This window comes from Ostrea edulis, chromosome 4 (assembly GCF_947568905.1).
Source record: "Ostrea edulis chromosome 4, xbOstEdul1.1, whole genome shotgun sequence".
Classification (NCBI taxonomy): Eukaryota; Metazoa; Mollusca; class Bivalvia; order Ostreida; family Ostreidae; genus Ostrea; species Ostrea edulis.
In genome coordinates this window covers 94191233-94263321 of record NC_079167.1, presented here as the reverse complement: position 1 = coordinate 94263321, position 72089 = coordinate 94191233, and the positions used below count along the sequence as shown (strand labels likewise).

Below are 72089 nucleotides of genomic sequence, written 5' to 3'. Positions count from 1 at the left end.
CGGCCTACGTCACAATCAAATGTAAATGCGGAACCACGCTTCCGTTTTCCGAAATGTGGTTTTTTAACGACATCGTTTTGGTTTCTACATAGCGATATGAATATCCGATATCGTTTCCTTCCTCGGCGTTCTTGTCAGTTACGCATTCTCTCACCAGAGGACGCGTTATGCAAGCGTCACATACACCTCTGTCAACGCTTGGAATCACGTGGCAATATAATCATTCTCGGTTTCCTTTCCCTTTAAAAGTGATACTTCAGGCTCTTTTCATAATCCATTGACACTTTAATAAGTACATACATGTAATTACCATTTAGCTGTTTTCCTCTTATTTTTACAGTCTCTCTTACTTTTGATTCCATGTTTACATTTAAATCTCCACCACGTGAATGCCCTATATTCATACGCATATTACGAAGTAGTTCCAAAATTTAGGATCAGAAAACGGCGATTTTAAACAATTTACAGTAAGCATCAATTTAATTGCACCAAAAACATTTCATAATATGACTAAATATTTAGTCCAAAACGTAAATATTGGATATTAGAAACCTTTACAAGATTTCTGTAAAAAGCCGTTGACAAAAGTTTTGTATTAAAAAAAAGGGGGGGGGGCTAAAGATGATTCAAGCTTAGAAAATAATCGGTTGGAGAACAAACGACATTTTGGCGGATGAGGGTGTGTCAATTACATTGTACATGTCCGTGAGGCATTCATATACATTGATTGACTATTCATGCATGTTAAAGTTTTACAATGATCCATGATAAATATACTACTCAAAATTTGATAAAGATTACTAGGTTATATGTGTGTAATTTACCACTAACATAACAAAAGACATAAATTTGACTCAGAAACGTGTTTACTCAGGTTATGAATGAAAATGCATGAACGGCATGAACTTTTATCAATACGGAATGCTTGAAATCTTATAACAACACCAAAAGGCATTTCATTACAAAAAGTTAACAGCAAACCAGAGAAAGAATTACACAGTTTTTTGGGGATAGTCCATCATTATACTTAGTCGATGAAGTGTCAATACCGGGTATGGCCTCCCTTTGCATCAATGACGGCTTGACAACGTCGAGCCATGCTGTCAATAAGCACCCGGATGTTTCCAATGGGAAGGTTGTTCCACTCTTCCACGAGGGCGTTTCCGAGCTCTGCCAAAGTCGTGGGTTGTGCTCTACGGCGTGAAAGGGCAACCTGCAGCATGTTCCATACATGCTCAATCGGGTTCAAGTCCGGCGAGCGCGCTGGCCAGTCCATACGAACAATTGTCTCCTGCTGAAGGTACTGCTCCACCACCCTGGCGCGATGAGGACGGGCGTTATCATCCATCAGGATGAACTCAGGGCCAACAGCACCAGCGTAGGATCTGACGTAAACATCGAGGATCTCATCCCGGTAACGCATCCCTCCATTGTTCCTCTCTCCAGGACATGAAGATCTGTTCTTCCATCTCTGCTGATTCCGCCCCAGACCATGATGGAACCACCACCATAACGGTCATGTTCACTGATGTTGGCATCATGGAAACGTTCACGTTGTCGTCGCCACACTCGGTGCCTCCTGTCTGTAAAGTCCAAACAATACCTGGACTCATCGGTGAACAGAACTTGAACCCAATCGTTCTGTGTCCAAGTGACATGATCTTCAGCCCAGTCCAATCGCTCCCGCCGGTGTCGAACAGTCAGAGGGACTCGAACACATGCCCTTCTCGAGTTGAGACCTGCATTGTGAAGCCGATTCCGTATCATCTGAGTGGACACATTCACCCCCGCGGCGTTCAGGAGGTCGTTACGTAGGCTGGTTGCTGTCCAGGAGGGATGGCGTTGTGCCTGAAGAGCCACAAAATGGTCTTGGCGTTGGGTTGTCGACCTCTGACGACCACCCCCATGTCGGTGTGCTGCTGTACCAAAAGTTTGCTGTCGGTTCCAGGCCCTGTTTACAACGCTCTGGCTGACGTTTAGTGCATTTGCAACGTCACGTTGTGAATAGCCAGCGTCAAGCATTGCAATACATCTGCCCATTTGTTCTGTCGTCAGGCGACGCCTTAATTGTTGAGGGGGCATTGTGTTGATAAACGTAGTGTAAACACTCAAGTGAGTTTGAAATTTTAGAAAGAATCAGACACCGATGCCTGAGTGAAAATCGTGCAATGGTAGGAAAAGCATAAAATGTGTTGAAAAACGCATTTCCCATGGCATGAAATGCACGTGCAAGTTTGTTGAAGACGTTTTTGATTTCACTTGGACACAATATTGCCAGTTATGCAGTTATTAATATTTTAAACAGAAAAATATCTATGATCCTTATCAAATTTTGAGTAGTATATATGGAATTACGGGGGAATCAGAAAGTTTGGGAGACGGATGTGAAGGGGGGGGGGGAGGGGTGTCAGACCAATTAAGATTTCCACCAGCATTATCTCTCTTGTGAAGATTCGGGTAAGAATAGGTCATCAGTACACATCCTTCGGATGAGACTGTATAAATCGAGATCCGTGTGGCACAATAAAGATCCCTCCTGCTCAAAGGCCGTAAGCGCCGAGCATAGGCCTAAATTTTGCAGCCCTTCACCGGCAATGGTGACTTTTCAATATGAGTGAAATCTCTTGAAAGGGAAATTAAACAATATACAATCAATCAATAATTTTGTCATGATGACACAGTATGAAATAAAACTACGCAGTTGTTGATTCCAAATTAACATCAACAAATACATGGTATTTTAAACAGCTGTAAAGGAATTACTGTGTGACTACATATATCAGAAGTGGTGTTAATCAAATATGGATTCTAAAAAGGTTTTAAAGAACTTTTAGTAAACTTGAAATCGCAAAACTTCACAAATCAATAACATCATAAACTATGACTTTTCAACACTATACACGACCATTCCTCACGATAAATTAAAGACTAGACTTTTTGACATCAGGGACAGTTGCTTCTTCAACAAAAATGGAAAACGGAAATATTCATATCTAGTGATCAGTCATCCAAAAAACTTGCTTTGTTAAACACCACTCCGATTCCATGCACAAGTACTCTGAGGTTAATATAAAAAATATGCTAGAGTTCCTCATTGACAATATATCCGTGGTCTTTGGTGATCAGGTCTTCCAACAGTCTGTTGGAATTCCCATGGGCACAAATTGTGCCCCTTTGTTAGCTGACCTGTTTCTATAATCATATGAAGCAGAATTTATTCAAACCCTTATACGCTAGAAGAAGACATATCTTGTTGTGGCCTTCAATTCAACATTTAGATATATCGACGACGATTTGTCTATCAACAATAACTTTCATTCATATGTCAATTCGACGGCGGGTGTGACCGGTTGACAGGGGATGCTTACTCCCCCTAGGCACCTGATCCCACCTGTGGTGGGTCGAGGGGTCAGTGTTTGCCCAACTATCTACTTTGTATTGCTTATAGGAGTTATGAGATTGATCACTGTTCGTTATCTTCACCTTTCATAGTAAGCTAGTGTAAAAATAAAAGTTTACACTTCGCTGCTCCAGTGACCACAGATATCGTAGTCGCGTTCGCTTCTTCAATGTTACAGATATTGACGCAAGCTTTAAAGATCGGCTGCAAATAATTTGTTTTATTTCACCGACCGTTATGATTTTGTAATTTTTTCCTCATCCCCTCTCCTTTTTTCAAAATTATTGGGGCGGCATCTGTATAATACGATTAGCTCCTTATTGAGATTGCATCTACTTAGATCGGCGTAAGTGATGTACATGCATCCAATTTATGTACATGTAAATGATTTTATGACCAGTAGATATTCATATTAAACTTTGTCTCAGGATATGAGATATTACAGACATTCATTAATCATATAAGCAAAACCATCAAAATTCAGTTTGAATAGAATATTTCTTTTAGACAAAATGTAAAATTTAATAGTAAACCACATGTATCTTATAATAGGTTTAGTTTAGCATAGTTCAAATTATTATCCAAGGCTGTAAATACATTTTGTAGATAGTTGGTAAAATGGGTAGTAAAAACCGGGCCGGGCCGGGTCAGATCACCTTCGTAATCCGATTTTTTTAGTTTTCTTCGTTATTTTATTTTCGCTTGGTGTGAAACTTCTTAATCATAATCTGGATGATACATTGGATCTTCGCTACAAAACTTACGGCATAATTTTGCTTCACTGTGAAACTATCAACGTTTGTTTATTTCAGGTTGGTAAAATGGGTAGCGAGGAAAAATACACATTTTTCTGCGATTACGATTGAACTATGTGACACAACAATGAAACTACACATGATTTAGATAAATATTATGATAATTTATCACCAAAATGCTGTGGCACTTGTTATGCAAGTCTTATATATTTAATATTTACGATTTATTAAAACCCGGGCCAAAAGGAAACCGGAACGGTGCTATCTAGTGGTGCCTGTTCCCATTCCATCAACCTTTTGATAACTGCATTCATACTTTCCGACATGTTGTTGGTAATACCTGAGTAGGGGTCATATACATTCTTATCCTCCAATACCCAACGTGCAGAATGGGTAAGAATGTCTTGGTGTAGCTTACTATTGTAGTAATCTAAGAATGCTCCACTCCATAATTCCGAAATGCATTCCAACCGTTCTTTGTAGTCATCTTCCGTAGGTGCCTGTAGTAACTCTCTCAGATGTTGAACATAGACCACTTGATCATCGCTCTTTCCACCGTGTTGTCGTATCCAATGTTTGGCATCGCTAAGGATGTGGTTCCAACAATGGACCAGAGTAATTTGTGGAGCTTCCTTTTTAATTGCATTAACAACTGCCTTCTCTCTATCTGTAACCAAAACTGACGATGCTTTGTTCATGTTTGGCACTAACTGAAGAATTTTTCTCCAGAAGTCTTGGTGCAGTTGCTCTGATTTCCTGTCGTGGATATCAAAGGCAACTGGTATAGATGGACTAGTTTGAAATATAACGTGTTTAAACACCAAAACCGACACATAAAAGTCTCCTATTAGAAATGTTGTGTCGTATGACATAAGTGGAACTTCGTCAGATTTGACCTGGAGGATTCTGTTAAGTTCTGTAAGCAATTCCTTATTGGCAACAAAGCATTGAAGATCTGGAAAAATTAAAAGTTGTTGTACATAATTGTCTAAGTGGAATGCGAGTTGCAGTGTGTTGTAAATTTCGTCCTGCGAGATCCTTTTTGTTTTGACCAATCTTCTTTTAACGTTCCTCGCCTGTTCTGCATTCCTTGGATTTAATCTACCTTGGTATTCTCCTTTTCCGGCATTGCTCCCTAGAACCATGCTGCGGTATACTTCTTGTGGCTTTTGGTTTGCCGACTTCTCCTTCATCTTTGATATGACTGAAGGCAAAGTTGATGTAAAGTCAGAAGCCGTGTCTGATTTCTGATTGCCATGAGGTCTTGGAATATAAGACTCCTCATTACCCGTGTAATGCACAAGAACTAATGTTGGATTAGAATGAAGTTTGAATGATGTTTTTTGAAAGTCTGAAGAACCTGTCTTGTCTGCTACCTTTAGGCTGATGTTGTAATATTTTTTCCACATTATAGGCTCTTTTCTGGGATATGCATCTCCTCCCTTATTTACCCACTGGTAACCATCATGTGACCAATCATTGACCCTTTTCTCATCGCCCTCACTGGAAATCATATAGATCTCATTAGCATTTGGTCTATAAGGCGGAACTGATGATATCAAATCCCTCTGTGGATTTCGAAGCAATGTCAGTGCCTCCTTACTAGTGAGCTTTGTTGACTGTATTCTGTAAACAATCACCTTTTGCGTATTTTCTTCCATCCTGAAATTCAAAAATAGATTCTCGATTATTAAAAATGATACTCAGTTTATTTGTCGTACAACCAAAATTTAAATGATAAAATAGCATATATATTCAATAAAAAAAAAATAGCTATAAATCAAAATCAAAATACATAAATAAAAATAAAATGACAAAAACGAAAGATAAATTTAAATTGATTTATATACTGAAAACTCCATTTTTATTTCATTTCATATCCGGAACATTTTCTTTATTCTTATTATCACAGCATATTATTTCAATATATCCTGACCGATGAGTTGAAACAAAGAAAGGAATATATATTTATTTTTATTCAACACCTTTATAAATACGAATGATACGCACCTGTGTAAAATAAAGTAACGCAAGGTACTAGTTACTAGCACTACTTCTATGGACAGACTGCATGAAATCAGTTAACACTGACATTTTATAGGAACACCCGGACTTATAATTATATTTAAAAAATTACAATTGTTATGGGTAATCACTTTCATCTTTGACGCATCCTGACCGCAATTCATACTAATTATGAGGGGGTATCACTTTGATCTCACAGTGATGCTAATTAAATAATCGTACCTTCTAATGATCTACCCGACTGTAAATTATTCCGCTTTCCATCAGACTCTACCTCAACCAAGCTTACACTTTTAATCAGGCAGGGTATACATAGTAATTAATTGCTCTCCATATAATCTTCTTTAAGCTCTATCTTCAGTTTAAATATTCATCAATTAAGCATAATTTATCAGTTGGTGATATTTTTTTAGGACCATTATTATTGGTTAATTAACCAAAGCATTAGCAATTAAATCGGAATAAATAACGCCGGCCCGGGTCGACCGCATCCGGTTTCCTTTTGGCCCGGGTTTGGAAAAATCGCCAATAATTAAGATAAAAGGCATTTAAATGGTCAAATAATGCATTAAGTATCAAATTCAACTCTATGTGAATTGAAAAAATGCTAGGTTTTCAGCAGCAGATGCATATTATACAGAAAATATGCAATAATGTGTTTTGGTCTCGCTACCCATTTTACCAACCAGATTTCATACAATCATTGAATTCCTTACCTATAGGTAATATTATGTGCTAAAATTTGTGTCGAAGACTAAATGTAGCATCGAGAATATATTCCGTAAGTTTCAAAAGAAACAATAACATATCAACGACGAAAACTAAAAAATTCGGATTACGAAGGTGATCTGACCCGGCCCGGCCCGGTTTTTACTACCCATTTTACCAACTATCCATTTTGTATGCTCAAACTTCACATGTCTTATGAAAATATAATGTATAATTTTTCAAGATTTAAGGGGGGTGTACTTGTTGTAGAGCTTATAGCTTGTAAAATGATGCGTCAACATATAATTTTCTTACTCAAATCTTTCTTCTATGATAATAATCTGTAAATGAAAGACAATTTATTAAAAGTTTTAGTCCATAAAAATTGGGGGGAAAGACCAATATTGACATCAAATGGTACTTTCAACAGCATTTCTTTTGACATGTTTGGGCTCATAAAGTGTACATTATGAAAGTGTTTATTCCAATATATTATAATAAATGATTACATATCATTAAATAAAGGGTATATAGTCTATGTTGTTCATTACAGCTCATTTCATCGAAAAAATAATTACATGTATTATGAAGAAAAATAAAGAAGGGGGAGAACATTTTCATTAATGTTGATGGGGTGCTTACTTTTGAGAAGCAATAACAATGAAAATAGCATGTCAACATAAATATTTTTCAATGTCTATCTATTACTGGAATATATATTTATCCTATAAAGGCAATTTGTTCATGATTGAGTCCATTTAAGGCCGAGTATAGATCTACCTTAAAAGGCTAATGGGACGACAATTTTTCAAAAATTCTAGATTTACCTACTTTTGGTATACACGTAATAATTCTTTATCTATTTGCATCTGAAAATTGCATTGATTCACAAGCATTATTTGTTGCCCTTGTCACAAATGTACCAAAAAAAAAAAAAAAAAAAAAAACTCACACGTAAATCCATCTGGTCCCGGACTTTTATCATGTTTCATATTTTTCAAGACTTAAAATTTCTTCTTTACTAATTGGCCCCTCTAAACTAACTGATTCTCTCTCACTTAATCTGGGTATGTTGTAATCTCTTGGTCTATTGTAAATACTACAGTCTGTTTCTACATTTCCTCTCTTTTGATATAGTTTTTCATAAAATCTTTTTGATTCTTCTAAAAGGTCTTCTTGATTGCATATTATACACCCATATTCTGTGGTTATTTTTGGAATTTGTTTACTAACATAATTTCTAGACTAAGCTTGCAAAATATTTTGTTGGTTTTTCTCCTTCCTCAATCTACTTAACTTGATATCTCTACAGCCCAGTTGCTAAGTACTTCGTTACTTGCTTGAAAATACGGATGTATATTTAATTGCTGTTACAAAATTTAGAAATTACTTTCAAAATTAAGGATTATGTCCCTCGTGCATAGCTCTTATCCTGGACGAATTTGGCTCCACTTTTTTGTCACGCTGTTTTTGGCTATATTTAGCTCTAAAACTTCATAGTTATTTCGGATTTCAAACATTTCGGTTGAGCATCACTGAAGAGACATTATTTGTCGAAATGCGCATCTGGTGCATCAAAATTGGTACCGTATAAGTTTTACATCTAATGCAGTGACTTTTCATTTTATTTTTCTAATCTCTTCAATTTCTTTTTGTGTGTTCACTAAATCATTTGCAGTATTTTCTGTTACGTTATGTTCTAATCTTAATATATCTTTTTCCAACTGAGTTTCACACTCGTTTGTTTTCTTTTTCTTAAAGGAAGAGTATGAGCTAGTTTTTCCTCTAATTTCCATTAGCAGAGTATCCAGAAATTTATCATAAATTGTTAATTATAACTTTTCATCAACTGCACATAGATTTTCCATGTTATAAACAGGGCATGTATACTGGGTTTTGACATCGATTATCTTTTGCTTTATTAATTCCATATAAGCTTTATATCAACAAAGAATTGTTAAATTTCCAGAAACCTTTCCCTTTTCTAAATTCATTTATATTACAATACTGGAGAATGATCAGAGCGGTAACTGTTTTCATATTTTACATTTGGTAGCATGGGCAATAGAGTTTCAGACATCAACAACAAATTAAGTCTGGCTTTTTTGATTGGATTTTTTCTTCTCCGTATGAAACATTTTAGTTTTGGGTTGTTTTCGCGAAATACATCTACTAGATAAGGAAGTTAATTATGAATTTGACGAATGTAATTGTGCTCTGCCAACTAGGTGTTCATTTTATTTAATCACGAATCTCATCGGCGTTACAAGGCATTGTGCATTGGAATATAGTGAAGGGTAGTAACCGTTAATAGTAATGAATTTACTGTATATATAAAGCTGTTTCCGCCAATATTGATTAACTTTTAGTGTATAAAGCTCTTTTCTATCTTGTGTGATTTTACAAGTATCAACACTTGCGAGTCTCTTGTGGCAATACTGGAAACGTGGCATATAGATAATTTTTTAATCAAGAAAACGTATGTTTCTATAAAGTAAATATCAGGTGAAAAACTCGTGAATTGTGATACTTTTATTAATTAATTTTTCAGTTATCTGGTGGCGCCCAGTTTTTATTGGTGGAAGAGAGAACCCAGATAAAAATGTACCTGGGAAGAGACCACCGACCTTCCGAAAGTAAACTGGGAAACTTTCTCACTTACCGGAGCGAGCGGGATTCGAACCCGCACCGACAGAGGTGAGAAGCCGCCACGGAGGCCCTATGACACTAAAGAAGATGTTATTTAAGTGTTTTACACATAAACACTATATAATAAGTTTGACCCCCGCCCGGGGGTCTAAACGCCTACCCCAAGGAACATGCAATTTACAATTTTGATAGAGGCCTTCCTGCTCCACATCACTATGCATTTAGTTTTTCTTACACATGTACGGTTCTAGAGATGAAAATTTCTGAAAATTGGTCAATTTTGGACGGTTTATGCCCTAACCCTAAGGACCTAGGGGTGCAGGAATCCTGAAATTCATAATTTATGTCCCCCTTCTTCCAAAGATGCTTCATATTAAATTTGAAAAGAATTCCATTGTTAGTTATCAAGAAGTTAAAAATATGTATTCTTCATACATTTATTAATTGATTATTTTGGCTCCACCCTGATACCAAAACCCTTACCCCTGGAAGCATCAAATTTACAATTTTAGTAAAGGACTACCTGCTCTTTCTAAACATCTTTTAGTGTCAATTTAGTATCAATAGCATTAAAGAAGATCTAATGTTATTTAAGTGTTTTACACATAAACACTAAATACCAAGTTTAGCCCCGCGCTGGGGTCAGAAACCCTACCCCGGGGATCATGAAATTTACAATTTCGATAGAAGCCTAACTGCTTTACATCACTGTGCATTTAGTTTTTCTTACACATGTATGGTTCTAGAGAAGACGATTTTTGAAAATTGCTCAATTTGGGACAGTTTTTACTCTGCCCCTAAGACCCAGGGAGTTTTGAAATTTACAGTTTATGCCCCCTTGTTCCAAACATGTTTCATACCAAACTTGAAAAGAATTGAAATGATAGTTATCAAGAAGTTAAAAATGTCTATTCTTCATACATTTATTAATTGATTATTTTGGCCCCACCCTGATACCAAAACCCTTACCCCTGGGACCATCAAATTTACAATTTTAGTAAAAGACTACCTGCTCTTTCTAAATATCCATTTAGTGTCAATTTAGGGGGCCAAGTGGTTAGAGCATCGCTCTCAAAAATCACACTGCCTCTCACCTCTGTCGGCGCGGGTTCGAATCCCGCTCGCGCTGGTAAGTGAGAAAGTCAGACCTATACCCCGGGGATCGTGAAATTTACAATTTAGGTAGAGGCCTTCTTGCTCTACATCGCTATACATTTAGTTTTTCTTTCACGTGTGCGGTCCCTGAAAATTGGTCAATTGTGGGCAGTTTTTCTCCGCCCTAAGCGCCCAAGGGATGCAGGAGTCCTGAAATTTACAATTTATGCCCCCCCCCCCCCATCTTCTCCCAAAGATGCTTCATAACAATTAGAATAGTTGTTATCAAGAAGTTAAAAATGTTCAATTGTTAACGCACGACGACAACAAATTCTGGAGACAGACAGTCCAAAGGCTGTCATCCATATAGCAGATGAGGTGGCCAGTGTGAAGGCGATGATTCGGGGGGGGGGGGGGGGGGTCACTGTTTCCACATAAGTGGAACACGGCTGGTGTTTACGAACAATAAGTCGAATTTAAGACTTTTTTTCCAGTGAACTTTTTAGAAAATAATAATAACGGTTGTGGGGTTAAATTCTTACTTTGTAATTGTCTTAAATGTGCTACATTTTAACTTTATCTGTTTTAATATAAGGAGGGAAGAGGCGTGGTAAAATGTATTACTTTAATAAACGGGCTTGGGGTACATTTTACAAGCATAATCTCCTATAAGTCCTCTCCGGCTTATTGTTTGCTGTGTTTTTACTACTGTAGATTGGGACTGGATCGATTATCGATATAAATCGGTATTTTTGAGCGATACGATAACCGATGCAGCGAGTCCCGTATCGTTTGATATATTAACAGTGGTTATTAACGTATCTTACAGCGAGATTTCATGAACGAGTTAACAAATAAATTGAAAATATACGAACAAACTATCTAAATGTAATTTGCTCCGTGACTGCATACATTTGTATGTCGAAATGTGCACGTGGTGACAATACCGTGTTATCAGTTTTCAAAAATTAGCTTTAAAAAACCAAAAGTGTAGCGTTTGTGGGATAGAAGGCGCAAGGAAGTGGTACAACTAATTTAATGGCGACACATCTTTTGATGAATGGTATTTGTAGTTATTAAATTTTAACGTGATCTGCAGTCGCGATTTTTGTATGAAGAAATATATGAATAAATAAATGAATTTATAATTCACCTAATCCCATCTCTGGTATATATCCAGGGGTCGTGTTTGCCCAACTCTCTATTTTGTATTGCTTATAGGAGTTATGAGATTGATCACTGTTAGTTATCTTAACCTTTCAATTCTGAAAAACAATCCTCTGCTGCCTCAGGCTCGGAGCGGGTTTTCAGTACACCAGGAGATATTGTATCAGCACCTAGAGCTTGTTTACGGCCAGAACAAGTGGGTGCCCTTGTTCTCGTAAAGAAAAATTATGTTAACAATATTGATGAAAGTGAATATATAACAAACACATGTAGAATTGTCTTTTGTGATTAATTCCAACTAACACTAGAATATGATATATCAATTCAAACTAACACTATACTATGATATATTAATTCAAACTAACACTATAATGATATATTAATTCAAACTAACCTTATAATATAATATATTAATTCAAACTAACACTATAATATGATATATTAATTCAAACCAACACTCTAATATGATATATTAATTCCAACTAACACTATAATGATATATTAATTCAAACTAACACTATAATATGATATATCAATTCAAACCAACACTCTAATATGATATATTAATTCCAACTAACACTATAATGATATATTAATTCAAACTAACAGTATAATATGATATATTAATTCAAACCAACACTATAATATGATATATTAATTCAAACTAACACTATAATATGATATATTAATTCAAACCAACACTATAATATGATATATTAATTCAAATTAACACTATAATATGATATATTAATTCAAACCAACACTCTAATATGATATATTAATTCAACCAACACTATAGTAGGATATATTAATTCAAACTAACACTATAATATGATATATTAATTCAAACTAACACTATAATGATATATTAATTCAAACCAACACTCTAATATGATATATTAATTCAAACCAACACTCTAATATGATATATTAATTCAAACCAACACTCTAATATGATATATTAATTCAACCAACACTATAGTAGGATATATTAATTCAAACTAACACTATAATGATATATTAATTCAAACTAACACTATAATGATATATTAATTCAAACTAACACTATAATAGGATATATTAATTCAAACCAACACTCTAATATGATATATTAATTCAAATCAACACTATAATATGATATATTAATTCAAACCAACACTATAATATGATATATTAATTCAAATTAACACTATAATGATATATTAATTCAAACTAACACTATAATATGATATATTAATTCAAACCAACACTCTAATATGATATATTAATTCAAACCAACACTGTAATATGATATATTAATTCAAACTAACACTATACTATGATATATTAATTCAAACTAACACTATAATGATATATTAATTCAAACTAACCTTATAATATAATATATTAATTCAAACTAACACTCTAATATGATATATTAATTCAAACCAACACTATAATATGATATATTAATTCCAACTAACACTATAATGATATATTAATTCAAACTAACACTATAATATGATATATTAATTCAAACCAACACTCTAATATGATATATTAATTCCAACTAACACTATAATGATATATTAATTCAAACTAACACTATAATATGATATATTAATTCAAACCAACACTCTAATATGATATATTAATTCAAATCAACACTATAATATGATATATTAATTCAAACTAACATTATAATAGGATACATTAATTCCAACTAACACTATAATGATAAATTAATTCAAACCAACACTATAGTAGGATATATTAATTCAAACTAACACTATAATGATATATTAATTCAAACTAACACTATAATGATATATTAATTCAAACTAACACTATAATAGGATATATTAATTCAAACTAACACTATAATAGGATATATTAATTCAAATCAACACTATAATATGATATATTAATTCAAACTAACACTATAATATGATATATTAATTCAAATTAACACTATAATGATATATTAATTCAAACTAACACTATAATGATATATTAATTCAACCAGCACTCTAATATGATATATTAATTCAAACCAACACTATAATATGATATATTAATTCAAACTAACACTATAATGATATATTAATTCAAACTAACACTATAATATGATATATTAATTCAAACCAACACTATAGTAGGATATATTAATTCAAACTAACACTATAATGATATATTAATTCAAACTAACACTATAATGATATATTAATTCAAACTAACACTATAATATGATATATTAATTCAAACTAACACTATAATGATATATTAATTCAAACTAACACTATAATATGATATATTAATTCAAAATAGCACTATAATATGATATATTAATTCAAACTAACACTATAATATGATATATTAATTCAAACTAACACTATAATGATATATTAATTCAAACTAACACTATAATATGATATATTAATTCAAACCAACACTATAGTAGGATATATTAATTCAAACTAACACTATAATGATATATTAATTCAAACTAACACTATAATGATATATTAATTCAAACTAACACTATAATAGGATATATTAATTCAAACCAACACTCTAATATGATATATTAATTCAAATCAACACTATAATATGATATATTAATTCAAACTAACACTATAATATGATATATTAATTCAAATTAACACTATAATGATATATTAATTCAAACTAACACTATAATGATATATTAATTCAACCAACACTCTAATATGATATATTAATTCAAATCAACACTATAATATGATATATTAATTCAAACTAACACTATAATATGATATATTAATTCAAATTAACACTATAATGATATATTAATTCAAACTAACACTATAATGATATATTAATTCAACCAACACTCTAATATGATATATTAATTCAAATCAACACTATAATATGATATATTAATTCAAACTAACACTATAATGATATATTAATTCAAACTAACACTATAATATGATATATTAATTCAAAATAGCACTATAATATGATATATTAATTCAAACTAACACTATAATATGATATATTAATTCAAACTAACACTCTAATATGATATATTAATTCAAACTAACACTATAATATGATATATTAATTCAAACCAACACTCTAATATGATATATTAATTCAAACCAACACTGTAATATGATATATTAATTCAAACTAACACTATAATATGATATATTAATTCAAACTAACACTATAATATGATATATTAATTCAAACCAACACTATAATATGATATATTAATTCAAACTAACACTATAATATGATATATTAATTCAAACCAACACTCTAATATGATATATTAATTCAAACCAACACTCTAATATGATATATTAATTCAAACCAACACTATAATATGAGATATTAATTCAAACCAACACTATAATATGATATATTAATTCAACCTAACACTATAATGATATATTAATTCAAACCAACACTATAATGATATATTAATTCAAACTAACCTTATAATATGATATATTAATTCAAACTAACCTTATAATATGATATATTAATTCAAACTAACGCTATAATGATATATTAATTCCAACTAACACTATAATATGATATAGTAATTCAAACTAACACTATAATATGATATAGTAATTCAAACTAACACTATAATATGATATAGTAATTCAAACTAACACTATAATATGATATAGTAATTCAAACTAACACTATAATATGATATATTAATTCAAACTAACACTATAATATGATATATTAATTCAAACCAACACTATAATGATATATTAATTCAAACTAACACTATAATATGATATATTAATTCAAAATAACACTATAATATGATATATTAATTCAAACTAACATTATAATGATATATTAATTCAAACTAACACTATAATGATATATTAATTCAAACTAACACTATAATATGATATATTAATTCAAACCAACACTATAATATGATATATTAATTCAAACTAACACTATAATATGATATATTAATTCAAACTAACACTATAATATGATAAATTAATTCAAACTAACACTATAATATGCAAACGAAACAAAAGGAAAAGTAGAAGCTTTATTTATGTCATTTTAATCCTCAAAATTACATGTAAATGCTCTTATATTGTATCGTCCAGGCGCATAGCTGCCTATGCGCAAGTACGCAACTGCGTACACACCATTTTCAGGAGAGAGATCTGCCGTTAAATATATGTGCCTAAAATAACTTTGCATTAAACAGTACCGATTTACAATTTAATCACCATCATCCAATCAAATCCAAAGTCCTTATGGAATTTCAAATCAACATTATGTTGAATATCACTTTAATGTACACCATGTACTTCTATGTGGTAGACGGATTTAGAATATTCTGTGATATCAGTAACATTTACCATATATACCAATCGAAAACAACTGATTGATTGATTGGTGTTTTCCGCCACACTCAACAATTTTTCAGTTATCTGGTGGCGCCCAGTTTTTATTGGTGGAAGAGAGAACCCAGATAAAAATATACCTGGGAAGAGACCACCGACCTTCCGAAAGTAAATTGGGAAACTTTCTCATTTACCAGCGCGAGCATGATTCGAACCCGCGCCGACAAAGGTAAGAGGCCGTGTGATTTTGAGAGCGATGCTCAAACCACTCGGCCACGGAGGTCCGGAAAACACCTGAAATAAGAGGACAAAACAATTCGTAAAATCAACTGTAAAGTCAGTCCAAATACACATGGTAAGTTGGCATTGTAAAACACATAAGAAAAGAATTTTGTGCATTCTTTTTGTTTTGGAAATTGACCAATAAACTGTTTCTATGCACAAAAAATAGGTTATTTCATTGGTGAAACACAGGAGCCCCACCCCTTGACCCCCAACTAGGCTTTGCCCTGGACCCACTGGGGGCCTCAAGGCGGCCTCCAGACCCCTTGCCGTACACTTCATTTTCATTCTGGCTACGTGCCTGACCCATATAGTTATTCAGTTTTGTTCCAGTGGTCTTGAATGTGCACATAAGGCCAAAAAAATTAATCAATAGTTTCTCAGGTCCCGCCTCATCAGTTGAAAGCGTACCACATGAAATTTAAAAAAAAAATTATATTTGTTTGTTGATGTAAACGAGGTAACTCTTATGTTATAGATATTTATGTACCTCTTGCCGTACACTTCATTTTCATTCTGGCTAAGCGCCTGTCGTCAATACGTATCGCATATATCTCTCTGTATTGCATTGCGTATTGTATCGAAATTTTCCAAACGATACCCAGCCTACTGTACATATTTGTAAATGTATTAAAGTACAATGTATTTTAATAATTTGCTTTTTACTCGTTTCACAACGCGAGGAAACCGTTGACCTTCATTACCCAGGCCATCAGCTGGACATCTATTGCTTGGAATAATAGTAAGAATAAGGTTTCTTGTACCCTATTTAGTGGTGGGTAAAGTAATTTGCTGGTCATTGGAAGCATTATCGACTCTCCAATATTGAAGCAATTCAATGGCTTATAACAACTGATTGATGTGGTGTGAGGATTGGACCCAAAGGCGACTAATTCCACAATAATGGAGATCTCATGATAACTTATGAACCTACATGCCTATCTTTTCATGGACACTTAGGCGTCATCAAGCTTTATGAGTTTTCTTTTTTCTTAGGCGAAATAAATCGCGATCAGGGCCCTCTCCGGCTCTATAATTGTAAAGGATTTTAATTGCATGGACATTTTTCCTGAAATAAGTAACAAATAATAATACAATCAAATGTTTATTTACTTGTTGGAAAACGAGTGATAGGAGAGGGGAAATTGTTACTTTAGATACAAGAAGAATTTTCCCTCTATTAATGTATGTCTCCGGTGAAGATAGGACAGTGTAAAATGTAGAACAAATGTGGAACATGTTGGCCAAAAAGCAAGTCCACAATGCTGTAAATGGAATGTCGCACACAAATTGAACATAAAGGTATATGAAAGTAGATTAGGCTCGACTAGATATTTGGGCTGGATCCCTCACCGGATCTCGGAGCAGTCCTTCATAATTCATGTCTGGAAATTTACATTCAGCTTTGGTCGATTCTAGCAATTATATAGATAATTTTGGTGAATGTTTTCTCACCCTAAATCACTTTATGCCTTTCTGATATTGTAAAAATATAAATGAATCATATGAATCTTATGTTTCTATATTCATATGAAGCATTAAAAACTTCTACGTGAGAAGAAAAAAATCTAGGGGCTCTTGTTATTGGTGGAAGAGAGAAACCAGATACGATGTACCTGGGAAGAGACAACCGACCTTCCGAAAGTAAACTAGGAAACTTTCTTACTTATCGGCGCGAGCGGGATTCCAACCTGCGCCGACAGAGGTGAGAGGTCGTGTGATTTTGAGCGAGCGCGATGCTCTAACCACTCGGACACGGAGGCCCCTGCGCCAGATTTAAAGTCATTCATTAAATAACCATGAAAACCGGCGTAAAATCGTAAATATGATGGTGATCTTTCAGTTTTCGGTAGGCTTTCAACAATGTAAACTACCAGGGGCCAGTTTTACAAAATTATTTAACGACTAAGATCTGTCATAAGATCCATCATAGCTGTTTCACAAAACTGTCATATCTTAAGATAATCTTAAGATTGTTAGAAATCTTAAGACATCCAGATACTTGTCTTTTAAAAGTCAATAGTGAACTATGTTGTGCTTAGAGATAGGTAGCTTATCAGGAGGGAACGTGGTTTCAGGGACAGAAACAATATATTAGACTATATGGAGAATGTGAACATCATTCATAAGCTTCGTATACCGCGACATATGATCTTTATGATGAACTTAATATCCTACAGCCCACCTTTTCCTACTTTCGCTGTTTAAGCATTAACACTTTTTCTTCACCCGACCCGACATATTCGGTTAAATTTACAGCATCTTAAAAAGAAAAATGTTTTTTTTCCCTCCACCTTGTCAAACAATACTGATATTTCAGCAACTGAAAAGTTTGGACATCGTTTCATAGACATCTGAAAACTTTTGACACCGATTTGTCCGAGTGCATGCATATTTTATTTTCGGAGGAGAGGAATAGGCGAGAAAATTTAAAAATATATATCACACTTTGATATAGTGTAACTGTGTTTCTATAAAAATATCATTTAATGTTTAAATTGTTGTATCACAATTTCTGAAATCAAATAGTACACAAATCGAATGTACCTTTTGAATTACGAAATCAAGTGTAAGTCACATGCTTTAAAAAAGAAGTACAATGTATCAAATTTTATAAATATATTAGATAATTACAAATGCTTTAAATCGCAATATTTCAACTTCCTATTTATATTTTCATATACATGTACTTTAATCTTTCATTTACATGTAACATTTAAATTCATCCATGCAGTTATAAGATTATGAAGGAAACACGGTTTTTTACAATGTAACAAGTATACACGTAACAACGTCCTAAGACCTATCGTAAGATTTCTTAAAGTTAAGATAGTTTTGTGAAACGGTTCTGCCGTATCTTATGATTGTCATAAGTCAAATCTTAAGACACTCCTACGATCTATCTTATGACAATCTTAGATAGTTTGGTGAAACCCGGCCCAGGATTGTCGCGTATACCGGAATTAGGTCTAAGTAAAATATCAAACAATCGGATTTTTCAATTTCTAGTTTATTGTTTATATTCAATTTGATTGTTTTCACGAATGAATGTCAAAAACCAAAAATAACGAAATGTGCAGAAACATGTATACCATTAAATCTCATCTATCTCCCACCACGCGTCAGACGGTGCAAGGCAGTTTCGCGCCAGTGTGTATGGATTTATAGTCAGAGATTATGCTGCCTGGATTGTGAGTTATGATAGTTTCCATATCAATATTAATTTGATCTAAATCTAACACACAGGATGAACAAACTAAATGATTGCATTTATTTACAATTGCATCCTCAAAATTGAATTAATACAGAAAATTATATGGAATATTTCATGACGGAAGGACTATTTTCTGACGGATATGTATTTTGAGTGATCACTACAGTGAATGAGTCCATACAGAACCCTTCCCAGACAAGGAAGAATTACCTCGCGGTGTTTCCGTGATGACCGAGGGAGATTAAACATTATTCCAACTCCCTAAAAAAAACTTGTCTGGTTCATATTTCAAACATAACGATTTTCATCAAATCCAGTGTTTCATTCTTGGGAAATATTCAATTGTTTTATTGTGTTTAGGAACACTTCCGGAAGGTGTAACATGTGACAACATACTTTATTAAGCTGAATGTTGATTTAATTTTGTATTGTTTATAGGAGATGTGAGATTGATCACTGTTCGTTTTCTTCACCTTTATAGGAGTTATGAGATTAATCACTGTTTGTTATTTTTACCCATATAAGAGTAATTAAATTGATCACTGTTCGTTATCTTCACCTTTCATCATGTTAAGATTATAGAAAATCGTTTTAATGTATCTTCACTTTAGCATGCACCCGTGGGTCTGATCCACGGACCATGAATTTTAAATTCAGGTTGGGCCTCTATGATCATATACTTACATTTTGAAGTCTAAAGATGATATTTAAGGACTGTTATATTCACCCCTAGATTAGTTTACCAATACAACCTACCATTGGGTTAAAAGCTGTTTGACGTGTTCCATGCCTATTGTTAGGCAGTACTCCGTTTACCTGATCTAGACATAGGGCGTCCCGTGGGAATCCGGGTTGGAGTAGGTCCACAGTACCCATGCTTGTCGTAAGAGGCGACTAAATGGGGCGGTCCTTCAGAAGAGATTGCAAAAACCGAGGTCCCGTGTCACAGCAGGTGTGCTATGATAGAGATTCCTCCCTACCGAGGATAGACCTAAATTTTACAGCCCTTCACCAGCAAGGGTGACGTCTCCATATAAGTGAAATATTCTCGAGCGGAGCATTAAACAATACAGATTAATCCAATCTAAAACCCTAGATGTGCTCAAGTATTTGACAATCATGCGATCGAGATTAAATGTTTTCTACTAACGTTAATATTGAAAAAAAAAATTAGTTTTCCTACACGTCATAGTTTAAAGTCTAATTTGAAATTTGAGTGAAAAATAGGAGCCACATGAGTGATTTGTCTCTTATCCCACCCTCCTCTTTCTTTAAAACAAAACGGCATGACATTATAGGCCCTACTCACAGAACTGCAGGTAATTGCGTGGACCCTGAGGTCCACGCAGAAAATATATAAGCGAGGTTAAACCGGATGCACTGGAGAAAACTGAGTGTGCGCATGCTCAATGGATATGCGGAGCGTAGCGGAGACAGTCGAGTATTGCCGATTGGGGAACTTATTGATCGGGATCGGGATTCAATACAAAACAATGAGCAGGTAACGGGTGGCTTCGCCCCCAATACATGTTCGCCCTCAGGGGTTTCGCCGCTTTGTCCCAAATATACCTATATTATTAATTAAAGGTGTCAAATTTTTGCGTGTATGGATTTTGGAAGTTATCTATGATAAATCGCTAATGTTTTTTGCTGTATCTGTGCGTGTGTGCCATGGGGGAGGGTTTTTAATGTATCCAAATCGATCTATTCAGTGATATCATGTACCTATTTCATTACGTTTAGTTTTTAATAAAGTATATCTTACAAATTATTTTTTTTTCAAAATATGAATACAAATGATTGTGTAGATTATTGCAAAGAAGCCTAACATTGCATGCATATTCAAAAAGAAAATTATGACATTAAGAAAATGAAAAAAAATATAGATGCAAAATGTTTGATATGTAATTATGATACAATATTGTGAAAATTGCAGATGCTGAAAATAAAGGATATTAAAGACAAAGATGTTAAAGATCTGCCACCATCCCCTTCAGTGAGAGGAGTTGTGCTAGATGTCAGTGACATAGAAAAATCACAAAATGCCCAATACAAAGATAAATTCTTTGCAATCATTGCTGATGAAACTGCTGCAGTATCTGTAACAGTGTATGATCCAAACAAAAGAAACAAATTTATTAAGGGAATGGCTGTAGTTCTAATGAATGTTCTTGTGAAGCAAAATTTTATAGCTGTTACAAGCAAAACAGATGTGGGAATTGCAAGACCATTCTCTATCCCTGATGATGTTAAGAGTGAAGTACCAACCCTTGCTGGACAAACAATGACCTTAAAAGCTGCACTAGCTTCACCTGTGAAAACACTACTTACAGTCAAGGGAAAAGTTGTTAAGGTACTATATATTTTAAAGATTGGAAATATATTATTTAGATTTTAAAGTAGTCTACTTTAATTGTGTCATTAAATGCATTAATATAATTTAGAAATATGAATCAATAAAGCATAAAAAACCTGTTTGGATTCTCCAATTTTTTAATTTTTATTTCAGTTGTCACCAGCAAGCAAGAAAAGAGTTGAGCAAAATGATGTAAAATTCCAAGAGGTAATTCTGAAAGATATTGATAGTCATGCAACAGTTGCAGTGTGGGACTCGATGGTAAATACTATTGAAAAGGGAGAATGTGTGCAGATTACAAAATGCAGGGTGCGTTTGTTCAACGAGCAGAAAAGGTTAACCACTACAAGATCATCCCAGTGCGAGGTTTGTTGTTATACATATATAATCAATGGGATAATTCTATGAAAAATGTTTATTCTATTTTTAGGTCACCTGAATCACTCAGGTGACCTATTGCTATCTGTTTTTGTCCGTTGTCGTTCGTCGTGCGGGTGTGCGTCGTGCGTTAACATTTGAACATTTTCAGCTTCTTCTCTGAAACCACTGAACCAATTTCAACCAATTTTGGCATAGAGCATCTAAGGGTGGAGGGGAACAAAAATTGTGAAATTCGTGGTCCCTGTCCCCCTGGGGCCTGAGGGGTGGGACAAAAACCATCAAAATGAGTGCAATTTTAAAAAATCTTCTTCTTTACTCCTGGACATCAATCAGCCAAATTGTGGGCATGATTATAATGAGCATTGAGTCCTCTTCCAAAATTGTGAAATTCATGGCCCCTGGATCAGGGGTTCTTGTGTTAGGGTGGGACTCTATTGATCATATAGTGAAAATGCAGAAATTCTTTAAAAATCTTCTTCTCTGCTCCTGGATATTAAGTAGACAAACTAATATTATGGTAATGATGAGCAAGGATGCCTCTTTCAAAATTGTGAAATCCATGGCCCCTGTGTCAGGGGTTCTGGTGCTAGGGCGGGGCTTTATTGATCCTTTAGTGAAAATGCATCATTTCTTTTAAAATCTTCTTCTCTGCTCCTGGATATTAAGTAGACAAACCAATAGCATGGTTCTGATGAGCAAGGATGCCTCTTTCAAAATCGTGAGATTCATGGCCCCTGTGTCACGGGTTCTGGTTCTAGGGCGGGACTCTATTGATCATATAGTGAAAATGCATTATTCCTTTGAAAATCTTTTTCTCTGCTCCTGGATATTAAGTAGACAAACCAATAGCATGGTTATGATGAGCAAGGATGCCTCTTTCAAAATTGAGAAATTCATGGCTCCTGGGTCAGGGATTCTGGTGCTAGGGCGGGACTCTATTGGTCATATAGTGAAAATGCATTATTTCTTTGAAAATCTTCTTCTCTGCTTCTGGATATTAAGTAGACAAATTAATAGCATGATTCTGATGAGCAAGGATGCCTCTTTCAAAATTTTGAAATTCATAGCCCCTGGGTCATGGGTTCTGGTGCTAGGGCGGGGCTCTATTGATCATTTAGCGAAAATGCATTATTTCTTTGAAAATCCTCTTCTCTGCTCCTGGATATTAAGTAGACAAGCCAATACTAGGGCTATGATGAGCAAGGATGCCTCTTTCAAAATTGTGAAATCCATGGCCCCTGGGTCGGGGGTTCTGGTGCTAGGGCGGGGCTCTATTGATCTTATAGTGAAAATGCATTATTTCTTTGAAAATCTTCTCGGCTCCTGGATATTTAGCAGATAGAGTAAGTACTTAGTTATGATGAGCAAGGATGCTTCTTCTAAAATTGTGATATTTATGGTCCTTGGGTCATGGGTGTAAGGGCAGGGCTCTATTGATTATATACTGAAAATGCATTATTTCTTTGAAAATCTTCTCTGTCCATGAGTTTTATTTGATACTTTTGTGGATCCTCTAAAATATTGTGCATTCTCAGGTGACCGTTAAGGCCCTTGGGCCTCTTGTTATAATCTGTAATCATTTGTAATCATTTGAGAGAGCATCAAAAGACAAGAAAAGGTAACACACACACACAAAAATCTGTAATCACTATGTAAATTTTTCTGATATTTCTCACTTTTGTTAAATTGTAGAAACTTGCTAATGATGAAAACTTGCTGCTGGTGTCTGATGATGAAGATGTGGACACTGATGAAAACTGGGGAGACACTCCAACTGTGGATTTTAATAGTAAAACAATCACAGCTGTGTTTGATGTTGATCCCTACCTTGCCTGTCCTACACCTTCATGTAACAACACCAAACTTACCCCAGTAGAATCCAATTCTGGTAGTCGTATCATGAACTGCAAAAACTGTGGAAGAAACTATGGTGAAAGTGCATGTAATAACTACTTGCGTGCTACAGTAATGATTGAAGTAGAGGAATCTAACAAACCCCCCCAGAAAGTGGCAATATTTAAGCCGCAGATTGAAAAGCTCTTCATTTCAAGAGGATTCGCACTTCCTTCCACCAATGACCAAACTGAGCTTCTCGTCAAATTCTTTGAAATTATTCCAGTTGACATCAAGTTTCACATGATAAATAACACTATTAAACAATTGACCTGCAAAAGAGTTGCATGAACATTCAACTCTATTGCAACCAATGTAACCAGTATCTTTTCCATCCAGTGTAGTACACAGTTTCTTGTTTGTATAAATGATTTTGTCCTAAACTGGTTTACTTGATTTGTGAACCATTACGAAGGGGATCTTTATTGGGTTTTTTTCATTGTTTTGTGTAGTTCACACAAGTTTTTGTTACTTGGAATCTTTTTTTTTCATTTATTGCTTGTATATGCAAGAGAGTTGCATAGACAAAAGTCCTAGTCATTTACCTTTCTAGTCAGATTTTGTCAAAAAATGGTTTAATGTTTAATTACCAAAGTGACAACTAGTTTTACCATGTTTTGTTTTTTTTTAAATATGCATGTTTAATCTTAACATATTAAGTTTTTTTAATTGTTATATATCTTCTTTTTTTTTGTATTCAAGAAAGCTGTTTGAACAAAAGCTCTCAGAATTCCTTTGTTTAAGAACAACTCAATAACTAGCCATTATTTAACCATAACACATTCAAATCTACTTGCATTTTATCACAGTAATCTATAAATGTTTACAAACCAATTAAATAGTAACTTTAAGATTTTGTGTAGATTACCCTTTTACTGTTGAAGCATATAAAATAACTTTGTCATCCTTTATTGCTTTAATGTACAAAGCTACTCTTACATGAAGGAGAGTCACACAAGCATAAGTTTTCACAGTATTTTTTTTTTTCAAAATCAACTCAAGGATACCAGCCGTTTCTCTTTTTATCAAACAAGTATAATTTCGTCAGATTTTTCCATGTACTGATTTAAGAACCCTTTATACATTGCACACTAAAGATTTTTAATTACATGGTATTTTTAATGCAGTTTAAGTAACCTGCCCTAACATCAAAAATGAAAATTGAAATCTACAATATATTACTCAATTTGTAATCAATTCAAGCATTTTTGGCATTACGCCTGGATGATTTAATCGAATCTTTATTTGCACGTTCTATCCCATTTAATTAAGAAACAGAGGTTTTTGTTTATCAATACTTCATTGCCTTATTTCGTAATCCCTTGGCGCAATTGGCAGCTACATGTACCTATGTTGAATATGAAATAGATCAACTTGATATTGACACTTTCATACCATATAATTTCATCAAAAGTTAAAAAAAAACTAATTAGTGAAAAGAGGGTTCTTCAGATTTATAAACCATCAGAAAAATTATCTTGATGATATTGTGTAGTTCACACAATCCTTTTGTGTAATATTTTTGTCATATTTTTCGTTTTTTAAAGGTGCTCTTATGTGCAAGAAAATTGCATGTGCAATAGTTTTGTAATGCTTAGAGCCATGACCTTTAATCAAAACAAATCACATAATGTTACAGTAGTTATATTTTGTTGATTACTGTATTTATGTTTCACAAAGCATTGTAAGGAAAACCTTCAAGGTCTTCCATAGTTCACACATTACACATTTTTGTCAAATATTTGTTGTATAAGGTGTTCTTAAAGAAAGAAACTAACTTTTTTATATTTTCTGTATGATTTCTGAAAAACAGTTTAGAAAAATAAATAGTTTTCTTAATAAAATAAAATTAATTTCATTTAGTCTTATTTATTAATTTATGTAGTGTACATACTTTCAGTTTGCATCAAATGTTCAACAGTAGAGGTAATATGTTGTTGTTCAGATTTTAAAATTGACATCATTGGAGAAATTGCACTGAGCGATTGAAATGAAAAGCAACAATAAGCTACTCTGTTCCTTAGTTTCTAAACATTAGCAGTTACGTAAATTGAAAATGCTCATAGAAATGTCGCTGAACTCACAAGGTTATGAGTATATACTAGAATCCTTGCCTATTTCTTTGAAGTTCATAGTTATAGTTAATGATACTATGTAGGGAAAATCATCTAATCTCCAGTATATTTTCAAGAAACATGAATAAAAGCACCAAGTCTGCATTTCCAAATTAAAACTTGATCAACAAGTATATTTTTCGATAAAAACTCTACTAGAGTCTCTAGGGGACACCTTGATTCATATTAAGTTCCTATTCCAAACACATGCCTATAGTCCACATATTGCAGTCCTTTTGTAAAGGACAGCAACTTGTTCAATTATCTAAATATGGCGGAATAGTAACGTCATGATCACCGACTATTTTCACATTGTTTCTTGAAAATCACAAAAAAAGGCTTTCATTATGACTTGTTTAATATATAGTACCTCCACATACACCCACTACCTCCATTACTTGTGAAATATTTATCTAATTATGATCAAATCACTTTTTGGTGGAGGCATGCGAAAACTAAATCTCGATTTTACGTCGCCCACCTTTTTCCTTTTCCCCCCAGATGAGCATCGGAAAAATAAATACATAATTCAGGCATTTTTTAACAAACTGCATGATCGCAATATGAACTTTCATACTTATAACCATTAAATTCATAAAACACGGACAAATACAGATCTAGTGTGCTATTTTCGCACTTCCTTTAACATTAAAGATCTATACCTGTATTTATATGTGGAAGACACTCACAAAGTGTTCTATCACGAATCATATGCCTGTGTCACATTACTAGCGGGTACCGGGCGAGGTATAGGTATCGGTGGGGGACCTGTCAAGATCTAACACCGTAGGGACACATTTCCAAGTCTGCCGGGTGATTAGCTCTCCTCATATACCGCCCGCACCTCGGGCGGGACAAGGAAGGCAGCCGTATGTTTACCGGGCGGGGAGCGTATGGAATGATGGTGTTGGTGGCCGCCCGATATCCGTAAGGTTATCGGTAGGTAACCAGGAGGGGTACGTCCGGTACCCATACGGACATCGTACGGACTAGGTACCCCCGTGCGGTCACCGCTCGGACACCTGAGGGGTATCGGATGAAGCCCGGACGATGTCCGTTCTGAGAACATCCGGGTATCGTTCGGTGACCTTTGCCTTTTCATGCGTGTTAAGTGCAATTAAGGCAATTGCAAACTGGTGTATAAATACCTATCGTCATCGTCATCATCTCCAACATCATCATCGACGCTGTTGCCATCAACATCGACATGGCCAATCCTCCGAGGCATCTGAGACTGCCGTTCCTACGTCTACAACTCGCTGAAGCACGTGAGCGTTATCTTACGATGGGGTTGACATCGCCAGGATTTAACTCCGCGCTAAAAGCTGCCGGTGGGGTATACGGGCCCTGAATGGCGTGTTCTCACCGCATGGTCCCCGGCCGGACACTTTTCAGATTTTGGCATTCTCAGGCCGCTCAGAACCCGCTACCTAGTCGGATACCTAATCGCAGTGTAATGTGACACAGGTATTAGGGTGGTGAGGGTGTTACTCTGCTTGAAAATAATTTGACAACGAGGATGAAAAAAAATCTGATGATTGTGTCAGGTATTTCTTATTTTTAGATGTTGGCATTTATCAAACGCACGGTACTGCGCTTAATTGTATTGGAATCTCAACAAAAGATAGTCTTCAATATGCGATTGAATTTCCTCATGGTATTCCGCATAGATCGTGCCCACAAGAGAGCTGTGTGATACAGGTTTGTCATACCATGCAAGTCCTGACCTCACGTAAAAGAATTAACACAGGCGGTCGTTGCGTTTTCAAGAGTTTTCTCTCTCAATACCAATAAACATTTAAAAAAAATTAAATAACACAATCTTTGATTCTAAAAAAAGTCTGATGTTATGGCGTTTGTTATTGTGGTTAGAGGATCGCTGTCGTGTAATACTTTTATATCTTGCTAGTCTAGGCAAGAAGAATTAAACAGCACTTTTGAGCTGTTCATGGTCAATATGAACGGAATTGGGGTTGAGGCAAATTCTGTGAATCGCGCTACACACATGTTGTACCCCCCCCCCCCCCCCAAATCATTACGCTCTCTCAGTCGCGTGCTTTAACTAGTTCATTATCAGTTCATAGTCAATATGAACAGATTGTGTCGTGTGCTGAAATTAGTTGGTTCATAGCGCAAAATGCGATTTGTAATATAAATACACATGTATATCAACAGATGTCCCTTGATTTCTGGTATGTCTCCAACCTAATTTTATTTTTTTTCTTTAGTTACACAATATATTCTTAAGATTTACATTTTGTCGTCATTTAAAAAAAATGACAAGTTTTTACACACAACCTGTTTTCTGTCACATTAAAATTACGTGAGCTGCAATGTTGCAGTGTATTGATAGTGAGGTTTTAACATAAATGATTATATGAATGGTAGACATACATAATTGACGAGACCACACGTCAAAGCGAATATTTTTATAGCAACTCTAATCAGCATATAAACAAAGATGGAAGCCTGGCTGCGATGCTAAAACATGTAACGACAAGTCTTAAGGACGACACGTCCCTTCCTCATGACAAATGATAGTTTTATCAATAAAATATAAATGAAGGGCGAGGTTAACACGGATTCCTGGACGCATCAGAGATGGAAACAGGTGCTTAGGCAATCTCAGCGAGATTCGTCGAGGCTGGATATATGGACTGACGCCTCTTCCGAATCTTAGACCAGTGTCACATAAAGTGATTCGGGAAATCTTGCCTGAACGTCGGCCGCTTGTTATGTTCCCCAAACAAAGTTTGGGAACATATTGTTTTTACTCTGTTTCTTATTATTATTATGTTCCCCAAACAAAGTTTGGGAACATATTGTTTTTACTCTGTTTCTTATTAAGGTCTTCCGTTTCCAACGGAAGCCCTTCTAGTGATTCTACTGTTTATTAAGGTCTTCCGTCTCCTGCGGAAGACCTTACTATTATTGTTCGCGTTCTTCTTCTTCATTATTAAGGTCTTCCGTCTCCTGCGGAAGACCTTACTATTATTGTTCGCGTTCTTCTTCTTCATTATTATTATTATTATTTTCCTTGGTAGTACACGCGTTTTCCTCAGCCATTTCTCGATCGATTTTCACCAAATTTTCAGGAAAGATGTCTTTTGGTGACGAGACGTTGCTTGCAAAATTTCGTGCTTGACGTCACTTCCGGTCAGGAGTTATCTCTCTTTTAGTGACTTTTTGAAGGGCCTTGTTGTCCACACATCTCCTCCGTTAGTTTTGAAGCTAGAGTCTTGAAATTTCTACACAAGATAGAGTAAACATTTTAGAAGATTTGTGGGGGATTCGATTTTACCGGAGGCGATTTGCCTAAAAGCTCGCCTGGACCTGAAAAAATGGATGCCAAAATTTTTCGCCCATTTCGGCGATTTTTGACCTTTGATCTCCAATATCTTTTTTCTTGCAAATATTTTGTTAAGACATGTAGAACAAAAGTTGTGCACATTTACGAGATCTTTTCGAACATATCAAGATTTAGGGGCTAGCCCCTCAAATTAGGGATCTAGAAGGGCTCAAAGTCTAGATCAAATATCTCAAAAATCGTTAATATTTTGGTATAAGTCAAAGAACAAAAAATGTTCATCTCAACAATCCAAATCTATTCATATAAAAATTTAGGTCATATGTTGCGTAATAAGGGATTTTAAGGGCCAAAACCATAAATTTTTTACCCCTTGTATCTCGAAAACGACAAATATTTTGAAAAGCAATAAAGAACAAAAGTTGTTGAGAATGATGATCTGAACAATATGCATATTTCGTTTTTACCCTATGTGGCCCCGTTAGGGAGCTACAGTTTCGCCCCTAAAAATTACTTCTAGAAATAACTCCAGAACGGTAAAGAATTTCTAAATACTTGTTGAACAAAAATGTTTGAAATGTCATGACCTTTCTTACGATATCAAGCAAAAGGGGCTGACCCTTTAAATTAGGGGCCCAGAAGGGTCCAAAGGTTTATGAGAATATCTCAGAAACTATTAATATTTTGTAATAAGTCATTGAAGCGGAAATGTTCATCTAAACGAGCTTGTTCTTATCGAATCAAAAAGTAAGTCATATGTTACGTAATAAGGGATTTTAAGGGCCAAAATCATAGATAATTGACACCTCATATCTTGAAAACGACAAATATTTTGAAAAGCATTATTGAACAAAAGTTGTTCAGAATGATAATCTAAACAATATGTACATTTCGTTTTTTCCCTATGTGGCCCCGTTAGGGAGCTACAGTTTGGCCCCTAAATATTTCTTGTAGAGATAACTCGAGAACGGTAAAGAATTTCTAAATACTTGTTGAGCAAAAAATGTTTCAAATGACAAGGCCTTTCTTACGATATCAAGCAAAACGGGCTGGCCCTTTAAATTAGGGGTTCAGAAGGGTCCAAATGTTTTTGAGAATATCTCAGAAACTATTAATATTTTATAATAAGTTGTAGAAGCGGAAATGTTCATCTCAACGAGCTTGATCTTATCAAATCAAAAAGTAGGTCATATGTTACGTACTTAGAGATTTTAAGGGCCAAAATCGTAAATATTTGACGCCTCATATCTTTAAAACGACATATTTTTTGAAAAGCATTATTGAACAAAAGTTGTTCAATGTGTCATAACCTATCGATCAATATCAAAAAATGGGTCTGTGGGCCTCATGGCTCGCCTGTAGAGTCGATTTTTGTCGATATCAGTCGATTTCAAAAACTTGTAACTGGTAAATATTTTGTAAGGACATATTGAACAAAAGTTGTTCAGTTTATCGAGATCTATCGATTGATATCAAGAAATAGGCCTATGGTCCTAATGGCTCGCCTGTAGAGTCGATTTTTTGTCGATATCGGTCGATCTCAATAACTTTTTACAGGTAAATATTTTGTAAAGACATATAGAACTAAAGTTGTTGAGTCTATAGAGGGCTAACAAATGACATCAAGAAATAGGCCCGCGGGCCTTATGGCTCGCCTGGAGAGTCGAATTTCAAACGAATTTCACCGCAACTTTGCTTCAGAAGCTTATGATATGAAAAATTGATTATATCTAAAGTGTCTTAAAGTCGGAAACTAAATTGGGACTCATTTGTCTCTTTTTTTTTTTTTTTTTAACTCCGAGTGCATCAACAAATCGGACGGAAGACCTACTCGTTGCTCGCAACGAGATCGTGTCTAGTTATTATTATGTTCCCCAAACAAAGTTTGGGAACATATTGTTTTTACTCTGTTTCTTATTATTATTATGTTCCCCAAACAAAGTTTGGGAACATATTGTTTTTACTCTGTTTCTTATTATTATTATTATTATTATTATTATTATTATTATTATTATTCTTTTTCTCCGGTACTTTTTTGTCCGGTAGTGTTCTCAGAAACTACAAAAGGGATCGATATGAAACTTTCCAGGATGATAGTATAGCGTTTGTAGATGTGCATAGTGATAGTCATTTTGTTTGCACGTGCATGCACACGCGCGCACGTGCATTCCAATTTTGGTATAAAAAATGGAAAATCAGAATATTGAAGGAAGCGATATAAATCCTAAATAGGATGATAGTATATGATTTGTACATATGAAAAATAATATTTATTTTGTCAGCACGTGCACGCATGCGCGTGCACGCGCATTACAAAATTTGTACACTAACTTTGGAATCAGTCTAACTTTTTTGTTGTTCATTGAAATGGCTTGAAATTCATATCAGAGGTAGATATTGAGACTCTTAACTGATTTGCATGGTCAAAATTACCAATTTGCACGTGCATGCACGTGTGCTTCATTTTGATTGGATAATACTAAAACGTTTGTAACTATCTTGTTTATGAAGTGAATGAGATGATATTCACAGCATATGTAGACAATATGTGTATCTATATATTGGTGTAACAAAAAAATGCCAACGCACACGCGCATGCGCGTGCAACGTTTTTAAATTTTCAATTTTTAAAGGACGATAACGTTTTTGTTTTTCATCAAATTCTATTGATATTAATGGTTTAGATGTGTCTTGTTACTCCTTACAAATTGTTGTGGTTAGAATTACTGCTCAGCACGTGCATGCACGTGTGCTGAATTCTGATTGGACGATTTTAAAATCGCTATAACTTCCTTGTATTTGGTGGAAACGTTATGAAATTCACACTGTGGGTATATGATACAAATGCCTGTTGAACGACATCAACAAAAATTCGGAATCATACACGCGTGCACGTGTATGCGCGTGCAACGCTTTCTTTCATTTTTTTTGGTACTGAAATGAGCATATTGAACGTACTACATGTAATTAAAGGCTAAAATAAAATGATTTTTTCCTATAGATTCACAAGGACATCACTTTTTAATTGGGGGAGGTTTGGGGAACATATGTAACGGTCCCCGTTACAATTAGAACTAGTTATTATTATTATTATTATTCTTTTTCTCCGGTACTTTTTTGTCCGGTAGTGTTCTCAGAAACTACAAAAGGGATCGATATGAAACTTTCCAGGATGATAGTATAGCGTTTGTAGATGTGCATAGTGATAGTCATTTTGTTTGCACGTGCATGCACGCGCGCGCACGTGCATTGCAATTTTGGTACAAAAAATGGAAAATCAGAATATTGAAGGAAGCGATATAAAACCTAAATAGGATGATAGTATATCATTTGTACATATGAAAAATAATAGTTATTTTGCCAGCACGCGCACGCATGCGCGTGCACGCGCATTACAAAATTTGTACGCTAACTTTGGAATCAGTCCAACTTTTTTGTTGTTCATTGAAATGGCTTGAAATTCATATCATAGGTAGATATTGAGACCCTTAACTGATTTACATGGTCAAAATTACCAATTTGCACGCGCATGCACGTGCGCTTCATTTTGATTGGATAATGCTAAAACGTTTGTAACTATCTTATTTATGAAGCGAATGAGATGATATTCACAGCATATGTAGACAATATGTGTATCTATATGTTGGTGTAACAAAAAATGCCAACGCACACGCGCATGCGCGTGCAACGTTTTTTAAATGTTCAATTTTTAAAGGACGATAACGTTTTTGTTTTTCATCAAATTCTATTCATATTAGGGGTTTAGATGTATCTTGGTACTCCTTACAAATTGCTGTGGTTAGAATTACTGCTCATCACGTGCATGCACGTGTGCTGATTTCTGATTGGACGATTTTAAAATCGCTATAACTTCCTTATATTTGGTGGAAACGTTATGAAATTCATACTGTGGGTATATGATACAAATGCCTGTTGAACGACATCAACAAAAATTCGGAATCATACACGCGTGCGCATGTATGCACGTGCAACGCTTTCTTTCATTTCTTGGTACTGAAATGACCATATTGAACGTACTACATGTAATTAAAGGCTAAAATAAAATGATTTTTTCCTATAGATTCACAAGGACATCACTTTTTAATTGGGGGAGGTTTGGGGAACATCTGTAACGGTCCCCGTTACAATTAGAACTAGTTATTATTATTCTTTCTTCTTGGGACTTTTTTGTCCACGAGTGTTCTCAGAAACTACTCAAGGGATCAATATGAAACCTTTTTAGGATGATAGTATAGCATATGTAGATGTGCGGAACGAATGTCATTTTGTCTGAAAATGCATGCATGTGCATGCACGTGCATTGGATTTTTTGTTTACAAACTTTAGAATTAGTCTAACTTTTTTATTTTTCAATGAAATCGTTTGCTATTTATATCGTAGGTATAACATGGGACCCTTAACTGTTTGGCATCGTCAAAATTTCAATTCTGCACGCGTATGCACGTGTGCTTCAATTTGATTGGATAATATAAAACCGTTTCTAACATTCATCCCAATGAAGGAAATTTAATAATATTTACAGGATAGGTAGACATGTCAAATATCTACAGATCGATGTAATAAAAATCGCAATCGCGCATGCGCACGCACGTGTATTGTCTTTTAAATGTTCAATTCTTTCAATGACCATAACTTTTTTGTTTTTTGTCAAAATCTTTTCAAACTTGCATTGTATATGTATCTTGATATTCTTAACAAAAGTGTATAGTCATAATTACCATCCGGCACGTGCATGCACGTGTGCTATATTCTGATTGGACGATTTTCAAATCGCCATAACTTTCTTATAAATGATGGAAACAATATGAAATTTATATTGTAGGTATATCTATCAGATGTCTATTGAATGACATCAACATTGATGCTGAGTCATACTCACGTGCCCGTGTATGCACGTGCATAGCTTTTCTTTCATTTTTCGGGTACTAAAATGGTCATAACTATTGAATTAAAAACTGAAATGAATTCAAATTTACCCTGAGGATCTCTGATATGAATGTCTATGAAATGGTGTCAACAAATTTTCCATTATCAAAATCGCGTGCGCGTGAATGCGCGTGCATTGTAATTTTTGACGTCTAAATTTGAGTATTGGTCTATAACATTTTGAGATTGCTATGAATAGGTTTGAAAATTAGGTTGCAGGTATGTTTTGGGCCTCTCAATTTATTAATAGTCTCAAAATCACTTCCCTGCACGCGCATGCACGTACGCTTATTTCTGATTGGACGATTTTGAAATCCCAATAACTTTCTTATGAGTGAAGCGATCGATACCAAATTCATATAGTAAGTATATTCTTCAAATGTCTATTGATTAGCATCAACAAAATTGTTGTGTGGTACTCACGCACACGTGTATGCACGTGTATTGATTTCGGTCTTTGTAGCTTTGAGTTGTCGTTAATTTCTCGTTTTTCATTGAACAGTTGTGAAACTTCTCTTGTACTCATATAGTCAGACTTCTAATGTATCGAGATGGTCGAATTATGTATATGCACGTGCATGTACGTACGTGCACAAAACTCTCAGATCTTTATAACTGATTTGTATTAGCATGAAATGGACTGAACGTTATAAGATAGTTAAATATTCACATGTTTCACAGTTTGCAAAGGTCAAAACAACTTGTACTGAAATAAGTGACACCACTTGCTAAATGGGGGAGTGTTTGGGGAACATGTGTAACGGTCCCCGTTACAATAAGTACTAGTTATTATTAAGGTCTTCCGTCTCCTGCGGAAGACCTTACTATTATTGTTCGCGTTCTTCTTCTTCATTATTATTATTATTATTTTCCTTGGTAGTACAAGCGTTTTTCTCAGCCATTTCTCGATGGATTTTCACGAAATTTTCAGGAAAGATGTCGTTTGGTGACGAGACTTTGCTTGCAAAATTTCGTGCTTGACGTCACTTCCAGTCAGGAGTTATCTCTCTTTTAGTGACGTTTTGAAGGGCCTTGTTGTCCACGCATCTCCTCCGTTAGTTTTGAAGCTAGAGTCTTGAAATTTCTACACAAGATAGAGTAAACATTTTAGAAGATTTGTGGGGGATTCGATTTTACCGGAGGCGATTTGCCTAAACGCTCGCCTGGACCTGAAAAAATGGATGCCAAACTTTTTCGCCCATTTCGGCGATTTTTGACCTTTGATCTCCAATATCTTTTTTCTTGCAAATATTTTGTTAAGACATGTAGAACAAAAGTTGTGCACATTTACGAGATCTTTCCGAAACTATCAAGATTTAGGGGCTAGCCCCTCAAATTAGGGATCTAGAAGGGCTCAAAGTCTAGATCAAATATCTCAAAAATCGTTAATATTTTGGTATAAGTCAAAGAACAAAAAATGTTCATCTCAACAATCCAAATCTATTCATATAAAAATTTAGGTCATATGTTACGTAATAAGGGATTTTAAGGGCCAAAACCATAAATTTTTTACCCCTTGTATCTCGAAAACGACAAATATTTTGAAAAGCAATAAAGAACAAAAGTTGTTCCGAATGATGATCTGAACAATATGCATATTTCGTTTTTACCTTATGTGGCCCCGTTAGGGAGCTACAGTTTGGCCCCTAAAAATTACTTCTAGAAATAACTCCAGAACGGTAAAGAATTTCTAAATACTTGTTGAACAAAAAATGTTTGAAATGTCATGACCTTTCTTACGATATCAAGCAAAAGGGGCTGACCCTTTAAATTAGGGGCCCAGAAGGGTCCAAAGGTTTATGAGAATATCTCAGAAACTATTAATATTTTGTAATAAGTCATTGAAGCGGAAATGTTCATCTAAACGAGCTTGTTCTTATCAAATCAAAAAGTAGGTCATATGTTACGTAATAAGGGATTTTAAGGGCCAAAATCATAAATAATTGACACCTCATATCTTGAAAACGACAAATATTTTGAAAAGCATTATTGAACAAAAGTTGTTCAGAATGATAATCTAAACAATATGTACATTTCGTTTTTTCCCTATGTGGCCCCGTTAGGGAGCTACAGTTTGGCCCCTAAATATTTCTTGTACAGATAACTCGAGAACGGTAAAGAATTTCTAAATACTTGTTGAGCAAAAAATGTTTAAAATGACAAGGCCTTTCTTACGATATCAAGCAAAACGGGCTGGCCCTTTAAATTAGGGGTTCAGAAGGGTCCAAATGTTTTTGAGAATATCTCAGAAACTATTAATATTTTATAATAAGTTGTAGAAGCGGAAATGTTCATCTCAACGAGCTTGATCTTATCCAATCAAAAAGTAGGTCATATGTTACGTCATTAGAGATTTTAAGGGCCAAAATCGGAAATATTTGACGCCTCATATCTTTAAAACGACATATTTTTTGAAATCATTATTGAACAAAAGTTGTTCAATGTGTCATAACCTATCGATCAATATCAAAAAATGGGTCTGTGGGCCTCATGGCTCGCCTGTAGAGTCGATTTTTGTCGATATCAGTTGATTTCAAAAACTTGTAACTGGTAAATATTTTGTAAGGACATATTGAACAAAAGTTGTTCAGTTTATCGAGATCTATCGATTGATATCAAGAAATAGGCCTATGGTCCCAATGGCTCGCCTGTAGAGTCGATTTTTTGTCGATATCGGTCGATCTCAATAACTTTTTACAGGTAAATATTTTGTAAAGACATATAGAACTAAAGTTGTTGAGTCTATAGAGGGCTAACAAATGACATCAAGAAATAGGCCCGCAGGCCTTATGGCTCGCCTGGAGAGTCGAATTTCAAACGAATTTCACCGCAACTTTGCTTCAGAAGCTTATGATATGAAAAATTGATTATATCTAAAGTGTCTTAAAGTCGGAAACTAAATTGGGACTCATTTGTCTTTTCTTTTTTTTTTTAACTCCGAGTGCATCAACAAATCGGACGGAAGACCTACTCATTGCTCGCAACGAGATCGTGTCTAGTTATTATTATTATTTTTTTTCCCTTTCGTCTCCGAGACCGTTGGATGGATTTTCCTGAAACTTTCACAGGTTATAGAGAACGATGGTACCTCGAGGCATCTTTTTTCATTTTTTCAAAATCCACTTCCGGTCGCAAGATATATCCAACTTTCGTCTTTATACAAGATATTTTGTCCAGCGTTTTTCTCAGAAACGGTAAAAGATAGAGTCACCAAATTTTCAGAGTTAATAGATCTCACTTTGTAGGCGTGCAGTAGGGGGTTAAGAATGTCGGCCGTCACTTCCGGTCGTCACCGGAAGTGATTTAAGGAAACATGAATTTCAAACTTTTTTCTTTCAAATTGAAACCTATTTTGGTTTAGTATATCTGGTTCTTATTCTCAAAAAATGTTGACCCCACCGGAAGTTGAATCTTCAACTTCCGGTTATCTCAAAGAAAGCCTATTCATTCTCTCATTTTTCAGTGCCAAAAATCTCGGTCATGAAACTAGTTAATGAGTTGAGTTTTACATATATTATAGTCACTATAAATGTCTAGAGTAACGTCAAGTATTTTTGTAAAATTTACTTCCGGTCGGCAAATACGGCTTATTAGCTGTTTTCGTTGTCCAGCGTTTTTCTCAGAAACGGTAAAAGATAGAGTCACCAAATTTTCAGAGTTAATAGATCTCACTTTGTAGGCGTGCAGTAGGGGGTTAAGAATGTCGGCCGTCACTTCCGGTCGTCACCGGAAGTGATTAAATGAATCATATATTTCAAACTTTTTTCTTTCAAACTGAAACCTCTATCGGTTTACTAGGTCTGGTTCTAATTCTCAAAAAAATGTTGACCCCACCGGAAGTTGAAACTCCAACTTCCGGTTATATCAAAGAAAGACTATTCATTCTCTCATTTTTCAGTGCCATAAATCTCGGTCATAAAACAAGTTAATGATTTGAATTTTACATATGTTATAGACACTATAAATGTCTAGTGTAAATTTAAATATTTTTGAAAAAATTCACTTCCGGTCGTGAGATATGGGGTGGACATATTCAAACCTTGTTTTTTCAGTTTCTCAATAATGAATATAGATAGACGCTTGAAACTTGTAGAGCTGATCAACTAACATTAGTCCATTGTACACATAGATTCAATTTTTTTGTCCGTCACTTCCGGTCTATACCGGAAGTATTTGAAAAAATGTCGATTTTCCGATTTCTTCAAGTGATTTCTTAGAGATGGCTGAAATTTTCAGGAATAATTTCTTATGAAATGACCTTGCTACAATTATTTTTGTTTTTTACAAAATTCACTTCCGGTCGGAAAATATGGCCGATTTTCTGTTTCTCAAAAGGAATTTTGTCCAGCATTTTTCTTGGAAAAGGTAAAATATAGGTTCATCAAATATTCAGGGATAATCAATCTCCGTTTGTAGGTGTGCAGTAGTGGGTTGAACATGTCGACCGTCACTTCCTGTCGTCACCGGAAGTGATGGAAAGAATCGCAAACTTCAAACTTTTTCCTTTAAATTGAAACCTATACTAGTTTATTAAGTCTCTTTCAAAGTGTCAAAAGAATATTGACTCTGTCGGTAGTCAAAACAACTACTTCCGGTTTCTTGATAAAATGCCTTTTTAATTTTCGTCTCTTTGTCCCCATATATCTCGCTTATATTTGAAGTCTTTCATATGATTTTCACATGTCTTAATAAAAGTATCAACTTCTAAAGTTTTGATAATTTTGTTTTTCAAAATTGACTTCCGGTCGGTAGTAACCTACTACTTTTTCTTTCTTAGGTTTACTTCTTTTTTTGAGAACTCTTTCAGATAGAGACGTGAAATTGTCAGGGAATATAGACAGTAAAGAGTGGCTGTCATTTATAGGAAAACGCATCTGAATAGTACTTCCGGTCGTCACCGGAAGTTACGAGAAATGAGTAAAAAATTCGATAATACATTTCTCATTTAATATTCAAGTACATTCTCTGATATATTTGAATGGTTTTCGTAGGATCAGAAAACTCTTTACCGGAAGTGAACAAACGGAAGACCTACTCATTACTAGTAATGAGTGTCTAGTCTTATTAAGGTCTTCCGTTTCCAACGGAAGACCTTCTAGTGATTCTACTGTTTATTATTATTAGGGTCTTCCGTCTTCAGCGGAAGACCCTTCTATTATTCTATTGTTGATTTTTCACTTTTCTTATTATTATTAGGGTCTTCCGTCTTCAGCGGAAGACCATTCTATTATTCTATTGTTGATTTTTCACTTTTCTTATTATTATTATTATTCTTTTTTTTTCTCCTTACCGATTTTTGTGCAGAAGATTTGTCGGAGATGGCTGGATCGATTTGCTTCAAATTTTCAGGATTGATGCGTTGCCATTTGAAGTTTGTACCGCCGTTTCAATTTGTGCAAAATCACTTCCGGTTGGAAGTTATCCCCCTTTTATCGATTTTCAGATGACCATTTTGTCCAGACAAAAACTCAAAAACGATAAAAGCTAGAGTGCTGAAATTTTCAGTGATGTTAGACGACATGTTGTAGTTGTGCACCTGGGTTTTCAAAATTTCCGGAAGTGCCTAGTATGGAAGCTCGGTAGGGGTCGAAAATGGAGTTTAAAAAAGTGCCCAATTTTTTTCCACGTTTTAAATCATAACTTTTTACTCGTAAATATTTTGTTTAGACATATCTAACAAAAGTTGTACAGTTTATTGAGATCTTTCGTGTCATATCAAGAAATGCGCCCATGGGCCTAATGGCTCGCCTGAACCATTGAATTTCTGTTACAATGATTAACTTTTTTCTCACGAAACTTTTGATAAGACATGTAGAATGAAAGTTGTTCAGTTTTGGAAGATCTGTCTAATGATGTCAAAAATAGGCCTCCGGGCGTCATGGCTCGCCTGAACAGTCGAATTTGTATCACAATCAATAACATTAATAACTTTTTTCTCGAGAAACTTTTGACAAGACATGTAGAACAAAAGTTGTTCAGTTTCGCAAGCGTTAACTAACGATGTTAAGAAATAGGCCTGTGGGTCTCATGGCTCACCTGAATAATTGGGTTATTGTTGCAATCTATTACATTTTTGTCAAGAAACTTTTAATAAGACATCTAGAAAAAAAGTTGTTCAGTTTTGCAAGATCTTTCGAACAACATCATCAAAAAGGCGAACGGGCCTCATGGCTCGCCTGAACAGTTTGATTAGTGTCATAATTACTAACTTTTTTCTCGAGAATCTTTTGATTAGACATGTAGAACAAAAGTTGTTCAGTTTTGCAAGATCTTTCATACGATATCAAGAAAAAGGCCCATGGCCCTTATGACTCGCCTTCACAGTCTGATAAATGTCGCAATCAATAACTTTTTTCTGAAGAAAATTTTGATAGGACATGTAGAACAAAATTTGTTCAGTTTTGCGAGATATATCTAGAATGATATCAAAAAATAGGCCTTCGGGCGACATGACTCGCCTGATCAGTCGAATTGTTTTCGCAGTAAATAACATTATTAACTTTTTTCTCGAAAAAAGGCTGACCCCTTTAATTAGTGGCCGAGAGGGGCAGAGAGTCTTTAATTTATAACACTTAAATGATCAATATTTATAAAACATTACCGAAGCTAAATTGTACGTCTAGACAATATATTTGTATCATTATTTATGAACGAAAATCTCAGTCAAATTCTTATCTCATCACATCTAAAATTGGACGGAAGACCCACTCGTTGCTCGCAACGAGATCGCATCTAGTTATTATTATTATTATTATTTTTTCCCTTTCGTCTCCGAGACCGTTGGATGGATTTTCCTGAAACTTGCACAGGTTATAGGGAATGATGGTACCTCGAGGCATTTTTTTCATTTTTTCAAAATTCACTTCCGTTCGTCAGATACGTCCGATTTTCCGGTTTTTGAAAGAAACTTTGTCCGGGGGTAAACTTGAAAACCACTAAAGATAATCGAATGAAACTTTCAGGGATGATAGATCTGTCTTCTCTATGGTGCATGCACGTAATATTTTTTGTCGCCGTCACTTCCGGTCGTCACCGGAAGTGATCAAATAAATCATCAATTTCAAACTTTTTTCTTTCAAATTGAAACCTACTTTGGTTTACTATATCTCGTTCTAATTCTCAAAAAATGTTGACCCCACCGGAAGTTGAATCTCCAACTTCCGGTTATATCAAAGAAAGACTATTCATTCTCTCATTTTTCAGTGCCATAAATCTCGGTCATGAAACTAGTTAATGAGTTGAATTTTACATATATTATAGTCACTATAAATGTCTAGAGTAACGTCAAATATTTTTGTAAAAATCACTTCCGGTCGGCTAATACGGCTTATGAGCTGTTTTCGTTGTCAATCGTTTTTCTCAGAAACGGTAAAAGATAGAGTCACCAAAATTTCAGAGTTAATAGATCTCACTTTGTAGGCGTGCAGTAGGGGGAAAAGAATGTCGGCCGTCACTTCCTGTCGTCACCGGAAGTGATTAATAAATCATAAATTTCAAACTTTTTTCTTTTAAATTGAAACCTATATCGGTTTATTAGGTCTCGTTCTAATTCTCAAAAACTATTGACCCCACCGGAAGTTGAATCTCCAACTTCCGGTTATATGAAAGAAAACCTATTCATTCTCTCATTTTTAAGTGCCATAAATCTTGGTCATAAAACAAGTTAATGATTTGAATTTTACATATGTTATAGACATTATAAATGTCTAGTGTAAATTTAAATATTTTTGTAAAATTAACTTCCGGTCGTGAAATATGGGGTGGACATATTCAAACGTTGTTTTTTCAGTTTCTCAATAATGAATATAGATAGACGTTGAAAATTGTAGAGTTGATCAACTAACATTAGTCCATTCTACAAATACATTCAAGTTTTTCGTCCGTCACTTCCGGTCTATACCGGAAGTATTTGAAAAATGTCGATTTTCTGATTTCTTCGAATGATTTCTCAGAGATGGTGGATAGATTTTCTTGAAATTTTCAGGAATAATGTCTTATGAAAGGACTTTCCTATAACTATTTTTGTTTTTACAAAATTCACTTCCGGTCGGAAAATATGGGCCATTTTCTGTTTCTCAAAAGGAATTTTGTCCAGCAATTTTCTTGGAAAAGGTAAAATATAGGTTCATCAATTATTCAGGAATTATAAATCTCCGTTTGCAGTCGTGCAGTAGAGGGTTGAACATGTCGACCGTCACTTCCTGTTGTCACCGGAAGTGATTGAAAGAATCGCAAATTTCAAACTTTTTCTTGTAAATTGAAACCTATACTAGTTTATTAAGTCTCTTTGAAAGTGTCAAAAGAATATTGACTCCGTTGGTAGTCAAAACAACTACTTCCGGTTTCTTGATAAAATACCTTTTTACTTTTCATCTCTTTGTCACCATAAATCTCGCGTATATTTGAAGTCTTTCATATGATTTTCACATGTCATAATAAAAGTATCAACTTCTAGAGTTTGGATCATTTTCTTTTTCAAAATTGACTTCCGGTCGGTAGTAACCTACTACTTTTTCTTTCTTTATTCTACTTCTTTTTGCTGAGAACTCTTTGAGATAGAGACGTGAAATTTTCAGGGAATATAGACAGTAAAGAGTCGCTGTCATTTATAGGAAAACGCATCATAAAATTACTTCCGGTCATAACCGGAAGCTACGAGAAATGAGTAAAAAATTCGATAATACATTTCTCATTCATTGTTAAGGCACATTTTCTGATATATTTAAATGGTTTTCGTAGGAACAGAAAGCTCTTTACCGGAAGTGATCTAACGGAAGACCTACTCATTACTAGTAATGAGTTTCTAGTTATTATTATTATTCTTTCTTTATTCTTGTCACCCTTTTTTGTCCACGAGTGTTCTCAGAAACTACTGAAGGGATCAAGATGAAACCTTTTTAGGATGATAGAATGCTCTATGTAGATGTGCGGAACGAACGTCATTTTGTCTGAAAATGCATGCATGTGCATGCACGTGCATTGAATTTTTTCTTTACAAATTTTAGAATGCGTCTAACTTTTTTATTTTTCAATGAAATCGTTTGATATTTATATTGCAGGTATAACTTGAGACCCTTAACCGTTTGGCATCGTCAAAATTTCAATTCTGCACGCGCATGCACGTGTGCTTCAATTTGATTGGATAATACAAAACCGTTTATAACTTTCATGTAAATTAAGATTATATGATGATATATACAGGATAGGTAAAGATAAGACATATCTACAAAACTGTGTTATAAAAATTGAAAACGCGCATGCGCACGCACGTGCATTGACATTTGAATATTCAATTCTTTCAATGACCATAACTTTTTTGTTTTTTGTCAAAATCTTTTCAAACTTGTATTGTATATGTATCTTGATATTCTTAACAAATGTAAACAGTCATAAGAACTATCCGGCACGTGTATGCACGTGTGATAAATTCTGATTGGACGATTTTCAAAACGCCATAACTTTCTTATAAATGATGGAAACAATATGAAATTCATACTGTAAGTATATCTATTAAATGTCTATTGAATGACATCAACATTGATGCTGAGTCATACTCACGTGCCCGTGTATGCACGTGCATATCTTTTCTTTCATTTTTTGGGTACTAAAATGGTCATAACTATTGAATTAAAAATTGAAATGAATTCAAATTTACCCTGAGGATCCATGATATGAATGTCTATGAAATGGTGTCAATAATTTTTCCATTATCAAAATTGCGTGCGCGTGAATGCGCGTGGATTGTAATTTTTGACATCTAAATTTAATTATTGGTCTATAACATTTTGAGATTGCAATGAATAGGTTTGAAAATTAGGTTGCAGGTATGTTTTGGGCCTCTCAATTTATTAATAGTCTCAAAATCACTTCCCTGCACGCGCATGCACGTGCGCTTAATTCTGATTGGACGATTTTGAAATCCCAATAACTTTCTTATGAGTGAAGCAATCGATACCAAATTCATATAGTAAGTATATTGTTCAAATGTCTATTGAATAACATCAACAAAATTGCTGTGTCGTACTCACGTGCACGTGTATGCACGTGCATTGATTTCGGTCTTTGTAGTTTTGAGTTGCCGTTAATTTCTCGTTTTTCATTGAACAGTTGTGAAACTTCTCTTGTACTCATATAGTAAGATTTCTAATGTATCGAGATGGTCGAATTATTTATATGCACGTACGTGCACGTGCATCAAACTCTCAGATCTTTATAACTGATTTGTATTAGCATGAAATGAACTGAACGTTATAAAATAGTTATATATTCACATGTATCACAGTTTGCAATGGTCAAAACCACTTGTACTGAAATAAATGACACCACTTGCTGAGTGGGGGAATGTTTGGGGAACATCTGTAACGGTCCCCGTTACAATAAGTACTAGTTATTATTAAGGTCTTCCGTCTCCTGCGGAAGACCTTACTATTATTGTTCGCGTTCTTCTTCTTCATTATTAATTAAGGTCTTCCGTCTCCTGCGGAAGACCTTACTATTATTGTTCGCGTTCTTCTTCTTCATTATTATTATTATTATTTTCCTTGGTAGTACACGCGTTTTTCTCAGCCATTTCTCGATCGATTTTCACGAAATTTTCAGGAAAGATGTCTTTTGGTGACGAGACTTTGCTTGCAAAATTTCGTGCTTGACGTCACTTCCGGTCAGGAGTTATCTCTCTTTTAGGGACTTTTTGAAGGGCCTTGTTGTCCACACATCTCCTCCGTTAGTTTTGAAGCTAGAGTCTTGAAATTTCTACACAAGATAGAGTAAACATTTTAGAAGATTTGTGGGGGATTCGATTTTACCGGAGGCGATTTGCCTAAACGCTCGCCTGGACCTGAAAAAATGGATGCCAAAATTTTTCACCGATTTCGGCGATTTTTGACCTTTGATCTCCAATATCTTTTTTGTTGCAAATATTTTGTTAAGAGATGTAGAACAAAAGTTGTGCACATTTACAAGATCTTTCCGAAACTATCAAGATTTAGGGGCTAGCCCCTTAAATTAGGGATCTAGAAGGGCTCAAAGTCTAGATCGAATATCTCAAAGATCGTTAATATTTTGGTATAAGTCAAAGAACAAAAAATCTTCATCTCAACAATCCAAATCTATTCATATAAAAATTTAGGTCATATGTTACGTAATAAGGGATTTTAAGGGCCAAAACCATAAATTTTTTACCCCTTGTATCTCGAAAACGACAAATATTTTGAAAAGCAATAAAGAACAAAAGTTGTTCAGAATGATGATCTGAACAATATGCATATTTCGTTTTTACCCTATGTGGCCCCGTTAGGGAGCTACAGTTTGGCCCCTAAAAATTACTTCTAGAAATAACTCGAGAACGGTAAAGAATTTCTAAATACTTGTTGAACAAAAAATGTTTGAAATGTCATGACCTCTCTTACGATATCAAGCAAAAGGGGCTGACCCTTTAAATTAGGGGCCCAGAAGGGTCCAAAGGTTTATGAGAATATCTCAGAAACTATTAATATTTTGTAATAAGTCATTGAAGCGGAAATGTTCATCTAAACGAGCTTGTTCTTATCAAATCAAAAAGTAGGTCATATGTTACGTAATAAGGGATTTTAAGGGCCAAAATCATAAATAATTGACGCCTCATATCTTGAAAACGACAAATATTTTGAAAAGCATTATTGAACAAAAGTTGTTCAGAATGATAATCTAAACAATATGTACATTTCGTTTTTTCCCTATGTGGCCCCGTTAGGGAGCTACAGTTTGGCCCCTAAATATTTCTTGTAGAGATAACTCGAGAACGGTAAAGAATTTCTAAATACTTGTTGAGCAAAAAATGTTTAAAATGACAAGGCCTTTCTTACGATATCAAGCAAAACGGGCTGGCCCTTTAAATTAGGGGTTCAGAAGGGTCCAAATGTTTTTGAGAATATCTCAGAAACTATTAATATTTTATAATAAGTTGTAGAAGCGGAAATGTTCATCTCAACGAGCTTGATCTTATCAAATCAAAAAGTAGGTCATATGTTACGTAATTAGAGATTTTAAGGGCCAAAATCGTAAATATTTGACGCCTCATATCTTTAAAACGACATATTTTTTGAAAAGCATTATTGAACAAAAGTTGTTCAATGTGTCATAACCTATCGATCAATATCAAAAAATGGGTCTGTGGGCCTCATGGCTCGCCTGTAGAGTCGATTTTTGTCGATATCAGTCGATTTCAAAAACTTGTAACTGGTAAATATTTTGTAAGGCCATATTGAACAAAAGTTGTTCAGTTTATCGAGATCTATCGATTGATATCAAGAAATAGGGCTATGGTCCTAATGGCTCGCCTGTAGAATCGATTTTTTGTCGATATCGGTCGATCTCAATAACTTTTTACAGGTAAATATTTTGTAAAGACATATAGAACTAAAGTTGTTGAGTCTATAGAGGGCTAACAAATGACATCAAGAAATAGGCCCGCGGGCCTTATGGCTCGCCTGGAGAGTCGAATTTCAAACGAATTTCACCGCAACTTTGCTTCAGAAGCTTATGATATGAAAAATTGATTATATCTAAAGTGTCTTAAAGTCGGAAACTAAATTGGGACTCATTTGTCTTTTTTGTTTTTAACTCCGAGTGCATCAACAAATCGGACGGAAGACCTACTCATTGCTCGCAACGAGATCGTGTCTAGTTATTATTATTATTATTCTTTCTTTCTTCTTGGGACTTTTTTGTCCACGAGTGTTCTCAGAAACTACTTAAAGGTCAACTGAAACGATTTTCAAAGTTCGTTTTTCAAATAAATTCCGTAAGAAAATACCATTCCTTAAATGTTTTCACATAAGAATAATTTTTGTTTCGATCATCCAGGTAGATACGACATCGTTAATTTCAACCCGGTAAATTTTATTGTATGAGTTATCTGCCCTTTAGGCGAACCTGATATTTCAATATGGCGGCACGATATGAAAATCATTCGGAAGATTGTATTCCTGAAATAGATATATCGCTTAGTGTTAATGTGCAGCCCTGCCAATACGAACCAGTTGTACAGCGAGACGCTTCCCCACTAGTGGAAAACGATAGTTATTCAGAAAACAGCGAGGATCAATCGGACGAATGCCCTTCACCTGTTCACCATCTGATATGCGAGGTCGATATGCAATGGTTTGTTAATTTAGGCTAATTATTTATATGAGACTTTTAATGAAAACGAAACGATTACTCAAAGCTCAGAAGTGCATCAGCATGTATTTCTAAGACTAGTTTTCTATTATTCTAACAGGTGATCATATAGGCTAGTAATGTCATCGCAATGCCCTCAAGAAGGGAGTCCAAATGTTGCAGTGCATAGGATTGAAGAAGTGGGCGTGTCCTGCATCACAGATCACGAAGGTTTTGTTGTGGCAAACTGTCTCAACAGATTGGTTATAGGAACAGCTTATTATGAATGCATACAAAATATTGGTCCCTTGGAGGAGGGGGAATTGATTCACAAGTATGTATTTTGTTATGATTACTCAAAGTTAATATTGTGGGGGTGGGGGGGTGGGGGGGGGGGCACTCGGTCTCCTGATTCACTATGACACGGCCATAGTCATAGTCATTAATGAAGCATTGTAAAATAAATGTCTCGATGCTATTAAATACCAATGTTCTTTAATATTTTCTAGATTGAAATTGCTAATTTATTTAAGTATTTCAAATAATTTAATGCAAATTAGTAGATAAAAATGAAAATAAGTATGTCAATGGTCAATGGGGCAGGCACTCGGTCTCCTGATTCACTATGAGCCATAGTCATAATGAACCTCTCCTATTTCAATATCTAAACCCACTGAATTGTTGACCCTTTTATGCACTTCCTTTCAAATAAACATAAAATGTGCCTCAATCAATTTCTTATGTTTTATCTTTACCCATTTTACTGTCTAACCATGTGTACATTTTATATCAATTTTAAATCAGAAATTAATTCCTGAAAAATCATTCATATTTAAAGTAACCCCATCCCCCCACAATTTTTTTTTTTTTTGGTTAGATGAAAGTCATCAATTATATTTGAAATTTTAAAATTCTTCATAATTTTTTAAACAGATTTTACAGACATCATGCATATTGGAGATCTGGTAGTAGCTTGGGAAAAACAATTGGAAAGTTCTTCTATCCTGCGTTGTGACTATGATAAGAAATCATTCCATCACAACAGTACTGTGGATTTAAATACCCTTTGGTATTAATTTAAATGTGTGATAAATTCTTAATGCATTTTTCATAAGTGATATAAATAAATATAAACAAGTAAACATAGTTTGATGTTCAGTTTTTATATTGTACATAATATATATCACCAATTTACATATATGTAATTTGGGTTAAATCCAAAAGGTCTACAGGTCCCAGTCACCTGAGTTTGACACATGTTGGTAGGAATTTGTGATCGGGGCAGGAGAATTACCAACAACATCCATTATATTAACTTCCTGGAGTTTCTGTAGGAGCCAAACTGATCACTTCCTGCATCAATTCAAAGGCTTAATCTGAAATATAACAAAACGTTACAATTCAATAAACATGTACTTATTGTCTAGTATTATGAATATCCACTCACATACATACTAATTATGTGGGTCAATTTAAAAAATGTACATATTTGAGGTGAAGAAAAACAAAAAAATTCAAATGTCGCAGAAAATTAATTTTCATATTAATGAAGCATTGTAAAATAAATGTCTAGATACTATTAAATACCAATGTTCTTTAATATTTTCTAGATTGAAATTGCTAATTTATTCAAGTATTTCAAATAATTTAATGCAAATTAGTAGATAAAAATGAAAATACGTATGTCAATGGTCAAAATTGACCTACATGTAAAATTTGTACATGTATTCCGTTTCTTTTTCCAACAACTGGATTTATTTAATGATACAAGTTTAATTTTCCATCTCATAATTATAAGAATATTATCAAAACTATGGTTGTAAGAAATATTCATTTATCAATTTCACAATTTATCTATTTAGTAAATTGTAAAATTGCTTCTTTGGGGGGGGGGGGGGGGGGGGGGTTCTGTAACTTGGGAAATTTGCATAGTATCAGCATGGATAAATAAATATATGCTCTGCATTTAATTAATCAAATGTGGATCATGTGTACTTAGTCATGTTGCATGTATATCATAAAGCTGATTAAGTATACTCGACTAGTGATATTTTTATTGTACTACTACTTGTGTAGATTTTTCTATACCTATTTCTGGATTTTATATTAATTATTGTACTTCAGAGAAAACTCAGTACAAATATGTGTCCTATATTTACTTGTTTTAAAATCATTTACCTTTATGGCATAAAAATAATGAATTTTAGAAAAATTTACAATTTTTTCATGTTTGACACTGTATTGAGTTTGTATTCAAATTTAGTAACAGTATCGAGAGTAACATCATGGACAAAGTGTAAAAAATCTAAAGGGCATGAGTGTAGAACACAAGTGAAAAAATATTCAGATTTTATACAAAGTTACTTAACATGCATATTGGCTATGATTCTAATTTACACATTTGCAAAAGTTCACTTCAATCTAGAATAATATTCATAGATATTTACTTGATATCCTTCACCTAACTTGTATACATATGTATGTACATGTATGTTACATGAACAATTGAACATTCAAAGTATCCATTAAATTTACACCAATGTGTAATATTTTTGAAAACAAATTTGATAATACAATTCATGTCATTTTGTGGCTCTAGTACAAATCTTGCAATCATTCCATATGTGGTTTGTGTAGTCATTTCATAAGTGTTTGTCCCATTCATGATTTAATCATTTTGAATGGCAGGATCATATGACATTGAATGGAATTGGTTGTTTTTGTTGATTGTCTTGGAATTGGGTGGTGGGGGAAGAATGATTCGGACATTGTCATCAACTTCTAACTCATATAAACTAATATAAACAAATGAATGAAAGTAAACTTCAGTTATGAATGACTTGTGTGACTGCATGAAGGGGGGGGGGTAATAAAAATAAGCTTCAGTATGAAATAATTGTGTGACGGGTGGGGGTAGAGGATATTCGTATAGAGAACAAATAAACAAATAAATCGTGTCATACTATATCAATGTCAATAAAAAAGCCAATATCATTTACATCAAAACTTACGTTCTTTTCTCCACAGCTCTGGAAGTTTTGTTTATGAAGGGGAAAGTCCAAATCTGTTTTCCGTTTTCGGCCCTTTCAGGTCTTTGTAGCTACGTGTAGCGGTTTGTAATCAAAGAGAATTGGGATTGGCTTTTTCTTTCATTGCATTCTTGAGTGTTCCATGCAAAGACCATGCCATGGACAGCTGATGGACGGCTTATTATGTAGGCCTAACAGTCCTCAATAGAGTGCTTCGACGGCCAATAATTAATCCATTGTTTTTAATTTCCCCACCCAAATTCCGCAATTTTTTGTGTGTGTAGGGAAACTAAACATTGTTACTCTGTCTATATTAAACCTTACAGTCAGGAACCGCACAAAACACCATATTTACTCGTTGTTTACCGGACGTCACCTGCTGATTAGCGTCTTTAGTTTCAATATGGCGGGTTCGTGTAAAGGGGCATAACTCCCGCAATATTTTCTGCTCTGACACAGGTGCGCTATCTTTATCCGCGCGTATCGCGGATATATGACCAAAATGAACCGAACAAACCCGCACAATCATTTTATACGATCTAAATGAAGCAAATACATACTTAATATGGAAAAAGTTATATTTCGTTTCAGTTGACCTTTAAGGGATCAATATGAAACCTTTTTAGAATGATAGTATAGCATATGTAGATGTGCGGAACGAATGTCATTTTATCTGAAAATGCATGCATGTGCATGCACGTGAATTGGATTTTTTGTTTACCAACTTTGGAATCAGTCTAACTTTTTTTATTTTTCAATGAAATCGTTTGCTATTTATATCGTAGGTATAACTTGGGACCCTTAACTGTTTGGCATCGTCAAAATTTCAATTCTGCACGCGCATGCACGTGTGCTTCAATTTGATTGGATAATACAAAACCGTTTATAACATTCATACCAATTAAGGAAATTGAATGATATTTATAGGATAGGTAGACATACCAAATATCTACAGATCGATGTAATAAAAATTGCAAACGCGCATGCACACGCACGTGCATTGTCTTTTGAAGGTTCAATTCTTTCCATGACCATAACTTTTTTGTTTTTTGTCAAAATCATTTCAAACTTGTATTGTATATGTATCTTGATATTCTTAACAAAAGTGTATAGTAATAATTACTATCTGGCACGAGCATGCACGTGTGCTAAATTCTGATTGGACGATTTTCAAATCGCCATAACTTTGTTATAAATGATGGAAACAATATGAAATTTTTACTGTAAGTATATCTATCAAATGTCTATTGAATGACATCAACATTGATGCTGAGTCATTCTCACGTGCCCGTGTATGCACGTGCATAGCTTTTCTTTCATTTTTCGGATACTAAAATGGTCATAACTATTGAATTAAAAACTGAAATGAATTCAAATTTACCCTGAGGATCTATGATATGAATGTCTATGAAATGGTGTCAACAAATTTTCCATTATCAAAATTGCATGCGCGTGAATGCGCGTGCATTGTAATTTTTGACGTCTAAATTGAAGTTTTGGTCTATAACATTTTGAGATTGCAATGAATAGGTTTGAAAATTAGGTTGCAGGTATGTTTTGGGTCTCTCAATTTATTAATAGTCTCAAAATCACTTCCCTGCACGCGCATGCACGTGCGCTTAATTCTGATTGGACGATTTTGAAATCCCAATAACTTTCTTATGAGTGAAGCAATCGATACCAAATTCATATAGTAGGTATATTGTTCAAATATCTATTGAATAGCATCAACAAAATTGCTGTGTGGTACTCACGCGCACGTGTATGCACGTGCAATGATTTGGGTCTTTGTAGTTTTGAGTTGCCGTTAATATCTCGTTTTTCATTCAACACTTGTGAAACTTCTCTTGTACTCATATAGTAAGACTTCTAATGTATCGAGATGGTCGAATTATGTATATGCACGTGCATGCACGTACGTGCACGTGCAGAAAACTCTCAGATCTTTATAACTGATTTGTATTAGCATGAAATGGACTGAACGTTATAAAATAGTTATATATTCACATGTTTCACAGTTTGCAATGGTCAAAACCATTTGTACTGAAATAAATGACACCACTTACTAAATGGGGGAATGTTTGGGGAACATCTGTAACGGTCCCCGTTACAATCAGTACTAGTTATTATTATTATGTTCCCCAAACAAAGTTTGGGAACATATTGTTTTTACTCTGTTTCTTATTATTATTATTAGGGTCTTCCGTCTTCAGTGGAAGACCCTTCTATTATTCTATTGTTGATTTTTCACTTTTCTTATTATTATGTTCCCCAAACAAAGTTTGGGAACATATTGGTTTTACTCTGTTTCTTATTATTATTAAGGTCTTCCGTCTCCTGCGGAAGACCTTACTATTATTGTTCGCGTTCTTCTTCTTCATTATTATTATTATTATTATTATTATTTCCCTTGGTAGTACACGCGTTTTTCTCAGCCATTTCTCTATCGATTTTCACGAAATTTTCAGGAAAGATGTCTTTTGGTGACGAGACGTTGCTTGCAAAATTTCGTGATTGACGTCACTTCCGGTCAGGAGTTATCTCTCTTTTAGTGACTTTTTGAAGGGCCTTGTTGTCCACACATCTCCTCCGTTAGTTTTGAAGCTAGAGTCTTGAAATTTCTACACAAGATAGAGTAAACATTTTAGAAGATTTGTGGGGGATTCGATTTTACCGGAGGTGATTTGCCTAAACGCTCGCCTGGACCTGAAAAAATGGATGCCAAAATTTTTCGCCGATTTCGGCGATTTTTGACCTTTCATCTCCAATATCTTTTTTCTTGCAAATATTTTGTTAAGACATGTAGAACAAAAGTTGTGCACATTTACGAGATCTTTTCGAAAATATCAAGATTTAGGGGCTAGCCCCTTCAATTAGGGATCTAGAAGGGCTCAAAGTCTACATCAAATATCTCAAAAATCGTTAATATTTTGGTATAAGTCAAAGAACAAAAAATGTTCATCTCAACAATCCAAATCTATTCATATAAAATTTAGGTCATATGTTACGTAATAAGGGATTTTAAGGGCCAAAACCATAAATTTTTTACCCCTTGTATCTCGAAAACAACAAATATTTTGAAAAGCAATAAAGAACAAAAGTTGTTCAGATTGATGATCTGAACAATATGCATATTTCGTTTTTACCCTATGTGGCCCCGTTAGGGAGCTACAGTTTGGCCCCTAAAAATTACTTCTAGAAATAACTCGAGAACGGTAAAGAATTTCTGAATACTTGTTGAACAAAAAATGTTTGAAATGTCATGACCTTTCTTACGATATCAAGCAAAAGCGGCTGACCCTTTAAATTAGGGGCCCAGAAGGGTCCAAAGGTTTATGAGAATATCTCAGAAACTATTAATATTTTGTAATAAGTCATTGAAGCGGAAATGTTCATCTAAACGAGCTTGTTCTTATCAAATCAAAAAGTAGGTCATATGTTACGTAATAAGGGATTTTAAGGGCCAAAATCATAAATAATTGACGCCTCATATCTTGAAAACGACAAATATTTTGAAAAGCATTATTGAACAAAAGTTGTTCAGAATGATAATCTAAACAATATGTACATTTCGTTTTTTCCCTATGTGGCCCCGTTAGGGAGGTACAGTTTGGCCCCTAAATATTTCTTGTAAAGATAACTCGAGAACGGTAAAGAATTTCTAAATACTTGTTGAGCAAAAAATGTTTAAAATGACAAGGCCTTTCTTACGATATCAAGGAAAAAGGGGCTGGCCCTTTAAATTAGGGGTTCAGAAGGGTCCAAATGTTTTTGAGAATATCTCAGAAACTATTAATATTTTATAATAAGTTGTAGAAGCGGAAATATTCATCTCAACGAGCTTGATCTTATCAAATTAAAAAGTAGGTCATATGTTACGTAATTAGAGATTTTAAGGGCCAAAATCGTAAATATTTGACGCCTCATATCTTTAAAACCACATATTTTTTGAAAAGCATTATTGAACAAAAGTTGTTCAATGTGTCATAACCTATCGATCAATATCAAAAAATGGGTCTGTGGGCCTCATGGCTCGCCTGTAGAGTCGATTTTTGTCGATATCAGTCGATTTCAAAAACTTGTAACTGGTAAATATTTTGTAAGGACATATTGAACAAAAGTTGTTCAGTTTATCGAGATCTATCGATTGATATCAAGAAATAGGCCTATGGTCCTAATGGCTCGCCTGTAGAGTCGATTTTTTGTCAATATCGGTCGATCTCAATAACTTTTTACAGGTAAATATTTTGTAAAGACATATAGAACTAAAGTTGTTGAGTCTATAGAGGGCTAACAAATGACATCAAGAAATAGGCCCGCGGGCCTTATGGCTCGCCTGGAGAGTCGAATTTCAAACGAATTTCACCGCAACTTTGCTTCAGAAGCTTATGATATGAAAAATTGACTATATCTAAAGTGTCTTAAAGTCGGAAACTAAATTGGGACTCATTTGTCTCTTTTTTTTTTTTTTTTAACTCCGAGTGCATCAACAAATCGGACGGAAGACCTACTCATTGCCCGCAACGAGATCGTGTCTCGTTATTATTATTATTCTTTTTTTTTCTCCTCACCGATTTTTGTGCAGAAGATTTCTCGGAGATGGCTGGATCGATTTGCTTCAAATTTTCAGGATTGATGCGTTGCCATATGAAGTTTTTGAAAAATCACTTCCGGTTGGAAGTTATTCCCCTTTTATCGATTTTCAGATGACCATTTTGTCCAGACAAAAACTCAAAAACGGTAAAAGCTAGAGTGCTGAAATTTTCAGTGATATTAGACGACATGTTGTAGTTGTGCACCTGGGTTTTAAAAATTTCCGGAAGTGCCTAGTATGGAAGCTCGGTAGGGGTCGAAAATGGAATTTAAAAAAGTGCCCAATTTTTTTCCACGTTTAAATCATAACTTTTTACTCGTAAATATTTTGTTTAGATATATATAACAAAAGTTGTACAGTTTATTGAGATCTTTCGTGTCATATCAAGAAATAGGCCCATGGGCCTCATGGCTCGCCTGAACCATTGAATTTCTGTTACAATGATTAACTTTTTTCTCACGAAACTTTTGGTAAGACATGTAGAATAAAAGTTGTTCAGTTTTGCAAGATCTATTTATTGATATCTTAAAAAAGGCTCCCGGGGGTCATGGCTCGCCTGAACAGTCGAATTTGTATCGCAATTAATAACATTGATAACTTTTTTCCCGAGAAACTTTTGACAAGACATGTATAACAAAAGTTGTTCAGTTTCGCAAGCGTTAACTGTTAAGAAATAGGCCTACGGGTCTCATGGCTCACCTGAACAGTTAGGTTATTGTTGCAATCTATAACATTTTTGTCAAGAAACTTTTAATAAGACATCTAGAACAAAAGTTGTTCAGTTTTGCAAGATCTTTCGAACAACATCATGAAATAGGCCAACGGGCCCCATGGCTCGCCTGAACAGTTTGATTAGTGTCACAATTACTAACTTTTTTCTCGAGAATCTTTTGATAAGACATGTAGAACAAAAGTTGTTCAGTTTTGCAAGATCTTTCAAACGATATCAAGAAAAAGGCCCACGGGCCTTATGACTCGCCTTAACAGGGATAAATGTCGCATAGCTTTATAGTCGTAAATATTTTGTTTAGACATGTATAACAAAAGTTGTACAGTTTATTGAGATCTTTCGTGCCGTATCAAGAAATGGGCCAATGGGCCTCATGGCTCGCCTGAACCATTGAATTTCTGTTACAATGATTAACGTTTTCCTCACGAAACTTTGATAAAACATGTAGAATAAAAGTTGTTCAGTTTTGCAAGATCTTTCAAACGATATCAAGAAAAAGGCCCACGGGCCTTATGACTCGCCTTAACAGTCTGATAAATGTCGCATAACTTTATAATCGTAAATAGTTTGTTTAGACATATATAACAAAAGTTGTACAGTTTATTGAGATTTTTCGTGCCGTATCAAGAAATGGGCCCATGGGCCTCATGGCTCGCCTGAACCATTGAATTTCTGTTACAATGATTAACGTTTTCCTCACGAAACTTTGATAAAACATGTAGAATAAAAGTTGTTCAGTTTTGCAAGATCTATCTAATGATATCAAAAACAGGCCTGCGGGCATCATGGTTCGCCTGAACAATGGAATTTGTATCACAATTAATAACATTAATAACTTTTTTCTCGAGAAACTTTTGACAAGACATGTAGAACAAAAGTTGTTCAGTTTCACCAGCGTTAACTAACGATGTTAAGAATAAGCCTGCGGGTCTCATGGCTCACCTGAACAGTTGGGTTATTGTTGCAATCTATAACATTTTTGTCAAGAAACTTTTAATGAGACATCTAGAGCAAAAGTTGTTCAGTTTTGCAAGATCTTTCGAACAACATCATGAAAAAAGTCAACGGGCCTCATGGCTCGCCTGAACAGTTTGAATAGTGTCACAATCAATAACTTTTTTCTGAAGAAACTTTTGATAAGACATGTAAAACAAATGTTGTTCAGTTTCACAAGCGTTAACTAACGATGTTAAGAAATAGGCCTGCGGGTCTCATCGCTCACCGGAACAGTTGGGTTATTGTTGCAATCTATAACATTTTTGTCAAGAAACTTTTAATAAGACATCTAGAACAAAAGTTGTTCAGTTTTGAAAGATCTTTCGAACAACATCATGAAAAAGGCGAACGGGCCTCATGGTTCGCTTGAACAGTTTGATTTGTGTCACAATCAATAACTTTTTTCTGGAGAAACTTTTGATAAGACGTGTAGAACAAAAGTTGTTCACTTTTGCAAGATCTTTCAAATGATATCAAGAAAAAGGCCCACGGGCCTTATGACTCGCCTTAACAATCTGATAAATGTTGCAATCAATAACTTTTTTCTGAAGAAAATTTTGATAGGACATGTAGAACAAAATTTGTTCAGTTTTGCGAGATATATATAGAATGATATAAAAAATAGGCCTCCGGGCGACATGACTCGCCTGATCAGTCGAATTTGTATCGCAGTATATATAACATTATTAACTTTTTTGTCGAAAAAAAGGCTGACCCCTTCAATTAGTGGCCGAGAGCGACAGAGAGTCTTTAATTCATAGCACTTAAATGATCAATATTTGTAAAACATTATCGAAGCTAAATTGTACGTCTAGACAATATATTTGTATCATTATTCATGAACGAAAATCTCATTCGAATTCTTATCTCATCACATCTAAAATTGGACGGAAGACCCACTCGTTGCTCGCAACGAGATCGCATCTAGTTATTATTCTTTTTCTCCGGTACTTTTTTGTCCGGTAGTGTTCTCAGAAACTACAAAAGGGATCGATATGAAACTTTCCAGGATGATAGTATAGCGTTTGTAGATGTGCATAGTGATAGTCATTTTGTTTGCACGTGCATGCACGCACGCGCACGTGCATTGCAATTTTGGTACAAAAATGGAAAATCAGAATATTGAAGGAAGCGATATAAAACCTAAATAGGATGATAGTATATCATTTGTACATATGAAAAATAATAGTTATTTTGCCAGCACGCGCACGCATGCGCGTGCACGCGCATTACAAAATTTGTACGCTAACTTTGGAATCAGTCTAACTTTTTTGTTGTTCATTGAAATGGCTTGAAATTCATATCATAGGTAGATATTGAGACCCTTAACTGATTTACATGGTCAAAATTACCAATTTGCACGCACATGCACGTGCGCTTCATTTTGATTGGATAATATTAAAACGTTTGTATCTTATTTATGAAGCGAATGAGATGATATTCAGAGCATACGTAGACAATATGTGTATCTATATATTGGTGTAGCAAAAAATGCCAACGCACACGCGCATGCGCGTGCAACGTTTTTTAAATGTTCACTTTTTAAAGGACGATAACGTTTTTGTTTTTCATCAAATTCTATTCATATTAGGGGTTTAGATGTATCTTGGTACTCCTTACAAATTGCTGTGGTTAGAATTACTGCTCAGCACGTGCATGCACGTGTGCTGATTTCTGATTGGACGATTTTAAAATCGCTATAACTTCCTTATATTTGGTGGAAACGTTATGAAATTCATACTGTGGGTATATGATACAAATGCCTGTTGAACGACATCAACAAAAATTCGGAATCATACACGCGTGCGCGTGTATGCACGTGCAACGCTTTCTTTCATTTCTTGGTACTGAAATGACCATATTGAACGTACTACATGTAATTAAAGGCTAAAATAAAATGATTTTTTGCTATAAATTCACAAGGACATCACTTTTTAATTGGGGGAGGTTTGGGGAACATCTGTAACGGTCCCCGTTACAATTAGAACTAGTTATTATGTTCCCCAAACAAAGTTTGGGAACATATTGTTTTTACTCTGTTTCTTATTTATTATTATTATTATTATTATGTTCCCCAAACGAAGTTTGGGAACATATTGGTTTTACTCTGTTTCTTATTATTATGTTCCCCAAACAAAGTTTGGGAACATATTGGTTTTACTCTGTTTCTTATTAAGGTCTTCCGTCTCCTGCGGAAGACCTTACTATTATTGTTCGCGTTCTTCTTCTTCATTATTATTATTATTATTTTCCTTGGTAGTACACGCGTTTTTCTCAGCCATTTCTCGATCAATTTTCACGAAATTTTCAGGAAAGATGTCTTTTGGTGACGAGACTTTGCTTGCAAAATATCGTGCTTGACGTCACTTCCGGTCAGGAGTTATCTCTCTTTTAGTGACTTTTTGAAGGGCCTTGTTGTCCACACATCTCCTCCGTTAGTTTTGAAGCTAGAGTCTTGAAATTTCTACACAAGATAGAGTAAACATTTTAGAAGATTTGTGGGGGATTCGATTTTACCGGAGGCGATTTGCCTAAACGCTCGCCTGGACCTGAAAAAATGGATGCCAAAAATTTTCGCCCATTTCGGCGATTTTTGACCTTTGATCTCCAATATCTTTTTTCTTGCAAATATTTTGTTAAGACATGTAGAACAAAAGTTGTGCACATTTACGAGATCTTTTCGAAAATATCAAGATTTAGGGGCTAGCCCCTTAAATTAGGGATCTAGAAGGGCTCAAATTCTAGATCAAATATCTCAAAAATCGTTAATATTTTGGTATAAGTCAAAGAACAAAAAATGTTCATCTCAACAATCCAAATCTATTCATATAAAAATTTAGGTCATATGTTACGTAATAAGGGATTTTAAGGGCCAAAATCATAAATTTTTTACCCCTTGTATCTCGAAAACGACAAATATTTTGAAAAGCAATAAAGAACAAAAGTTGTTCAGAATGATGATCTGAACAATATGCATATTTCGTTTTTACCCTATGTGGCCCCGTTAGGGAGCTACAGTTTGGCCCCTAAAAATTACTTCTAGAAATAACTCGAGAACGGTAAAGAATTTCTAAATACTTGTTGAACAAAAAATGTTTGAAATGTCATGACCTTTCTTACGATATCAAGCAAAAGGGGCTGACCCTTTAAATTAGGGGCCCAGAAGGGTCCAAAGGTTTATGAGAATATCTCAGAAACTATTAATATTTTGTAATAAGTCATTGAAGCGGAAATGTTCATCTAAACGAGCTTGTTCTTATCAAATCAAAAAGTAGGTCATATGTTACGTAATAAGGGATTTTAAGGGCCAAAATCATAAATAATTGACGCCTCATATCTTGAAAACGACAAATATTTTGAAAAGCATTATTGAACAAAAGTTGTTCAGAATGATAATCTAAACAATATGCATATTTCGTTTTTACCCTATGTGGCCCCGTTAGGGAGCTACAGTTTGGCCCCTAAATATTTCTTGTAGAGATAACTCGAGAACGGTAAAGAATTTCTAAATACTTGTTGAAAAAAAAATGTTTAAAATGACAAGGCCTTTCTTACGATATCAAGCAAAACGGGCTGGCCCTTTAAATTAGGGGTTCAGAAGGGTCCAAATGTTTTTGAGAATATCTCAGAAACTATTAATATTTTATAATAAGTTGTAGAAGCGGAAATGTTCATCTCAACGAGCTTGATCTTATCAAATCAAAAAGTAGGTCATATGTTACGTAATTAGAGATTTTAAGGGCCAAAATCGTAAATATTTGACGCCTCATATCTTTAAAACCACATATTTTTTGAAAAGCATTATTGAACAAAAGTTGTTCAATGTGTCATAACCTATCGATCAATATCAAAAAATGGGTCTGTGGGCCTCATGGCTCGCCTGTAGAGTCGATTTTTGTCGATATCAGTCGATTTCAAAAACTTGTAACTGGTAAATATTTTGTAAGGCCATATTGAACAAAAGTTGTTCAGTTTATCGAGATCTATCGATTGATATCAAGAAATAGGCCTATGGTCCTAATGGCTCGCCTGTAGAGTCGATTTTTTGTCGATATCGGTCGATCTCAATAACTTTTTACAGGTAAATATTTTGTAAAGACATATAGAACTAAAGTTGTTGAGTCTATAGAGGGCTAACAAATGACATCAAGAAATAGGCCCGCGGGCCTTATGGCTCGCCTGGAGAGTCGAATTTCAAACGAATTTCACCGCAACTTTGCTTCAGAAGCTTATGATATGAAAAATTGATTATATCTAAAGTGTCTTAAAGTCGGAAACTAAATTGGGACTCATTTGTCTTTTTTTCTTTTTTTTTTTTAACTCCGAGTGCATCAACAAATCGGACGGAAGACCTACTCGTTGCTTGCAACGAGATCCTGTCTAGTTATTATTATTATTCTTTCTTTATTCTTGTCACCCTTTTTTGTCCACGAGTGTTCTCAGAAACTACTGAAGGGATCAAGACGAAACCTTTTTAGGATGATAGTATAGCATATGTAGATGTGCGGAACGAATGTCAGTTTCTCTAAAAATGCATGCATGTGCATGCACGTGCATTGGAGTTTTTGTTTACAAACTTTAGAATCAGTCTAACTTTTTTATTTTTCAATGAAATCGTTTGATATTTATATTGCAGCTATAACTTGAGACCTTTAACCGTTTCACATCGTCAAAATTTCAATTCTGCACGCGCATGCACGTGTGCTTCAATTTGATTGGATAATACAAAACCATTTATAACTTTCATGTAAATTAAGACAATTTGATGATATTTACAGGATAGGTAAAGATTATAAATATCTACAAATCTATGTTAAAAAAATTGAAAACGCGCTTGCGCACGCACGCGCATTGACATTTGAACGTTCAATTCTTTCAATGACCCTAACTTTTTTGTTTTTTGTCAAAATCTTTTCAAACTTGTCTTGTATATGTATCTTGATATTCTTAACAAAAGTGTACAGTCATAATTATCATCCGGCACGTGCATGCACGTGTGCTAAATTGTGATTGGACGATTTTCAAATCGACATAACCTTCTTATAAATGATGGAAACAATATGAAATTTATACTGTAAGTATATCTATCAAATGTCTATTGAATGACATCAACATTGATGCTGAGTCATAATCACGTGCCCGTGTATGCACGTGCATAGCTTTTCTTTCATTTTTCGGGTACAAAAATGGTTATAACTATTGAATTAAAATCTGAAATGAATTCAAATTTACCCTGAGGATCTATGATATGAATGTCTATGAAATGGTGTCAACAAATTTTCCATTATCAAAATCGTGTGCGCGTGAATGCGCGTGCATTGTAATTTTTGATGTCTAAATTCAAGTATTGGTCTATAACATTTTGAGATTGCAATGAATAGGTTTGAAAATTAGGTTCCAGGTATGTTTTGGGCCTCTCAATTCATTAATAGTCTCAAAATCACTTCCCTGCACGCGCATGCACGTGCGCTTAATTCTGATTGGACGATTTTGAAATCCCAATAACTTTCTTATGAGTGGAGCAATCCATACCAAATTCATATAGTAAGTATATTGTTCAAATGTCTATGGAATAGCATCAACCAAATTGGTGTGTGGTACTCACGCGCACGTGTATGCACGTGCATTGATTTCGGTCTTTGTAGTTTTGAGTTGCCGTTAATTTCTCGTTTTTCATTGAACAGTTGTGAAACTTCTCTTGTACTCATATAGTAAGACTTGTAATGTTACGAGATGGTCGAATTATTTATATGCACGTGCATGCACGTACATGCACGTGCACAAAACTCTCAGATCTTTATAACTGATATGTACTAGCATGAAATGGACTGTACGTTATGAAATAGTTATATATTCACATGCTACACAGTTTGCCATGGTCAAAACCACTTGTACTGAAATAAATGGCACCGCTTGCTAAATGGGGGAATGTTTGGGGAACATGTGTAACGGTCCCCGTTACAATAAGTACTAGTTATTAAGGTCTTCCGTCTCCTGCGGAAGACCTTACTATTATTGTTCGCGTTCTTCTTCTTCATTAAGGTCTTCCGTCTCCTGCGGAAGACCTTACTATTATTGTTCGCGTTCTTCTTCTTCATTATTATTATTATTATTATTATTATTATTTTCCTTGGTAGTACACGCGATTTTCTCAGCCATTTCTGGTTCGATTTTCACGAAATTTTCAGGAAAGATGTCTTTTGGTAACGAGACTTTACTTGCAAAATTTTGTGCTTGACGTCACTTCCGGTCAGGAGTTATCTCTCTTTTAGTGACTTTTTGAAGGGTCTTGTTGTCCACGCATCTCCTCCGTTAGTTTTGAAGCTAGAGTCTTGAAATTTCTATACAAGATAGAGTAAACATTTTAGAAGATTTGTGGGGGATTCGATTTTACCGGAGGCGATTTGCCTAAACGCTCGCCTGGACCTGAAAATATGGATGCCAAAAATTTTCGCCGATTTCGGCGATTTTTGACCTTTCATCTCCAATATCTTTTTTCTTGCAAATATTTTGTTAAGACATGTAGAACAAAAGTTGTGCACATTTACGAGATCTTTTCGAAAATATCAAGATTTAGGGGCTAGCCCCTTAAATTAGGGATCTAGAAGGGCTCAAAGTCTAGATCAAATATCTCAAAAAGAGTTAATATTTTGGTATAAGTCAAAGAACAAAAAATGTTCATCTTAACAATCCAAATCTATTCATATAAAAATTTAGGTCATATGTTACGTAATAAGGGATTTTAAGGGCCAAAACCATAAAATTTTTACCCTTTGTATCTCGAAAACGACAAATATTTTGAAAAGCAATAAAGAACAAAAGTTGTTCAGAATGATGATCTGAACAATATGCATATTTCGTTTTTACCCTATGTGGCCCCGTTAGGGAGCTACAGTTTGGCCCCTAAAAACTACTTCTGGAAATAACTCGAGAACGGTAAAGAATTTCTAAATACTTGTTGAACAAAAAATGTTTGAAATGTCATGACCTTTCTTACGATATCAAGCAAAAGGGGCTGACCCTTTAAATTAGGGGCCCAGAAGGGTCCAAAGGTTTATGAGAATATCTCAGAAACTATTAATATTTTGTAATAAGTCATTGAAGCGGAAATGTTCATCTAAACGAGCTTGTTCTTATCAAATCAAAAAGTAGGTCATATGTTACGTAATAAGGGATTTTAAGGGCCAAAATCATAAATAATTGACGCCTCATATCTTGAAAACGACAAATATTTTGAAAAGCATTATTGAACAAAAGTTGTTCAGAATGATAATCTAAACAATATGCATATTTCGTTTTTACCCTATGTGGCCCCGTTAGGGAGCTACAGTTTGGCCCCTAAATATTTCTTGTAGAGATAACTCGAGAACGGTAAAGAATTTCTAAATACTTGTTGAAAAAAAAATGTTTAAAATGACAAGGCCTTTCTTACGATATCAAGCAAAACGGGCTGGCCCTTTAAATTAGGGGTTCAGAAGGGTCCAAATGTTTTTGAGAATATCTCAGAAACTATTAATATTTTATAATAAGTTGTAGAAGCGGAAATGTTCATCTCAACGAGCTTGATCTTATCAAATCAAAAAGTAGGTCATATGTTACGTAATTAGAGATTTTAAGGGCCAAAATCGTAAATATTTGACGCCTCATATCTTTAAAACCACATATTTTTTGAAAAGCATTATTGAACAAAAGTTGTTCAATGTGTCATAACCTATCGATCAATATCAAAAAATGGGTCTGTGGGCCTCATGGCTCGCCTGTAGAGTCGATTTTTGTCGATATCAGTCGATTTCAAAAACTTGTAACTGGTAAATATTTTGTAAGGCCATATTGAACAAAAGTTGTTCAGTTTATCGAGATCTATCGATTGATATCAAGAAATAGGCCTATGGTCCTAATGGCTCGCCTGTAGATTCGATTTTTTGTCCATATCGGTCGATCTCAATAACTTTTTACAGGTAAATATTTTGTAAAGACATATAGAACTAAAGTTGTTGAGTCTATAGAGGGCTAACAAATGACATCAAGAAATAGGCCCGCGGGCCTTATGGCTCGCCTGGAGAGTCGAATTTCAAACGAATTTCACCGCAACTTTGCTTCAGAAGCTTATGATATGAAAAATTGATTATATCTAAAGTGTCTTAAAGTCGGAAACTAAATTGGGACTCATTTGTCTTTTTTTCTTTTTTTTTTTAACTCCGAGTGCATCAACAAATCGGACGGAAGACCTACTCGTTGCTTGCAACGAGATCCTGTCTAGTTATTATTATTATTCTTTCTTTATTCTTGTCACCCTTTTTTGTCCACGAGTGTTCTCAGAAACTACTGAAGGGATCAAGACGAAACCTTTTTAGGATGATAGTATAGCATATGTAGATGTGCGGAACGAATGTCAGTTTCTCTAAAAATGCATGCATGTGCATGCACGTGCATTGGAGTTTTTGTTTACAAACTTTAGAATCAGTCTAACTTTTTTATTTTTCAATGAAATCGTTTGATATTTATATTGCAGCTATAACTTGAGACCTTTAACCGTTTCACATCGTCAAAATTTCAATTCTGCACGCGCATGCACGTGTGCTTCAATTTGATTGGATAATACAAAACCATTTATAACTTTCATGTAAATTAAGACAATTTGATGATATTTACAGGATAGGTAAAGATTATAAATATCTACAAATCTATGTTAAAAAAATTGAAAACGCGCTTGCGCACGCACGCGCATTGACATTTGAACGTTCAATTCTTTCAATGACCCTAACTTTTTTGTTTTTTGTCAAAATCTTTTCAAACTTGTCTTGTATATGTATCTTGATATTCTTAACAAAAGTGTACAGTCATAATTATCATCCGGCACGTGCATGCACGTGTGCTAAATTGTGATTGGACGATTTTCAAATCGACATAACCTTCTTATAAATGATGGAAACAATATGAAATTTATACTGTAAGTATATCTATCAAATGTCTATTGCATGACATCAACATTGATGCTGAGTCATAATCACGTGCCCGTGTATGCACGTGCATAGCTTTTCTTTCATTTTTCGGGTACAAAAATGGTTATAACTATTGAATTAAAATCTGAAATGAATTCAAATTTACCCTGAGGATCTATGATATGAATGTCTATGAAATGGTGTCAACAAATTTTCCATTATCAAAATCGTGTGCGCGTGAATGCGCGTGCATTGTAATTTTTGATGTCTAAATTCAAGTATTGGTCTATAACATTTTGAGATTGCAATGAATAGGTTTGAAAATTAGGTTCCAGGTATGTTTTGGGCCTCTCAATTCATTAATAGTCTCAAAATCACTTCCCTGCACGCGCATGCACGTGCGCTTAATTCTGATTGGACGATTTTGAAATCCCAATAACTTTCTTATGAGTGGAGCAATCCATACCAAATTCATATAGTAAGTATATTGTTCAAATGTCTATGGAATAGCATCAACCAAATTGGTGTGTGGTACTCACGCGCACGTGTATGCACGTGCATTGATTTCGGTCTTTGTAGTTTTGAGTTGCCGTTAATTTCTCGTTTTTCATTGAACAGTTGTGAAACTTCTCTTGTACTCATATAGTAAGACTTGTAATGTTACGAGATGGTCGAATTATTTATATGCACGTGCATGCACGTACATGCACGTGCACAAAACTCTCAGATCTTTATAACTGATATGTACTAGCATGAAATGGACTGTACGTTATGAAATAGTTATATATTCACATGCTACACAGTTTGCCATGGTCAAAACCACTTGTACTGAAATAAATGGCACCGCTTGCTAAATGGGGGAATGTTTGGGGAACATGTGTAACGGTCCCCGTTACAATAAGTACTAGTTATTAAGGTCTTCCGTCTCCTGCGGAAGACCTTACTATTATTGTTCGCGTTCTTCTTCTTCATTAAGGTCTTCCGTCTCCTGCGGAAGACCTTACTATTATTGTTCGCGTTCTTCTTCTTCATTATTATTATTATTATTATTATTATTATTTTCCTTGGTAGTACACGCGATTTTCTCAGCCATTTCTGGTTCGATTTTCACGAAATTTTCAGGAAAGATGTCTTTTGGTAACGAGACTTTACTTGCAAAATTTTGTGCTTGACGTCACTTCCGGTCAGGAGTTATCTCTCTTTTAGTGACTTTTTGAAGGGTCTTGTTGTCCACGCATCTCCTCCGTTAGTTTTGAAGCTAGAGTCTTGAAATTTCTATACAAGATAGAGTAAACATTTTAGAAGATTTGTGGGGGATTCGATTTTACCGGAGGCGATTTGCCTAAACGCTCGCCTGGACCTGAAAATATGGATGCCAAAAATTTTCGCCGATTTCGGCGATTTTTGACCTTTCATCTCCAATATCTTTTTTCTTGCAAATATTTTGTTAAGACATGTAGAACAAAAGTTGTGCACATTTACGAGATCTTTTCGAAAATATCAAGATTTAGGGGCTAGCCCCTTAAATTAGGGATCTAGAAGGGCTCAAAGTCTAGATCAAATATCTCAAAAAGAGTTAATATTTTGGTATAAGTCAAAGAACAAAAAATGTTCATCTTAACAATCCAAATCTATTCATATAAAAATTTAGGTCATATGTTACGTAATAAGGGATTTTAAGGGCCAAAACCATAAAATTTTTACCCTTTGTATCTCGAAAACGACAAATATTTTGAAAAGCAATAAAGAACAAAAGTTGTTCAGAATGATGATCTGAACAATATGCATATTTCGTTTTTACCCTATGTGGCCCCGTTAGGGAGCTACAGTTTGGCCCCTAAAAACTACTTCTGGAAATAACTCGAGAACGGTAAAGAATTTCTAAATACTTGTTGAACAAAAAATGTTTGAAATGTCATGACCTTTCTTACGATATCAAGCAAAAGGGGCTGACCCTTTAAATTAGGGGCCCAGAAGGGTCCAAAGGTTTATGAGAATATCTCAGAAATTATTAATATTTTGTAATAAGTCATTGAAGCGGAAATGTTCATCTAAACGAGCTTGTTCTTATCAAATCAAAAAGTAAGTCATATGTTACGTAATAAGGGATTTTAAGGGCCAAAATCATAAATAATTGACGCCTCATATCTTGAAAACGACAAATATTTTGAAAAGCATTATTGAACAAAAGTTGTTCAGAATGATAATCTAAACAATATGTACATTTCGTTTTTTCCCTATGTGGCCCCGTTAGGGAGCTACAGTTTGGCCCCTAAATATTTCTTGTAGAGATAACTCGAGAACGGTAAAGAATTTCTAAATACTTGTTGAGCAAAAAATGTTTAAAATGACAAGGCCTTTCTTACGATATCAAGCAAAACGGGCTGGCCCTTTAAATTAGGGGTTCAGAAGGGTCCAAATGTTTTTGAGAATATCTCAGAAACTATTAATATTTTGTAATAAGTCATTGAAGCGGAAATGTTCATCTCAACGAGCTTGATCTTATCAAATGAAAAAGTAGGTCATATGTTACGTAATTAGAGATTTTAAGGGCCAAAATCGTAAATATTTGACGCCTCATATCTTTAAAACCACATATTTTTTGAAAAGCATTATTGAACAAAAGTTGTTCAATGTGTCATAACCTATCGATCAATATCAAAAAATGGGTCTGTGGGCCTCATGGCTCGCCTGTAGAGTCGATTTTTGTCGATATCAGTCGATTTCAAAAACTTGTAACTGGTAAATATTTTGTAAGGCCATATTGAACAAAAGTTGTTCAGTTTATCGAGATCTATCGATTGATATCAAGAAATAGGCCTATGGTCCTAATGGCTCGCCTGTAGAGTCGATTTTTTGTCCATATCGGTCGATCTCAATAACTTTTTACAGGTAAATATTTTGTAAAGACATATAGAACTAAAGTTGTTGAGTCTATAGAGGGCTAACAAATGACATCAAGAAATAGGCCCGCGGGCCTTATGGCTCGCCTGGAGAGTCGAATTTCAAACGAATTTCACCGCAACTTTGCTTCAGAAGCTTATGATATGAAAAATTGATTATATCTAAAGTGTCTTAAAGTCGGAAACTAAATTGGGACTCATTTGTCCTTTTTTTTTTTTTTTTTTTTTGAACTCCGAGTGCATCAACAAATCGGACGGAAGACCTACTCGTTGCTCGCAACGAGATCGTGTCTAGTTATTATTATTATTCTTTTTCTCCGGAACTTTTTTGTCCGGTAGTGTTCTCAGAAACTACAAAAGAGATCGATATGAAACTTTCCAGGATGATAGTATAGCGTTTGTAGATGTGCATAGTGATAGTCATTTTGTCTGCACGTGCATGCACGCGCGCGCACGTGCACTGCAATTTTGGTACAAAAAATGGAAAATCAGAATATTAAAGGGATCGATATCAAACCTAAATAGGATGGTAGTATATCATTTGTAGATATCAAAAATGATATTTATTTTTTCTGCACGCGCACGCATGCAAAATTTGTACTCTAACTTTGGAATCAGTCTAACTTTTTTTGTTGTTCATTGAAATGGCTTGATATTCATATCATAAGTAGATATTGAGACCCTTAACTGATTTGCATGGTCAAAATTACCAATTTGCACGCGCATGCACGTGCGCTTCATTTTGATTGGATAATACTAAAACGTTTGTAACTATCTTATTTATGAAGCGAATGAGATGATATTCACAGCATAGGTAGACAATATGTGTATCGACATATTGGTGTAACCAAAAAAATGCCAACGCACACGCGCATGCGCGTACAACGTTTTTCAAATGTTCAATATTCAAAGAACGATAACGTTTTTGTTTTTCATCAAATTGTATTGATATTAGGGGGTTAGATGTGTCTTGGTACTCCTTACAAATTGCTGTGGTTAGAATTACTGCTCAGCACCTGCTTGCACGTGTGCTGAATTCTGATTGGACGATTTTGAAATCGCTATAACTTCCTTATATTTGGTGGAAAGGTTATGAAATTCATACTGTGGGTATATGATACAAATGCCTGTTGAACGACATCACCAAAAATTCGGAATCATACACGCGTGCGCGTGTATGCACGTGCAACGTTTTCTTTCATTTCTTGGTACTGAAATGAACATATTAAAAGTACTACATGTAATTAAAGGCTAAAATAAAATGATTTTTTGCTATAGATTCACAAGGATATCACATTTTATTTGAGGGAGGTTTGGGGAACATATGTAACGGTCCCCGTTACAATTAGAACTAGTTATTATAAGTACTAGTTATTATTATTATTATTCTTTTTCTCCGGTACTTTTTTGTCCGGTAGTGTTCTCAGAAACTACAAAAGGGATCGATATGAAACTTTCCAGGATGATAGTATAGCGTTTGTAGATGTGCATAGTGATAGTCATTTTGTCTGCACGTGCATGCACGCGCGCGCACGTGCATTGCAATTTTGGTACAAAAAATGGAAAATCAGAATATTAAAGGAAGCGATATAAAACCTAAATAGGATGATAGTATATGATTTGTACATATGAAAAATAATATTTATTTTGTCAGCACGTGGACGCATGCGCGTGCACGCGCATTACAAAATTTGTACGCTAACTTTGGAATCAGTCTAACTTTTTTGTTGTTCATTGAAATGGCTTGAAATTCATATCATAGGTAGATATTGAGACTCTTAACTGATTTGCATGGTCAAAATTACCAATTTGCACGCGCATGCACGTGAGCTTCATTTTGATTGGATAATACTAAAACGTTTGTAACTATCTTGTTTATGAAGTGAATGAGATGATATTCACAGCATATGTAGACAATATGTGTATCTATATATTGGTGTAAGAAAAAAATGCCAACGCACATGCGCATGCGCGTGCAACGTTTTTAAATTTTCAATTTTTAAAGGACGATAACGTTTTTGTTTTTCATCAAATTCTATTGATATTAATGGTTTAGATGTGTCTTGTAACTCCTTACAAATTGTTGTGGTTAGAATTACTGCTCAGCACGTGCATGCACGTGTGCTGAATTCTGATTGGACGATTTTGAAATCGCTATAACTTCCTTGTATTTGGTGGAAACGTTATGAAATTCACACTGTGGGTATATGATACACATGCCTGTTGAACGACATCAAAAAAAATTCGGAATCATACACGCGTGCGCGTGTATGCGCGTGCAACGCTTTCTTTCATTTTTTTGGTACTGAAATGACCATATTGAACGTACTACATGTAATTACAGGCTAAAATAAAATGATTTTTTGCTATAGATTCACAAGGACATCACTTTTTAATTGGGGGAGGTTTGGGGAACATATGTAACGGTCCCCGTTACAATTAGAACTAGTTGCGATTAAAATGGGTTAAATTGAATTTCTTGTCCGCTTCAACTTTTCGCCTTAGACATCCTATTAACTCCCTATCACAATGAAACATGCATTTCTTACCTTTACAAGGTATAAATCCCACAGTAATTCAAGTTGGCTATTTTCGAAGCCATTGCAAACGGCCACTATTTCATATTTTACCTTGCATTGTTGCTTGACTCGCTTTAATTTATTCAATACCAGTATAATATATTTCTCTTTCGTTTCGTCCTTGGGTGTCAACCTCGAGTTTTCACATTGTACCGTTATTGTATTTTTCTAAATTCTATCACGTAAATGTCTTCCAGAACAGTGTTTCAATTTGCAACTCAGTAAACCTACTTCATCTCGACCTTGTGATTCTAAATTATTGAACTTTTCACGAATGTCTGTCTTTTAAAACAGAATTCAAGCACAAGCCATATAACTTAGATTCAGCCTTGAGTTTTCAAATCATTTCTTTATGGTATTGTTCCTGACTCTGGCAGGCAATGTTTGTATTCCTAAACAGTGATTCATTATACGGTGATACTACGACGTTTTATCTATTAACAATGAATAATTTTTATTCATATAGCGTTTCGATATATATATATATATATATATATATATATATATATATATATATATATATAACAC

At 34.6% G+C, this 72089-nt stretch overlaps 1 protein-coding gene and 2 long non-coding RNA genes across 4 annotated transcripts; 2 read left to right on the top strand and 1 right to left on the bottom strand.

The window, feature by feature from the left end:
• The first annotated feature begins 22179 nt into the window (after positions 1-22179).
• LOC125669255 (uncharacterized) lies at positions 22180-26599 on the top strand. Its single transcript, XM_048903694.2, has 2 exons — positions 22180-22375; positions 24083-26599. The coding sequence occupies exons 1-2, from the start codon at positions 22268-22270 to the stop codon at positions 24572-24574; spliced, it is 600 nt and encodes a 199-aa protein (XP_048759651.2). The 5' UTR covers positions 22180-22267; the 3' UTR covers positions 24575-26599.
• A 20788-nt stretch (positions 26600-47387) lies between these two features.
• Positions 47388-48934, top strand: LOC130054456 (uncharacterized). Of its 2 annotated transcripts, XR_008802775.1 has the most exons (3): positions 47388-47791; positions 47910-48122; positions 48722-48934. It is a non-coding gene; the product is annotated as an uncharacterized LOC130054456 (long non-coding RNA). The 2 variants fall into 2 exon arrangements; XR_008802776.1 differs by having other exon boundaries at positions 47388-48122.
• Position 48935: 1 nt separating this feature from the next.
• On the bottom strand, positions 48936-51414 carry LOC130054457 (uncharacterized). The gene is made up of 2 exons (XR_008802777.1): positions 50800-51414; positions 48936-49164 (listed from the first exon to the last, which is right to left on the bottom strand). It is a non-coding gene; the product is annotated as an uncharacterized LOC130054457 (long non-coding RNA).
• Positions 51415-72089: the final 20675 nt, after the last annotated feature.

What these genes read in the sequence shown, in the direction of transcription:
- LOC125669255 (XM_048903694.2), top strand. Translation starts at nt 22,268, where the DNA reads ATGGTAAATACTATTGAAAAGGGAGAATGTGTGCAGATTACAAAATGC. An exon ending in CAAGATCATCCCAGTGCGAG is followed by an intron (nt 22,376 to 24,082) that starts GTTTGTTGTTAT and finishes GTTAAATTGTAG; the next exon opens with AAACTTGCTAATGATGAAAA.